Source organism: Lactuca saligna, chromosome 8, assembly GCF_052625555.1.
Source record: "Lactuca saligna cultivar CGN05327 chromosome 8, ASM5262555v1, whole genome shotgun sequence".
NCBI classification, from domain to species: Eukaryota; Viridiplantae; Streptophyta; class Magnoliopsida; order Asterales; family Asteraceae; genus Lactuca; species Lactuca saligna.
In genome coordinates this window covers 21816053-21888141 of record NC_136424.1, presented here as the reverse complement: position 1 = coordinate 21888141, position 72089 = coordinate 21816053, and positions in this window count along the sequence as shown.

Below are 72089 nucleotides of genomic sequence, written 5' to 3'. Positions count from 1 at the left end.
GAAACCAGCAGCCTGAGCCACAAGTAATTGAGCGTGCACCAGAGGTAGCAACTACACTTGAACCTATCACGCTGGTAATGATATATGCGATGTTGGATCGTCAAATGGAAGAGACAAGGCGTATACTTCAACAGAATATGGATGAACCTTGTGTGCCTATTGTGCGGCCCGAAATGAATGAAGAACTATCGAAAGAGGGAAATTACAGCCGTACTGTGAGTCAAGTTGAGTGGTAAGGAGGAATGATCCGGATATAGAGATTAATAGGGGTATGCGTATGTATAAGGACTTCTTGGGTGCCAAGACACCAAGTATTTTTGGAAGCCCAAAGCCAGTGGAGATTATGGACTGGATCTCTAAAATGGAGATGGTATTTGAAAGCTGCAACTGCAGCAACAAGTAGAAAACTATCTTTGCAATCACACAACTAAAGACCAGAGTTTTAAGTTGGTGGAAGTTGTTGAAAGATACAATGACATGGGAAAAATCGCTGAGGGTGTCTTAGGAAGCATTCATGGAGCTGTTGAAAATGTAGTATTGCTTAGAGGTAGATCTGATAGACCTAAACAATGAGTTTCGGAACCTGAAGAAAGGAAAAATGAGTGTTAAAAATTATGTCACCGCGTTCACCGAGAGGATGAAGTTATTCCCCTACTTAGTGCCAATTAAACTTTCCAATGTAGAGAAGTTTGCTAACAAACTGCCAATGGACTTTGGCCTAATGGTCAAAATGGAAACTACTTTGAAGACAATCATTATAGCAGCCAAGAATGTGGAGACCAAACTTTGGGAAAAGGGTTTGGAGAGAGCTGAGGTAGGAGAGAAAACGAAATTCAACGGATCTTCAAGGACCAACAAGAAAAATAGGTTCTTAAATTCTAGTTCCAAGAAGTTTGGAGGAGGAGGAAGTGAACCAAAATGGTGTGAGAAGTGCAAAAATAAACACTATGGAAAATGTGGCGAGGAGGTGAGTTTTGAGTGTGGGAAAACTGGGCATTACGCCAATGGGTGTACATCTAACAAGAGTGTGTGTTATGGATATAATAAAGAAGGACATATTGCTAGGGACTTCCCGAAGAAGAAAGAGGCGGCAAGGCCTAATGTGCCGCTAAGGCCAAAGGCAAGAGCATTCAAGATGACCCTGGAAGTAGCAAGAGATAAATCAGTTGTCCCTTCAGACACCTTTCTTGTAAATGGATTGCCTACCAATATATTATTTGATTCGGGAGCTAATTACTCCTTTATATCCCATAAATTTGGTGGGAGACTAGCATTGCCTGTAAATAAACTTTATAATGCTCTAGTTGTAGAAGTTTCTAGTGGCAAATTCATACATGTTAGAGATTGCATTAAAACATCGTCATCGAATTGAACGTGAATAAATTCCACGACGATTTATTACCCATTGAGTTGAACGGTTTCAACATGATACTAGGAATGGATATGCTTATTGCAAAAGGTTCCGAGATACTATGTAGGAAGAAGATGGTGAGAGTAAACCCACCTGGAAAGGATTCGTTTATGGTCTACGGGGATAAACGTAGAGTAAATTCTAGAATCATCTCCCTAATGAAATCCAAAAAGTGTTTGTCTAAAGCATGTACATAATACTTGTCATTTATGATCGACACAAAGAAGGAGAAGAAACGAATGCAAAGAATACCGATGGTGTGTGATTATCCAGAAGTCTTTCCATAAGATCATCTCGGATTGCCCCTGATAAACAAGTAATAGATTTGTTTCCAGGATCAACGCTAATAAAGAAAGCACCATACCGCTTAGCACTGACAAAGATGAAAGAGCTTATGATGCAACTTCAGGAGTTGTTGGACAATGGTTTCATTAGACCTAGTTCTTCACCGTAGGGAGCTACGATGTTATTCATGAAGAAGAAAGATGGGATCATGAGGATGTGCATAGACTATAAAGAACTGAACATGGAAATGGTTAAGAACAAGTATCCATTGTTGATGATTGACGACCCATTCGATCAGCTGCAAGGTTCGAGCTGTTTCTCGAATATCGATCTTAGGCCAGGATATCATCACCTGAAGGTGAGAGCGCAAGATATCGAGAAAACCACATTCAGAACGAGATACAGACAATATAAGTTCTTGGTTATCTCATTTGGACTAACCAATTTACCAGTAGCATTATGGATTTGATTATTAGGGTTTGTAAACCATTCCTCAATAAATATGTAATAGTGTTCATAGATAACATTCTGAATTACTCAAAGAGCCAGCAGGATCATGGCAAGCACTTGCGAGAAGTATTAGAAGTATTGAAAAAGGAGAAGTTGTATGCATAGTTCTCTAAATTTGATTTTTGGATGCATTAAAGATATGGAGGCATTATCTTTATGAAACAAAGTGAAAACTCTTCACTAATCATAAAAGTCATCAACATCTCTTTGATAATAAGGAATTGAACATGAGACAATGATGTTGGATAAAGTTACTCAAGGATTACGACTACGAGATACTTTACAACCCTGGTAAAGCAAATGTCATAAGACAATGTACTCGATTCATCCCGACAACACTAAGATGTATAGGGATCTAAAACCTTACTACTAGTGGCCAATAATGAAGATCGATGTTGCAAAGTATGTGGCAGAGTGTGTAACATGTGCGAGAGTTAAAACGCAGCATCATAAACTGTATTGGAGTTTAGAACCTTTTCCTGTACCCATGGGTAAGTGGGATGACATCACCATGAATTTTGTGACTAAAATACCTAGGATGAAGAGTCGTCATGACATGATTTGGGTAGTCGTGGATCGGTTCATAAAGAGTACACACTTCATAGCAGCCAATGAGAGATGTTATATGGATAAGCTTGCAAATGCCTATGTGAAGGAGATATCAAGACTTCACGGTGTTCCCTTAACAATTGTATTAGATCGTGACATTCGTTTCACATCATGATTTTAGAATACACTATAAGAGGAAATGGGTAAGAAGTTGTGTTTAAGTACAACCTACCATCTACAGACTGATGGCCAAAGAGAAAGGACAATTCAAACACTGGAAGATATGTTAAGAGCATGTACTCTAGAAATTAAAGGTAACTAGGATGAGCTTTACCCCTGATAGAGTTTTCCTACAACAATAGTTATCATTCGAGCATTAAGATGACACCTTATAAAGCTTTGTACAGACAAAAGTGTCGTACGCCACCTTGTTGGCTTGAGGCCGGAGAAAAAGCAGTTTGTGGGTCCCGAAATAGTCCATCAAACTGCTGAAAAGCTAAAGGTGATTAGAGAAAGGATATTAGCAGCTCAAGATCACCAAGAGAACTATGCTAACAAGAAGTGACGACCAATTACATTTGAAGTTAGAGATTTGGTGTTGCTCAAAGTCTCCCCGTGGAAGGGACTTATAAGATTTGGAAAGAGTGGAAAGTTGATTCCAAGATTGATTGGGCCACTCAAGGTTCTTCAGGGGATTAGGAACCAAGAGTACAAGTTGGAATTGTCAGAAGAACCGGATGATATTCATAACACTTTCCATGTGTGTTATTTAAGGAAGCTCACAGGATAAGTTCCCTATATAATTCCACTTTTAGAGTTAAGGATTGATGAAGATAAGAGGTTAATTGAAGAGCTTGAAGCAATTTTTGACCGTAAGACAAAGAAATTACAATGCAAAATGATTGAATCAGTGCTAATATGATGGAAACATTCGAATGGGCCGAACCTCATCTGGGATATAGAAAGTGACATGATGAGTTGCTATCCATACCTATTTTTTGATGTATGATTTCCGGACGCAATCATCATAAAGGGAGAGAATTGTAACACTCACGTTTCTGGCTAAGCATTATTATGATAACGTAATAGTTATGGTCAACAATTGTAACCTATTTTGAAGTAATGAAGAAGATTTATTTGAGTATTATGTGATTTCTGTGTAAATTATGTGAATTCTTATAACGATATAATAAAATAGGGATAAAATGCGCATCCAAAAATAAAATAATAATTAGACGTGATATCTTTGAAGAAAATTGAAGTAGTCGTGACAAGGATTCCAGAGATATAAAGAATGCTAAAATTCGACCTATAACAAAGAAGTTATGACCCGTCAAAATTTCCCGATTAACTTGGCACGACTCTACATATCTTAAAAAGTAAATTTTTCACAAAATACATTTTAGCCTTAAAGATCTAAATGATAGTCGTAGTATATGTTAAACCAAGAGCGTGCATATAGAGAACACGTACAAATCTTACTTCATTTGAGGAAGTTATGATTTTTCTAAGATTCAGCGATGTAGTGTACAAATCGGAAATCGATTTTTAGATCAAACGATTATTAGCCGACACAATCTAAATGAGAATTGAATATCTAACTAATATTTGTTCAACGATAAAAAACAGTTGAAAATGGAGTCCGTATGTAAAAGTTATGAATTTTATATGGTCGTTAACAATGTAATCTTCTCAGACTATTAAAATTAAGACTGGTCGAAAATTAGCTGATGGAGTCAAAAGGAAAGTTGCAGTACTCGTAAATACCTATACTTGGATATAAAGAACACAAAAAATGGAGCTCGTATTCAAAAGTTATGAATTTTTTAAGATCAGTTGTTTTACATGCGTCCGGTTCCACGTGTCACCACCAGGTTAAGCCGTGGTGCCTACACAAGCTCACGAAGTGAGACGCATGTCTCACGAAGTGAGACTCTGTGAGAGGCCACTGGATAACCAATAAATAGAGCCAAATTTTACTCCTTTCATCATACCTTTCCATTCCGTTCTCTCCCAAACCCCCAAGATCCCTATGTCATGTTCTAGCAATTCCTAAGGGCTAGTAGCGAAGCTCCGGAGCGCCAGAAAGCCCCGATAAATAGAGATTTTGAGTTACTTTCGATTTTAGAATGTTTTACCTTAGTTTTAGTCTTCGGAGAAGCCCTACGAACCCTGAAGTAGTAGTAGCTAGTGAGAAGAAGCTCCGCCAGTGTAATTTTCTAACTTTTGTTAGGAAAACCTCTATAAGTTAAGATATACTCTAGTATTTTCATTGTAACCTATATTTATAGTCATAAGTCATTATTATGAATATATAAATAAGATTTATCAATGGTTGAAACGTCATATTACTGATTGATCTACTTACGGGGATGATGTCTAAGTTGGATTTAGTGAGGTGCTTAAAGTGAAATTTCCAAAACTTATACTCTATATACCAAATGGACCCTACCTCCGATATGATCCTACCTGGTTTTCGTTAATCAACTATAGATCAGTAGACATTAGGATTATTGAGGAATCTAGATTATTAATTAGTCATAAGAGGTAATAAACTAAGACTTAGAGATAATTGAATCTTGGTCATATCAAAGGAAAAGCCAAGTGCTAAAGTGAAGTGTTGTCTAACTTTCTAGTCATCAATTTTAACAAGTCAATGTATAGTTACCTTCAGCTTACACACACACACACATATATATATATATATATATATATATATATATATATATATATATATATATATATATCAAGTATTTAATTTTCCTGAACGCTGTATGTGTTTTTATTTGCGTTCCTGATATCTGTGTTATATGAGATAACAATTTTTCCTAAAATATTATATATGTATTTTACCATACTCATAATATATGGGGTAAGATGGATAGAAAGAGATAATATAAATGCCGATAATATTTAGGTACTATAAGAAAATAGATAATCATTGGAAACCATATTAGAGACATAATAATTGTGATATACCAAACCAGAGATAGAATAGTTGTGGGAGACCATGACAGAGATAGGGGAAGAGACCAGACCCAACAATGACCATTCATCAAGCAGAGTATTGATGATGACCATGGACTATTCTAGACAGTCCATTGGAACACTAGTAGCTTGCAATTTGCAGGTGTTAATGAATCATACAAATCGGGAGTATGGATTGTTGGTTCATTCGAGTACTCTACTTTCCCATGGAAATTCCTTAAGCAATATTTTTATACTGGTTGCTTATATTTGTTAGGGTGAAAAGTTCTTTTTGGATGTGGCTTACCCTCTTGTCACGTGTAATGGGTTGAGTCTTTCTAATAAATAGGAAGTGAGTGACTCCTATTTATGAAAGACCCATTTGAGAGATTAAACTAGTAAGAGAATTATTGCAAGACCCATTTTGTAATAGTTCCCTAGATCTAATGAGAGCTTAAAATAGATTTTACTTACTCTTCATGTTCTACATGGTTGATTGATTCACTTGATATTTACTATTTTGCACATGTCATCATAATCGGGTCACTAAAATTGGTATCAAAGTAGGTGTTCTTGAAGTTCTCAAGAATTTGATTCATGATGACAACATGATTAGGTAGATCTCAAATGGGTGTATATCATTCATCTTTGAGAGAGTTTTTGTTCTAGAAATCAAATTTATTCCTTGATTTGATTCAAAATTCAATTTTACCTCTCTAGAATACTTGTTAGTTTCACTTTCTCTCTCTATAACTTGGTTCATATTCACTTTCTCTCTCTATAGATTTCATTCATAGTCACTTTCTCTCTCTAGAAATATCCAAGTTCTTGTGATATTTGTTGTTAATTGATCAAAGATGGTGTATTTGCTTTATGATTCTTCGATCGTGATGATTAAAGATGTCAAATACAAAGTCAATGAGAATCAATTTTATGGGTTATTGTTGAAATACGTGTTAATTACATGGTAAACATCGATTTCTTATGGAGACAAGAAAGATAATCATGGAAAACTGATATTTCAAGCTCTTGGTAAGATTGAAAGTTTGATTGAAATTACCATGAATATGTTATCTTGGTTTGAAAATTAAAAGGAAGGAAAAGAAAGAGAATTATTCAAAAAGGAATATGTTTCTTTTATTGAAGACCCAAATGATCTTCATGTTCTTAAATTTGTTGAAGTTTAAGAAATAGGAATTCAATGTGCTTTTCTTGAAGATGTGAGAGTTTTTCGTTCACTTGGAGTTCAAACCGATGAATGCTTGAATTCTTGTAAATCGTTTGAAGGAATGGTGCCATATAGAAAGCCTTCAACCCAGGAAGTTAAAATGTATCAAACCCCAAAAGATTTTATTCAAAGTTGCAAAGTTGAAGTTGTCAAGAATGTTGTTGTTCATGAATTCAAAACTTCAAGATCCAAAAAGATGAAGAAGAAGAAGAAGAAGATAAAAAACAAGAACATTTGGGTTTCTAAACAAGATTCTTCAAATGTTGTCTTGAATCCAAAATCAATGAAACAAATTTGGGTTCCAAAGCAACAATCATCAAATGTTGCAATGAATTTGAATTCCAAACCCAAAAGTTTTGAAAGTTCTCAAAATCGTTATGAAGAGCATATTAGATCTTGGAAAATGAGAAGAACGGATTGTACAACATGCATAGTGGGTGGTACAATTTAAATTTTTGTGATTTTCTTGTTCCAACAAAAGAACTGAGATCTTCCATAACCGATTCGAGTATTGCAAATGGAAAAAGAATTATCAAGAAGGTTTCTTAAATTCTCAAATGTATTTTGAAAAATTCATGTTGAGATTGATACCTTTTTCTTGAAGATCCGATGATGAACAATTCAAGTTTTCTCAAAATCTGAATTCAATCTTATTTTCAATTTGTGCTTTTCGTTTTTTATTGTTGATCATTTTGACTTGGTGGGTCTATTTTGTTTCAACCCCATTGATGATCCAATAATTTTTATTGATTAAGACGTTACATCAAAATCAAATCTCAATTTCTTACTGTTCATTGATCCAAATTTCGAATCCAAAGCTGAGATTTGTTACTGTTTATCTTTTTATTTAACTGAGCTCAATTCGAACACGTTCATACCTTGAGCCCAATCAATTAATATGACTACTACTCGTAAATCCAAAATTGTTGAGCCTAAGATTCTCGATCAATCCAAAAATCATACGCATCAAAGAAACGTCAATATAAAAGTCAAAATTCGTTCTTGTTCATTCAGAAAAAAAGAAGGATATGCAACGATGTTGACTGGATCTCATACATAATCATAATTTCTCAACCAATTTGTAATCGAAATGAAGATACTAGCAATTGGTTAAAAACATTCGAAACATTCGCAGCTTGTTCACATTTACAGCGTCACAGAATTTGGAAGTTTGATTTTGTTCTATATTGTGTTTGTTTGAGTCGAACCAATTTTGGTTGGTATCGATATGAGTCGATTGGAGTCTAAATCTTTGACTGATGTTTGATGTTTGAGTCAAATGATATGATTGATACAGATTTTGTGTAGAAAGTATTTTAAGAACTTGAACATGTTTGTTTTCTTGGAGTCAAAAACATTGGAGTCAACTGATACTGCTTTTCGATTTGAGTCAAGAAATCAATTTATGGTTAATTGTGAATTCGAGCCAAATGATTTGTTCAACTTTTGTTGTTTGCATTTTGAAGTTCACTGGAGTCGATTTGAGTCAAAATTGAGTTCAACTGAAGATGATTTTAACTTGTACGGTGTATGATTTGTAGTTAAAATCTACAGGGAAGATTGAATTGGAGTCGATTGCAGAGTTTGACTGATGTTTGTTATTTGAATCGAAAATATATTGAGAGTTTGGAGTTGAGATTACTTTCGACTGATATTGATTGGATTCGATTGGAGTTAAAATCAAAATTCGACTGGTATTGGTGTAAGTTAAATTCGAAAATGTAAGTCATTGGGTTGGAATTGAAATTGATTTTGATGGTATGATTGTTACTGGTATTGCTTCGATTCGAGATTTAAAATTCCTATTTCGATTGGTTTATTCATATACTAGGAAAGCCTTGGGATCGAACGTGTTGGCTGATTGGAGTTCAAATCGAATGTTAATTTGATATTAAAATGAAATTTGATTTTGGAGTCGAACGATTTGGACTTATAGATCGAACGCCTTGAGGTCGAATGATCTTGCTTGGAATCAAACTTGTATTCGACCGATTCCTCATTCATATCTGGAAAATAATTGGGGAAGAAAACGAAATGTTGCATTCGATTCCTCACAGTTTCAACAAGTTGGATGTTTCTACCCAATTTCGAATTAGTGTATTTTTTGTCAATAGTGAAGGTTTTTTAGTTCGAGTCCCTAAAGTCTTAGAATTTTGATAGTTTCTGCACAGTTTCGGCTTGGGGGAATTTTTTGTAAAGTAGGAAAATATTCAGATCTGGTAACTACACTTGATGCGAATTGAAACTTTATGCCCAGTTTCACATTTGGGGTAAAGTTTCGCATTTGAAGTTGATTTGTTTCAATGGGTCCCTACAGAATTGTCAGTTTATACCCAGTTTTCGAAATTCTTGCAACTCTCACCCAAAAGTGAAATTTTTCACAAAATTTGGAAAAATTTATTGGCTTTTCGTGATTGTGTTTGGTGCAAGATTTTCACGATTAACTTTTTGTCACATATCGAGGGGGAGTTTAGTTAAGTTTATTCCTTGAGCACTTTTCATCATTTGTGGTTTTTATAATCATTTGTTGATTATTAAAAGGGGGAGAATGTAGAAATGGGTATTCGAAGCTTCTCGGATATTCCTTTTCAAGGTGGATTTGAAGACTGGAGATTACTTTGAGGGGGATTTGGGTCTTGATCGCATGCAAGCTCGTTTGGAAATTGAAGTTGGGACATCCAATCATAACTTTGAGGGGGAGAATGTTAGGGTGCAAAGTTATCCTTAGATGTATAACACCCCGTTTATTTATAGATAAATAAATAAATTAATGAGCGAATAGTAGCCCTAAAATAAATAATTATATATCAAAGGATGGTCTCGAGGGGCTAATTGTCATAGAGTTAGAAGTTGAGAGCTGAAGGGTAAATTTTGGACCTTAATTGAAAAGGAATTGTCAAGAAAGGGGCGGTTTTGTAAATTATGTATTACTTTTTTGAAGATTTTTGAAGATAGGGGTTGTTTAGTAAATCTGGACTTATTGTGAAAGAAATTTCTGGATTTCGGGTTTAAATGGTAAATATTGGCCTTGCTTTGAAAGAAAATCTAAAGTGAGGGACCGTTATTGTCAATATGGCAAAAATTTAAATGGAGCGGGTATTTAAGGGATCAAAACCCTAACCCTAAGAACAGGAAGTCAACCGCCAACACCACCTTTTATCCCCTCCACTCGACCTCTGCCTCCAGCTTCCTTATCGCCACTTTGCGCCACCGAATCACAAAGGAATCACCATGTCTGTTGAGGTCTTCAACCACCGGATGCCACCACAATGATGTTGCCGTTGCTGTAGAAGAAGAACCATCAACCTTATGTCTCCCCACCGCTACCATCCTCTTTCCACCACCTTTCAGTCGCGATTGAGGTCAGAGACCACTAGAGTAATTTGTTATACATTAGAAGAGGAGCAGGGCAGTCAGAAGTGTCGATGTGAACCTCCAAACCCAAACGCCGTTGTGTGGATGAGCCTGCTGCCGCCGCTCCTTCGCCATTGACACCACGACGTCGCTGCTGGGGTTTACCCGTCGGAGGTTGTGCACCTTCCTCGTCTCCGGGATTCTACTTGCGTTAGTTTTCGGGAGCTGTTGTTAAACGCCTTTATGGTGCTTGTGAGGTTTTGGTCGAGTGTAGATGTGAAGAACCAACATGGCAGTCGGCCATGGTGTCTGCTGCCGCCACTCGTGAGTACGCTACCGTCGCCGTACACCGCTAGATCAATGGTTGGATCCGTTTCCAAGTAGAAGCATGCGTGTGTGCTTCCATGTGTGTGTGTGTGTGTTGCATGTGATCTATTTTGGCCGAAAAATCTCGAACAGCCACTGCCACCACCTTGAGGTGGTGGCTGCCACCATGCACCACCGTGTGTATGTGTGTGTGTTAGTAGGTGTGTGTGTTTATTTGAGATTCAGCATTGTAAAGTGTAATTACAAATTGTATAAAGGAGAGAAACTAAAAACCACCACCTTAGGGTGGTGGCTGCCGCCTCTTACCACCACCGGCCGCCGTGTCGGGTGGCGGTGTGCTTGCCTTGTTGAGTTTGATTCGTTTAGGGTGCTTGAAACCTTAATGGGCCTTGTAAGCCCTAATGGACCCTAATTGACCCAATAAAAGCTTAATGGGCTTAATGACATTCTAGTGGGCCTAAAAGGCCCAATAAAGCCCAAATTGACCTAAAAGCCCAACACATTGATAAATGGGCTAGTATTTGGGTTGGAAAACCCTAATGTCAATAAAACCCTAATTTTGAGATTTTATCGGGACACACAAGAATTATTTAATAACTTGTAATATTAAATAATAATCATTGGCATAAATTAATCTAAGCAATATTGGACTTAGTGGATTATGTTCTTAGTGGATTAAGTCCTTAGTGGGTTAAGTCCTTAATGGGTTAAGTGAGAAACACTTAACCCCAATCGTCATTTTATGTGAAACCCTAATTTCACTTGGGTTTATTATCGGGCCTTTTATTGGGCCTTGATGATTGGGTTATTAATGGGCCATCCAAAATCAAGTAAATGGACTAGATTAATTAATAGGCTTTGAGGCAAGGCTTGTATAAGGAGTTGGACCCAATTTGGAAATTTGGGCCATAGATGGGCCACAGTTGGGCCTTCATGATTATGCGATGTTGGGCCACTAGAATGTCGAATGTTGGATTGGGCTAAATGGTTGGGCCTTATGGTAAGACCTTGTAAAGGTTTGGGCCCAATTTGGAAAATTGGGCCATGTGTTGGGCTTTGACTCATAGTTGACTTTTGGGCCTTTGGATTGGGCCTTGGGCTTGAATAAAGCTAAGTTAGGGGTAAAGTAGTATTTACTTCAAGTATGTATTTATGGTTATGTGTTGGAACCCAATTATTAATTGGGTAATATTTTGATATTGACAGTTCGGGAATCTGTCATCCAGCAGCTGGGGTTGAGTCTGTGTGACTTCAGTAGTGTGAGGTGAGTTACCTTCCAGTAGCGGTGGGTCTATGGCCACAATTCTGGCCCACCAGTAGGAGTTGAATGTTAGATGATTGTCTTTGTGATATTCATCTAGGTTTGCTACTACCTAATATGTTGTATGCTGGCATGATATGTTATATGTGATAGTGGTAGTATGGAAGAATAGTCCCCAAGTTCGGTTGTTAGGTTCGAAGGGTAGATCGGACACACCAATTATGTCTGACAGTATGTTTATGTTATGATATATGTGATAGTAGCAGTATGGGTAGAATATTCCCGGAGGTTCGGTTGTTAGGACCGAAGGGTAGGTCAGCACCCTAGAACGGCTTGACACGGGTAGGTCAACACCCAAGAATGGCTTGACACGAGTAGGTCAGCACCCTAGAATGGCCGCACCGGGTAGGTCGGGGACCCCAGAATTGCCCGATAGTATGTATGCTATGTGATTGTATGGTATGTGGTATGATGGGGGAACTCACTAAGCTTCGTGCTTACGATTTACAGTTTTGGTTTCGGGTACTCATTTTTAAAGGAAAAGAGTCGGCTTGATCGCAGCGTATCACACCATGTTTTCCGCACACGAGATCTTTGGGATTACACTATGATATGGTTTTATGATACTATTTTTTTGGTTATTGTCACTTTGGGTCTTGACATGAGATATTATTATGAATATTTTTATACTGATGGTTTTATGTAATAACTTAATTAAAATGAAAATTTTTGCCTATAATTTTGGGATGTTACAAGATGTGGCTTACCCTCTTGTGATATGTAATGGGTTGAGTCTTTCCCATAAGTAGGAAGTGATTGACTCCCACTTATGAAAGACCCATTTAAGAGATTAAACCAGTGAGAGAATTATTGCAAGAACCATTTTGTAATAGTTTCATAGATCTAACGAGAGCTTAAAACAATATTTATTTACTCTTGGTGTTCTACATGATTCATTGGTTCACATGATCTTTACTATTCTGCACATGTCATCATAATCGGGTCACTACAATAGTAATCCTTTGGATAAAACACTTAAGATAAATAGGAGAGAGAGAGAGAGAGAGAGGGAGAGAGAGAGAGAGAGAGAGAGAAAGAGAATGAGTGAGAGAGAAGATAGACAAAGTGAGTAACATGAATGGGTAATCGAGTTAACTGCTTGGTGTGAATTAAATTAATATATTAAAAAAAGAGAAATAAATTATATTATTGTGGGCTGAAAACCCTATCTACTCACCGAATTTACCAACTTGACCTACTCAGATTCTTTGTATCACTGGTGGCGATACAAAGGTACATGCACAATGAGAAATTCAAGGAGCTATAGATTGTTAGTAAATTGAGACATTGTAAGTCTCCGTTTATGCGTACGTTTTGTATTAGTTATGACATCCCGAGTCTTAAAAATATAAACTAAACACATTTCTTCAAAAATGCTTTGATAATATGAAGAAGATGAAGAAATTTTAAATGAGTTAAGATCACGTGCCTTAGTAGTCATCAGTGCTTTAGTCGAATTAGTTGACACAAAACACCCGCCAATAATCTCTTCCTCTTCACCCATCTCATCCGAAAAAACTTCCTCCTCTTCATTTTCCTCCAATTTGGTATACATTTCCTTATGAGTAGGATTTCACATCTCATCATCATCCGATCCAGAAGACCATAATTGATAAGTTTCATCTTCCTCGTCACCTCCTCTTGCCACCAAAGAAACTCCCTTCGTGTGAGATTGAATCTCCTCAAGCTTCTCTACATAGTAAGCTTCATCCTTGACTCTCTCCTTCTTCTCTTCTTTCTTCCTCAGCATGCAGTCATTTTCCAAATGGTTCGAACCATTGTAGTAGTTATAATCATAACCTGAGTCTCCTTTTAGTTTTAACGCCTTCTTCTTCTCATACGAATCCTTAACATGCTTCTTCTTTATTTTTGAATCATCCTTCACACTTTTTCCAGATGAACTATTTCCCTTAACCTTATTTTTATCTTGAATTTAGGATTAAAAGGCTTATTGAAGAATTTCTTCACTTACTTGTTCGAGTAGTAATGTAGTGTCCAACTCTAGGTACGTAATTTAAATATAAATTTTTGCACATTTACTCTGGGACTCAGTGAGTTGGAGGCCCCAACTCATTGAGTAAAGGTTAAGATTTGATGCGGGTGGAAGAACCTACTCGCCGAGTCGGATGCCCCTACTTGACGAGTAGGAAAGTCTGGATGAAACCCTAATTTTAAGGGTTTTCACCCTATTTAAACGCCTTAACACCCCCATTGTGGCCTCCCTCATTGCCTGCCTTTGTCCAAAAATCCCTAATTCGAAACCCTAACCTTGTTTTAGTGTTCTTGAGCCATTTTTGTGTGTTTTTGGTGGTTGTGAAGCTTAAGAAGGAAAAAGAAGCTTGGGAGTTCAAGAGGAAGCAGGTAGATCCAAAAGTTGTATTCCATTCTAGCTCATTTGATGTAAAAAGCTTCAATCTTGACTTCCCATTTGTTAGATCCTCTTTAGGGCTTGAATCTTGTCATTTTTGGGTCATTTCTAAGTCACCTCCGGGTTTAGAAAGTAATAGAGAGTGATGACTTCAAATCTTGAACCTACGATGGTTCTCAGGGCATAAAGGTGCAAACTTTATTGCTATAAGATACCCATGCATCTTGTAGAATCCATTTTTGGACCTTTTGGGTTTGACGACCCATGCATTGACGTAAAATTTGTGGCTTTATGTGTAATATGGACCCTAGTAGGTCAGATCTATGTACTGGATGCATTGTGCTCGACTAAAATCAACTGAATAGACATGGACTTTGGGGGACCCGGTGAGTCAGGGTATGGTTCCCCAACCTTTTTGGCTTCGTATCGATCTAGTTGGGTCTAGAAGAGGACTCAAAAAGATGGACTGGAATAGAGGCTTGAAGATCGAAAAGCTCAACGAGTTCAAGGATAAACTCAGCAAGTTCAAGGCATTATCCCAAAGTAGAGGCCGTGATGAGATGGGAGGTTCCGAAGTCTCCATCTGAGATTCAAATTTTACTGAGATTACCGGGTTATTACTGGAGATTCATTCAGGACTTCTCCAAGATAGTTTTATCCTTGACCCGGTTGACGAAGAAAGTTGTGGTCTTTCTTCGGGGGCCTGAGCAGCAAGCATCATTCGAGACATTGATGCATAGGCTATACGACGTGTTGATCCTTGCCCTGCCAGAGGGAGAGGAGGATTTTGTGGTATACTGTGATGCGTCCATCTCCGGGTTGGACACGATATTGATGCAGAGAGGGAATGTTATCGCCTACGCTTCAAGGCAACTGAAGCCTCATGAGGTGAACTACCTGTCGCATGATTTGGAGTTGGGGGCGGTTGTCTTCGCCCTCAAGATTTGGCGGCACTACCTCTATGGGGTCCAATGTACCATTTACACGGACCACAAGAGTTTGAGGTACCTCATGGATCAGCCGAATCTGAACATGAGACAGTGTCGGTGGCTAGACGTGGTAAGGGATTACGATTATGAGATCCTATACAACCCGGGGAAGGCCAACGTTATGGCCGATGCGCTTAGTCCCAAGGCATCCCCGATTACATATACATGCTTGAGGATGACAGTGATGACTCCACTTTTGGAGCGGATCCGGGAGGCGCAAGTTCAGGGAATGAAGGAGGAGTACCGAAAGTGCGAGTGGATCATAGGCCAGGTAGCCTTGTTTGACTATGACAGCCGAGGGATGCTGACCCTGCATGAGAGGTTCTGGGTTCCATACTGAGGACGAGTACGACATATTTTGATGGATGAGGCCCACAAATACAGGTTTTTTATCCATCCTAGGCAACGAAGATGTACAGAGATCTTCATCCTGACTACTAGTGGCCTGACATGAAGCGAGATGTAGCCTGGTACGTCGAGAGGTGCCTGACCTGCAGGAAGTTCAAGGCAAAGCACCAACAGCCTCACGACAAGACGCAGCCGTTGGACATCCCCATGTGGAAATGGGAAGACATTACCATGGATTTCATCACAAAGCTTCCCACGAACGCACGAGGAGTGGATTCCATATGGTTCATCGTGGATCGGTTGACCAAGAGTTCTCATTTCATACCGATCCATGAGAGCATTTTGACCAAGAAGCTGGTCGACATCTATATCCGAGAGGTGGTAGCCCGACACAGAGTGCCAGTCTCCATGATTTCTGGTAGAGACGTACGGGTTCCTTTTAGATTCTGGAAGAAATTCCATGATGATTTGGGTACTCGCCTGCACTTTAGCACCGCTTTTCACCCACAGACAGATGGTCAGAGTGAGCAGACCATTCAGACATTGGAGGATATGCTGCGGGATTGTGTTCTAGACTTTGGTGGTATCTAGGATGCCTACATTCCCTTGGCAGAGTTTTCCTACAATAATAGCTATCACGCGAGTATTACCGTCCTCCCTTCGAGATGCTATACAGGAGGAAGTTCAGGACCCTAAAGTGGCACTCAAGATGACATAGAGTAACCATTAGGTTCGGAGTAGGCTTCAGACTGGTCATAATCAGTAGAAAAGTTATGCCGACAAGCGTCGTTCAGACCTGGAGTTACAGGTTGGGGATATGGTCCTCCTGAAGGTGTCACCTTGGAAAGGTGTCATCCGATTCAGGAAGCGGGGCAAGTTGGGTCCTAGGTACATTGGGCCTTTTAGGGTTGCAGCCCAGGTGGGCAAGGTGACGTATAGAAAGGATATGCCAGCCAAATGTAGTCAGATTCACAACACCTTTCATGTCTCCCAGCTATAGAAGTGTCTGGTAGACAACTCCACGGTGATACCACTAGAGGAAATTCAAGTGGATGACAGCCTGAACTATATCGAGCGGCCATTAGCTATCCTCGACAGGAAGTCGAAGGACCTGAGGAACAAGAGGGTGGAGCTGGTGAAGGTGCAATGGCAGCACCGTAAGCGCTCCAAATGGACTTGGTAGCCAGAGGACGAGATGAGAGAGCACTACCCCGAGCTTTTTCCGGATGCAGCAGCAGACTTCAAGGATGAAGTCTAAAGTAAGAGTGGAGATTTGTAGTGCTTGGTTCTTGGTACGTAATTTAAATATAAATTTTTGCACATTTACTTTGGGACTCAGCGAGTTAGAGGCCCCAACTCGTCGAGTAGATGTTAAGATTAGACGCGGGTGGAAGAAGTTGCTCGCCGAGTTGGATGCCCCGACTCGATGAGTTGGCCAGGATGGATGAAACTCTAATTTTAAGGGTTTACACCCTATTAAAATGCCTTAACACCCCCATTGTGGTCTCCCTCATTGCCTCCCTTTGTCCAGAAAGCCCTAATCTGAAACCTGAACCTTATTTGAGTGTTTTTGAGCCATTTTTGTGTGTTTTTGGTGGTTGTGAAGCTAGATAAGGAAAAAGAAGCTTGGGAGTTCAACAGGAAGTAGGTAGATCCAGAAGTTGTGTTCCATTTCCAACTCATTCGAGGTAAAAAGCTTCAATCTTGACTTCCCATTTGTTAGATCCTCTTTAGGGCTTGAATCTTGTCATTTTTGTGGCATTTCTAAGTCACCTTCGGGTTTAGAACGTAATAGAGAGTGATGACTTCAGATCTTGAACCTAGGAGGGTTCTCATGGCATAAAGGTGCCAACTTTATTGCCATAAGAGCCCCATGCATGTTGTAGATTCCATTTTTGGATCTTTTGGGTTTGAAGACCCATGCATGGATGTAAAGTTCGTGGTTTTACGTGTAATATGCACCCTAGGAGGTCAGATCTATGTTTTGGATGCATTGAGCTCGACTGAAATCAACTGAATGGACATGGACTTTGGGGGACTCGATGAGTATGGTTCCCCAACCTTTTTGGCTTCGGATTGATCTGGTTGGGTCTAGAAGAGGACTCAACAGGATGGACTGGAATAGAGGCTTGAAGATCGAAGAACTCGATGAGTTCAAGGATGAACTCAGCGAGTTCAAGGCAATGTCCCAACAATATGAAGACGAACTTGACGAGTTCAAGAAGAACTTGGCGAGTCAAGGACTAAACGCTTTAACCCGGATGAAGATGAACTCGACGAGTCGGTTGTAGAAGGTCCCGAATTTGTTTAAAGGAGACCTCAACGAATTCTTGTAGGACTAGATGAGTAGGGTCGAAATTTTAAGCGTCTTCGGGATTATGGAACTCGACGAGTTAGGGGTCAACTCGGCGAGTTGAGTCAACCAGATGTTGACTTTGACCAAGGTGTTTACCTTGACTTTAACTTTGACCTGAGTTGACCATGAAATGGTAATTAAGGAGGATTGTTATGTGTAGGAATTAAGAGGAGTTGATCCCGATAGCGATGACAGTTCAAACACTTCACGACACTGATGTGAGTTACCTTCCAGTAGAAGTGGGTCTAAGGCACTAAGGTTGACCCACTAATAAGAGTCATAGTAGAGATAATGGTCTTCGTGATAATTATCTGGTTTGTTGATATCTGTTATGATTATGCGCTAGCATGAAACGATGTAATGTGATAGTAGACAGTAGGGGAATAGTCCCCAGTTACAGTCGTAAGGACCACCAGGCAAGTCGGGCACCCCAGATATGTCTGACAATATGTTTATGTTATATAATTATGTGGTAGTAATAAGGGGTGAAATAGTCCCCGCATCCGGTTGGGATAAACCGGAGGGTAGGTCGGCACCCCAGGATTGCTAGACAGGGTAGGTCGGCACCCCAGAATTGCCAGGCAGGGTAGGTCGGCACCCCAGAATGGATGGACAGGGTAGGTCGGGCACCCTAGAATTGCCCGACAGTATGTATGTTATGTGGTATGTGGTTTAGTGGGGAAACTCACTAAGCTTTGTGCTTACAGATTTTAGTTTTTTTTTTTTTTTTCAGGTACCTCTTCAGAGAAGTGGAAGGAGCTGGCACGGTAGTTGCACATCACACACAGAGGATTTCCGCACTATGATACTCTTGGGATTGTACTCTGATATTATTATTATTCCACAACATGTTTTATGACATTTGACTTATGAGATTTTGGACTTATATGATATCGATGATGTTTTCAGTAAATTGTTTTTAGGTAACATATTTAAAATGAAATTTTTGGTCTTGAAATTTTGGGATTTTTGAAGTAAGCAACATCTTCATCATCGGAGTTAAATAAGAAACATTCTTCATCATTTTTTCCTTCTTCATCAGATTCGCCTTTAGATTTATTTGTTGTACCTTTCAACACCAATGCCAAGGATCCACTCAAACTCAATTTACCTTCTTCAGCAATATTATTGATTACACTTTCATGAGCTTTCAAGACATTGTACAAATTTGCCAGTGAGTAACCATCAAAATTTTCTTGTTTCTTGATCATCAAACTGATGTTTCTCCAATCCTTTTGTAAGGCTATAAGAAAAGTGAGATTGTACTCCAGAGACGAACGATTCACTCTATATCAAGAACATTTGAAAATCATTTCATTCAATCAATCATAGTACAATTGGATTGATTCATTGTCCTTCTGCTTGAACTCTCCTATCTCTAGTAAACATTGTTTTATAGAACTCTTCTTTGTCTTCTTATTACCTTGATACTTTTCCTTTAAGGTATCCCAAATCTTCTTGGCTGTAGAACATCTATGAATATAGTTGTAAAGTACTAGTGGAAGAGCACCACACAATTCATGTAGACATTTCTTATCATTCGCCTTCATATTGTTTCCTTGTGTGCTGATATATTCATTCGTAGCAACAGTTCCAAGAGTAACAAGCATCTCAGGAATAAATAGACCTTTATTGATAGATCACATCAAATCGTCATCAATCCCATTCAGATAGTTTTCCATCCTATCAGCCCATTGTTCATAAGATAGTTTTCCATCCTATCAGCCCATTGTTCATAGTACTCAGGAATCAGCATCAAAATCTGTATTGATGATCTCAGAAAGTGAGATAAATTCGTCATTGTGTTCAAATTGAAATTCACCATTGTTGTACGAAATTTTAGAAGAAATAGGATTTTAGATTCAAGTAGAAATCTAAGAACAAAATCAATCAAAGATTGACCAGAAATCAATCGATCTAACACGCAGAGTGCAGAATCTATTCAATACAATCGACCACCACAAGTTTCCTAATTCAAATTGCAGAATATTTTGAATCGAAAAGAGTGATTAAAAAAATAAAAAAACAACGAGAAACTTCAATCGATTGAGAGAATCCTGCTCTGCTACCAATTGAAGTGTGTTAGGATTTGTTATGAACTCAAATAATATTATGAAAGTTGTAAGGAACATAATATCTAAATATGATTTGGTTGGCTCAAATAAAAGTCTGAAAGAGTACAAGAGTTTAAGAGTACAATTTGTAAAATGATGCTCAAGTTCATATTCTACTCTTTATACCTATCATATTTATAGGATACAAACAAACTCATAAAAAGTTACACAAACTAAACATCAAAGTGTCGAAAAAAAAACTATGCCTTGTAAAATAGATAGAGAGTGGAAGTCATGCTGATTTCGACTCCTTATAGACTCTGACTACTTCGACTCCTCACTATACACATTCAACTCCTACAAGTTTTGTGATTAATGTTATTTGTTTTTATTCTTGTTTACTCCTATAATATGTATTTGCACCATTTTAATATTCTCGTTGTCCATTCATAAATATGATCGAATGTTAATTAGAACCATGATCATAAAATTAAATGTGGCTAAAGGGTAATAAATAGCCACATCAATTAGATAAAATGTTATGATTTTAACAATTATGTATAACCAAACCTAGACAAGGTCATATCTTTTTCTTTATATGACTAAATGATACCATATGCCATGTTTTTATGTAAAAGAATGTAACTAAATGTAACAAATAGTCACATCATTTAGAAACTATATGTTTTTATAACTAATATACAACGATGATTTTAACAATCATGTATCGCCAAAAGCAAACATTGGTCACATTCTTTTCTTTATGAGTTATATTTATGTGGCTAAATGATATCATATCTCAGAGTTTAACATCTAAAAATGTCACTAAAAAATAACAAATAACAAATAATCACATCAATTACAAAAATGTGTTATTATACGTACTATTTAGTGATGGTTTTAACAATTATGTATCAGTAATACCCAACCAATGGTCACATTTTGTTCTTCATGTGTTTTGTATATGTGACTAAATGATTTTATATGTGACACATTATCATAAATGAATGTCACTAAAAGGTAACAAACGACCACATCATTTACAATACATGCGTTGCTACAACTAATATTTAACTATAATTTCAACAATTATGTATCAGTAATACTTAATCAATGGTCACATTTTGTTCTTTATGTGTTTTGTTTATGTAAGTAAGTGATTTCGTATGTCACATTTTACCGTAAATAAATGTCACTAAAAGGTAACAAATGACCACATCATTTAGAAAACATGCATTGCTATAAGTAATATTAAGGAATGGTTTTAACAATTATGTATCACTAATACCCAACCAATGGTCACACTTTTGTCTTTATGAGTTTTCTTTATGTGACTAAATGATATCATATGTCACACTTTAACATAAACTAATGCAACTAAATGATATCATACGTCACAATTTACCGTAAATGAATGTCATTACAAATGACCACATTATTTAGTAACAACCACCGTTAAAAATATTTTCGTGTCAGTTTATATGTGACTAAAAGATAGGTTATAGTTATACTTGTATGTTTTCTATGTGTCACAAAATAATAGCAAACGTCACACTAATAAATAAATTATTGTCGCTATAGTGGCACATAATGTCACTTAATTAACGAAAATTTGTATCTAAACAGAATTTATGGCCACATATTAGATAAACTCATTAATAAAATCCATACAAAATCGTCACGTTTTGTTTATGCTTTTAAATGTTGAATTTCAGTATGACTATAAGATACCTAGGATGTCATGACATACGATCACATTTTTTACGAAAAAAATATAATATGACTTAGGGTACAATCACATTTTTTAGACCTTAAAAACTATGAACGCTAAGTCATTTTTTCCCATAGTGCATGCAGTGGCGGATGCAAGACGGAAGTTAACCGGGATCCATTATATAAAATAAATTCAACGCTTTGAAATTTTAGTATATTTTTAGTTTTTTCAACCAAATAGGGACTTTCCTTGTAAGAGTGGGTGCCATGAAGGGGGTTTGTTAGTAAAGAAAATTTTTTAAGGGCATATTTGATAATAATATGTTTGTAATCATCTTCCAAGTGGGGTACTTGGACCCCTCTTATTACTAGGTGGCTCCGCCACTGAGTGCATGCCATTAGTGTAGGGTATAGGCCGAATTCATAAATTTTCTCAAAAGCTGCTAGGTGTGAATAAGATGTACATGCATTCACACACATATACAGGCATACGCATACATATAATATATATAACATCTAAGGCATACGTATACATATAATAAATGTAATCTGTTATTTCCGTCACATGCGGTTATCGCATAGATATACGTGGTTACTTATGGCGAGACTTTGTATGGACTCTATCCTTGGAATTCGGATACAAAATGATTCACATTCCAAGATACACATATGCACGGTGCCACCCTCAAGAAGATGTTTCAGGACTATCCGTAAACATATAATAAGTTTATACTTGTAATAAATTATATTTGATATTAAACAATAGTTGTTTTTAGTTTTGATTCTTTCTACGCATCACCGTTTATTCAATGTACACATCTTGTTATATGAAATGTCTGTGTCGGTATGCAAACTAGGGGGTAGCAAAGCTATATACGACAACGTATCAAATATTCATATTTGAAAATTTTGTGATGGAGACAACGAGAAAACGAATATAACATTGAATGCTTATCGTCGAATCCGTTAATTGCATGTGCTACTTAATAAATATATACATTTCGTTGTAATATGCTATTGGCTTTCTACGATGACAACAAGATAACCGTATATGTGACACAAGGTGATGCGACTAATTTTGAAACATTTTAACAAAGAAATAATGCACCAGCACAACATATAAAGACGATATAAAACTTAAATGGAGAGAAATTAGGAATATAAAAAAAAATGAAAAATAATGAATATTATAACGACTTAAAATTGGTTTAGTATGAGCATCTAATTCATTATCATCCCTACATCCACCGTATAGGAATCTATGATTTCAAAGGTGGAAATATTTGTCTTCGGTCAATAGTTTACTACTTTAAAGATGGGAATCCATACAAAATACAACACGTTAAGTAATTAAGATGGTATAATTCGATCTCCGATATTATTTTTCCACGTTTAGTCTACTTGTATGTCATTTTCATCCGAATAAGAGGAAGAAAAAAATGGTCAATATAAAATTTAAGGAAATTGAGGTTATTATTATTTTTGTTTTGTTCACATTTTTATATATATATATATATATATATATATATATATATATATATATATATATATATATATATATATATATATATATATATATATATATATATAAAAGGTTGTAAAAGACGCTCGATGTTAGCTAGTCGGTGAACTAGGGTCTATGGATTAATCGTTAGACGAAGATTAATCGGAGGATTAATCGGGTACTATTAATTGCTAATTTGTTGAATTTTAAAAAATTAAATATGACTAATATCATATCAAAGTTCGTAAATACCACTAATATTATAACAAAATAAGTTAATATGATTAATACAACATTAATCATGCCTTAAACGGTTTCCGTGGAGAAAAAACTTATTTAAAATGTTAAAATTTCATCGTTTTATAATGTTTCACTCATTATGTATGCGGGGATTAATCGCTAAGCGTCCTCTAATCGATCGAGTAGTGCCTAGGGATTAATCGAAGATTAATTGGGGCCTAGTCAGGATTTTTACAACAGTTAATATATATATATATATATATATATATATATATATATATATATATATATATATATATATATATATATATATATATAGGGTTTTGTTCATGTGAGACAACCTAATTTTGTGAGACCGTGATACGCAATCCTAGCCACTCATTTATTAGATAAAACAAAAATATTTTTAAAATGCAAAATAATTAAAAATTTTCGATTTTTTTTTTCCAATATTATTTTCGGAATATAAATTTTCCAAAAAAATAAAAAAAAATACATTTTTTTACATATTTTAGTAGAATATTTATAATATTCTACATATCTGGAAAATCTAGTAGAATATTCTAAACATTCTAAAAATTATATTAAAATATGTACAATGTAATATTCTATTAGAATATTTCACGTATTTTAAAAAAAATTTAATTTATTTTTTATTTTTTATAGTTAAATAAAATTTCGAAAATGATAATTAAAAAAAGAATTTTTAGATTTTTCCTTTTATTTTGTATTTTGCACCAGAATCTGATCATTACCGACATGCTTGATAAACAAAGTTTGATCAATAGTGTCACGAGAGTATTCATGTTCGAGCAAGTGCTTTGTTAGAGTCGCATACCACGCTCGAGAAGATTGATGTAACCCATACAATACCTTGTCCAACTTGTAGACATGATTAGAAAACTTCGAGTCAACAAACCCAGGGGTTGATCAACGTAGATTTCTTCCTTTACCTTGCCATACAAGAAGGTTGTCTTGACGTCCATTTGGTAAACAGTGAATTTCATGTTAGAGGCATGTGCGAGGAAGATACGATTAGCCTCCAAGCGAGCTACTGGAGCATAAAACTCAGTGTAATCAAGACCCTCGACTTGTCGAAACCCGCGAACCACCAATCTAGCTTTATTTCGCACAATAATCCCTGAATCATCCTGCTTGTTGCGATAGAGCCATCGTGTGTCAAGAGACCTTTTACCCTTTGGCAACTCAACCAAATTCCAAACCCCAAGTTTTTCAAATTGATGTAGTTCTTGATGGGTTTTTTTCATAAGACATCCTATGTGCTCATACAAACCCTAAAGCTTGGATCTAGGTTTCTCTATTGTACATGCTTTGAATCCAAGACTACAAACCCTAATTCTAGCATTTGGAAATCGACATTAACATATAATTAGGTTTAAGAACATACCTTGATTATTATGTAGCAATAACAATCCCAAATCTCCTTGTATTGACTCTGGAATGCTTAGAGTCACAAGTGTCACTCCTCTAATGGCTCACAAACACCATAAGCAAGAGGATGAAGAGGAGAGAGGTTGGAGGCTGCCAAAACGTGTGTAAACCCTTACAAGAACATTAGCCACGTTGTTGAGCCTTAAGGGGTCTTTATATAGTTGGGCTATTAGGGTTATCTAACAAGGAAACCCTAATTTGGATGCTTAAGCCCTAAGCAACCCATAGACTCCTTTTATTAAGCCCATGGACGATTTCCTTATGGGTTTCCCATTAGAATTCGTCCATCCCTTAATACAAGGCAATCCATGGCCCAAATTGCAATTATCCTATAATTACAATTCCAGTCCCTTAAGTTTAATTAATCTCTTTTAGTCACAAAACTAATTACCAATTAATTATTGACTAATATTAATTAAACAATATGATTTCTCCTTTAATATATTATTCCCATAATATATTAATAAATCATATTTAATCCTTACTCTCCATAATTCATCCTATCAAGTTGCTTTGGTGAAGGCAACCCAAAATGACCATGCACCATCGGGTCAAGTACATACCAAAATAGTTATGGACTTAGACACTAATCCAACAGTCTCCCACTTGGACAAGTCTAACAACTATTCTGCGTATGACTTCAGATCCTGATCTGCAATCGTAGCTTTCCAAAGCTGCTGTCAACTCTGATCATATCAGATACGCGTGTCCTTAGATAAGGGATCATATATTCCTCCATTTTAGATATCATATGAGATATGATTTCAAATCATTCTCTTTGTACTACTTCTCGATTTCTGATTTATGACGACAGACTAATGGAACAAATCAAATTAGCCCTAGCCCGGCCGAGCATTTACGTTTGTCATCACTAAACCATCGAGGGGCCTAAAGATATCGCTTCTATCCTACCTTGGATAAAAGGAACGGATAAACTTTGATACAATGCTTGCTTGCACTCACTAACCAAATCACACACAACAATATGTTTTATAACACCAAGTTACTAGTGCGTTTACATATTATCAATGTGCAACCGATTAGCAAGATACAACTCACACATCTCGGTTTCAAGAATATAAGATGTTATCGTCTCACTAATCACTCGAGATAGTGATCCAAGTGAGCGTGGGTTTAATCCAATGCTCAAATCATATTCATAAGCACTCATGAACGTTGCAGCAAACATTTGCTTATGTCTAATACTCTTCTAGACAATCCACACACCAATTCACGACAGTCTTCATTCATATCTACTTCCAACATATGAATGACTGTGGCCCGTTCGAATAATTCGATTATTCTTAATAAACTCAATTATTCTGGAAGTCAAAACATGCAAGGTGAAACACAAGAATAATACTAATCCCATATGACCTCAAACCTTTGAGTATAAACAAAACACGTTTTATTTATCACCATATCGATTACTCATTATTTGTCGTTTCGGGTAATCAACTTCTTACTCGAATTATTACACTTGTCCCATGCTCCTAGCATGCACACAATGTTTACCTATGGTTCTTACCTTTGTGAAATAGACAAATTGAACACATTTCCAATCATTCTCATTTTACAACTCCAAATCCATTTTCTTAAGTGTAAGAATATCACATTCTTGTTACTTATAGAATATACTAGATTCTAACACTTTATGCAACGATCCTTTCGTAATGTCACTGCACCAAAGTCTCAAAGACTATTGCCAATGATATTACAAAGTCCTCTATCGGAGATTGTTACAAGACAATTCCTTAGATATGATGTCTCTCTCTCAAAGTACATTCCTTTGAACATCCTTTTGCATAAAAGTTTCTAATCTAGACATAGATTTTCAATATTTACTTCCCAATATGGACACACTTCCATATTTTCCATATGACAACTCATTCTTAATAGAATCTTATCTATTCGTAATGATGTCGATATTGTCCATCCAATATGGAAACATTTCCATAATTTCCAATACTATACTTCCAACTACTCACAAGCAACCAATCCTCGTCGAACTTTGGATTGTCCTTTGATAGTTGTTTAATTATTTTAGTCAAAACCGATTCTAGTCCCTTTTCCCTCTAAATGCACTAGACATTTGGAAAATCTTAGAATGGTCAAACATTAAATCATTTGCAATCGATCCAATACTCGAAGCGTATGGGATACGACGCATAATGTTTTATTTGCTATGTTCTCAAAATTCGAATTGTGAAGAGGAATGTCGTAATCATAATCGAAATTTTAAGAGAACACTATGCACCTTTGACTAAATTTATTAACATTCCACAACCTAATCCTTTAGATTTGAAATGAAGCATAATATTCTCTCCCTTAATTATAGCAAAACAACCTTTCAACTCTTACAACTTTGCAAAGTATGACTCTTGTTTTCTATAATTAATATTGCCAACTATGCAATACTTGCCTTAATAATCATACAATCATAACATTTATGCTCCCACTATCATGATGATTATTATGAAACATAACACTTATGCTCCCACTAGCTTCGACATGTATTCATAAACATCTTAACTTTCAGAAAAACAATACTTATTGAATTTCTTAAGTTCATGTTTCTAATACTTAGTGCTTTGATAATCTTTTATCAAGGCTTCTTGAACTTATACACTTTTGCCTTAGATAGTTCATATGTGTGTCTTAACAATTAAGACTAATTGCCAAACCTCACAATTCAAATTATGGAAAGGGATGTCGTAACCATGATTGAATTCGAGAATGCAATTTTTACAATCACTATCCTTTAAAATCTTTCTTAGTGAAAGCATTTCCTCACAATCATTTTCATGAAGGAGGAAATCTTATGACACTTAGATTTAAACGGTGTATGTGTTCCTATCCATGTGAATTTGTTAAAAACCAAAGTTTACGACAAATTCAAACTCATATGGATCGAACTTTCTTAATCTTGATTTCTTGCCTTATGGTAGCACAGCTGCCCACCACGTCTTCCAAGTAGTTAAGTAGCTCACCTTTTCCTATCAATGTACTTTCCATTGATCAAGGTCCTTGCCTTTTATGCATTCAAATGAGAACTCATAGGACTCACATGCATAATTAACTCGATTGGATTGGCACAGAAACAAAATAATGTCTTCACGATAGGTTGTAAACCTCAACTCGTGTGCTAGTGATGATCGATAAGGCTTATTTGTTTCGTTCTTGAAACTTTTCAAGACTATTAAGACTCCCACTGACTCCTTGACATATATGATTCTCTTATCAAAAAAAAATTTGATAAACAAATATTCAAGAGTTAGTGTAGCTTATATCAAAACAAAACACTTCATAATTTTGGTCTTAGTTGGTCTTTGTCGTATCCAAGACATCACAACTTTCCACAATTGATGAATGTTATAAACCTTCTTAATACTATTCACTCACATGTCACAATCTTGAATTTAAGACTTGTTTTGGAACGAAGTATGATTGACTTCTTGATTTGACCATTTCTTCAATCTTTGATCCCTCTTCTTGGACATACAATTGTACCAAGACTCACTTAGAGGATCAATTGAGATATGGTTCTTAATCATTAAGACCTATCATAAAGCATAAAAGGTACTCTCCCTTCTTCTTAGAATGGAGAAACTTTTATCTTTCTGCCTACTTGACTCTTCTTATTCGTTCTGCTATTGATTTAAACATTTTCAATCAATTCAGAATTACACTTAATCTTATAAGCATAATCATATTTACTAAACCTTTAGTAAATCATGACGAATATCTTTGTTACTCTTATGGTGAACTTGATCAACACACAACTTTGTGTACTCGATCTCCTAGTCCTTCACTTGACACTTTGTCAATGAATTAGTCTAATTTCCAAATGTGAAATTTCTCATTCATCATGCAACCAAATTGCGTGATTCCAAATTTCTATCCAATTGAAACTTGGGCGATGAGAAACTCTCCCTATTTGGTAAATTCTCGACTTTTTCCATAACTAAGAATCATATCCATTCGTTGTAGAAATATGCAAACATCAATTTTCATAACGATTTCATTGCAAGGAAGTAAACAAATAAATAAGTCAAACAAAATTTATTTTATTTATAAAAGCAGCGGAAAAACATTTGTCCTTACAATGCAAAATCTATTGAAAACTATGTAAAAAGAAAATTTCTAACAACTCTATCATAACTATCTAATCTCAAAATCCAATCTTCAAGTCCATGAGATCGAGATCCATCTCTTGTGATTAGATTCATCTTGCTCTCTTATCAAGCTTCCTTTCTTTTCACCGATCCTTCAAAACATTCAAATGCAATCTTATCACATCATGTATTAAGAATCAATGAATAGGAACTTAATGGAGTTAGATAGTGGATTCTTACCTAAAGCGTAGTCATACTTTTGACTCTCCCATCTCTTAGATCTCTTAGGTAAATAGGGCAACTTCGTCTCCAATGCCCCTTCTCTTGGCAATAAAAGCAAATTGACTCTTTTGGAACAACACATGGAACTACTTCAGACATCGCCTTTCTCTTATGATCAAACTTTTCGATCATTGCATGTCTTTCATTGCCATTGTCTATATCCATAGAGGTCTTGAAGGCAGATTCACCAATCAACTTTGCTTTTCTATTGCGCCAAACCATTTCTGATTTAGCAGCAACAAGCATATAGGTGAGATCTATAAGGGTCACGTCGCGGTTCATCATATAGTACTCTCTTACGAACTCACTATATGAGTTAGGAAGTGACTGAAGAACCCAATCAACAGCCATCACTTCACCGACAACGGATCCCATCATTCTTAATCTATCAATGTGTGACTTCATCCCTAAGACGTGTGCACACACCGACTTGCCCTCTTTATGTTTACTTGCCAAAAGGGCTTGAGTGATATTGAACCTTTCAATTTTACAATCTTGTGGGTTAGGGAGAATAATTGGAGGAGGAGGAGGAAGTGAAGCATGATTTCTTGTTCCTCGATCGAATCGTGGAATATCATCTTCATGTGGAATGCTTGTTCCACGGGATTTGAGAAGACCATAGTTATCGAACTTTGACATCGGGAGAAAAACGAATTCAAGTTAGTTGATTGATTGAGTCCTTGGTAAATCACCCAAATGAAATTCCAAGGCTAGGACCCAACACAATATTCTACAACTCGAGAGAGGGATGCCGTAACCCAAATTGCAGAACATTTGAAGGTAAGTGAATGACGATTCACTAATTTCCACCATGAAAAACGAAAAAGAAATTTAAGTTTTAAATCTATGAAAACTCCTAGATCCTTTGAGACTCATTGAACATTTCAATGGCATGTTTAAATCTCGATATTCCCCTCTTGTTTGTGACTGGGATGCCAAGGATCACAAAGCGGGTGTGAATAACCATGCAAACTACATGGTGCCCTCACATGTTACAATCACCTATTCGATGTGCCGGTAAACCACACACGCTCCACCAAACTATGACAAACATTGAGTCACACTTTGCTACCTTTGCTTAGAACCATTTAGTGTGCCGGTAAACCACACACGCTCCACTAACGTCTTCGCAAGGGCACAAAGTGTAATTTCATGGAATTGCATCAATTCACTTTTGCCTAAGTAACTAAGATTGGGAATTTGAAAAACATTTAGTTACTTTGTATTTCATTATACTTATAATGGAAGGTTTCGTCCTATCCTACCCGTTCGGCTAACGACCCTCCACTAGTCAAGAGTGCGGTGGGTAAGAGTGGATACCCATTCAATCGCCATTTTGTAGGCAATTTCCTTAAACACCCCTTATAGACCAGCTTCGTGAATGAGGCCTACTAACAGTAAGACTGACTTTTACTCATACATATATATAATGTTATACTTTTAATGTTATATATAGTATAGGGTGTATTTTACACTTTTAAAATACTATATGGTTAACTTTAACAATTACACTTTTAATTCAATTAAATGGTTAACCTAAACTTTTATGGATTTATTAAACCTCTTTTAATTATACTCCTTAATTAATTAATAAAACCATAAGGGTGTGATTTGAACTTTTCAAAACTTTACTAGGGTTTTAGAATTTAACATTTCTAATTAAACTTTTAATCAACTTTTAAATTCCAAAACTTGATGGCAAGTTTTGAAACATTTCAAAACATTAGGGTTTTAACTATTTAAATTTCAAAACTTTAAAACTTTTGGGTTCAAATTCAAACTATAAAACCTAAAGGGGAAAATATGAAACTTTTCATAACAACAAGGATCAAACAACAAATAATCTAAACTAACATTTAGTTACATAATTATCCATATTTGATTTGTTTAATGATTTCTTGCAAAACAATTTATCAATTTACTCAAAATAATTAATCAATTATCTTATAAGGAAACAATTATCTTGTTAATTGATAATTATCTTTAATTAGATCAAGAATATAGTCATATATATCATAAAATCGGATTTATATTGATCTAACATGATAAGGTAACTATCCACATGCAAAAACAGCCAGAAATCCCGAGATAAGCATTATCTGACGCTCGAACTCGCCGAGTACCACACTGTACTCGCCGAGTTGAGGTCTACTCGCCGAGTACACTGTGGTACTCGCCGAGTTCCTCAGCCATAAAGCCCAAAAAACGATTTTCCAGTTATACAATGCATCAATACAATTGAAACCAAGCTAGGCTCTGATACCACTGATGGGTTTTTTTCATAAGACATCCTATGTGCTCATACAAACCCTAAAGCTTGGATCTAGGTTTCTCTATTGTACATGCTTTGAATCTAAGACTACAAACCCTAATTCTAGCATATGGAAATCGACATTAACATATAATTAGGTTTAAGAACATACCTTGATTGTTATGTAGCAATAACAATCCCAAATCTCCTTGTATTGACTTTGGAATGCTTAGAGTCACAAGTGTCACTCCTCTAATGGCTCACAAACACCATAAGCAAGAGGATGAAGAGGAGAGAGGTTGGAGGCTGCCAAAACGTGTGTAAACCCTTACAAGAACATTAGCCACGTTTTTGAGCCTTAAGGGGTCTTTATATAGTTGGGCTATTAGGGTTATCTAACAAGGAAACCCTAATTTGGATGCTTAAGCCCTAAGCAACCCATAGACTCCTTTTATTAAGCCCATGGACGATTTCCTTATGGGTTTCCCATTAGAATTCGTCCATCCCTTAATACAAGGCAATCCATGGCCCAAATTGCAATTATCCTATAATTACAATTCCAGTCCCTTAAGTTTAATTAATCTCTTTTAGTCAAAAAACTAATTATCAATTAATTATTGACTAATATTAATTAAACAATATGATTTCTCCTTTAATATATTATTCCCATAATATATTAATAAATCATATTTAATCCTTACTCTCCATAATTCATCCTATCAAGTTGCTTTGGTGAAGGCAACCCAAAAGGACCATGCACCATCGGGTCAAGTACATACCAAAATAGTTATGGACTTAGACACTAATCCAACAGTTCTTCATGCATAGCATCTACCCAGCTGGGCTCATTCAGAGCCATTTCAACATTCTTGGGCTCTATTTGAGAGATAAAGCAAGAGTAAAGACAGGTATTGACATCTCCACTCTGACTTCTGGTTTTAACACCGTCGCCCAGTTGACCAATGATGTTTCCGATCAGATGATCACGTTGAATCCTTGAAGCTATCTCTTGGTTGATATCATTAAGAGAGACAGGAAGAGTGTGAATGTTGACACCTCCTTCATTTGCTGATTGAGCCGCACGAGACGGCTCTGCTACAAACTCATTTGAAATGTTTTCAGGAAAGAGTAGTTCCATAAAGGTTGAAGATACAGCGGAAGCATCTTTAGGCATGAACTCTCTTTCTATAGGAGTGAGTGGTGTAGTTTCAGTATCAGGAGTATCATTTTGAGCTGGAGATTTTAGACTATCATGTTGCACAGATGACTCCCCCTCAGGCGTAGCAGAGGACTCCCCCTCAGATGGTGAAGAGGATACCGTTGGAGGTCTGTAGACAACTTTTTCATCTTCGTCTTCAGAAATATTCTTCGAACCAGAGACAGATCCAGATGAGCTACCCAAAGACACATTTATGGATTTGAACAGCGATGTGTAATCAAACAACCAATCCGGACCCACTCTTGCATCTGTCTCATTTTCTTCCAACCAACGCACATCATAAGATTCCACAATCTACTTTATCTTCTTATTGTAGACTCTATAGGCGGTGCGAGCAGCATACCCTACGAAGTTTCAATCATCGGCTTTGGCATTAAACTTCGGGTTGGTTTCTAGGTGAAGAAGGGTGCAAGGGAAGCCAAATACACATAAATGACTGATTGAAGGCTTGTGACCATATAGAATCTCATATGGAGTCTTCATCTGAGCTTTGTTGTTCAACACGCGATTCTGAACGTAGCAGGCAGTGTTTATCGCCTCGGTCCAAAAGAAAACTGGTAGTTTTGAATCACACAGCATCGTCCTTGCAGCGTCTTTTAAAGTTTTGTTTCTCCTCTCAGCAACACCATTTTGTTGAGGGGTGTGAATGGAGTTGTATTGACGCATAATAACCTTTTCTGCGCAAAAATGATTGAGAATAGAATTCTTGAACTCTATTCCATTGTCGGTATGAAGCGCCTTCACCCGGTTGTTAGTTTGGTTCTCAATTAACACAATGAATTTCTTAATTAGACCAGCAACTCCGGCTTTGTTGGATAGAAAGAAAACCCACGTAAAATGAGAGAAATCATCAATCACAACTAGAAAATATGAATTTTTGTTTATACTGAGAACATTAACTAGTCCAAACAAATCCATATGTAACAATTGAAGCACCTGACTGATTGAGTTGACCTGTTTTGGTAGGTGTGGTTTTCTGTGATGCTTATCTTGGGCACATGACACACACTTTTCAAACGTTATAAAGTCTTTGACAGGCAAACCACGGACCATCTCATTTTTTTCAAGACGATTCAAGTTCTTGGCGTTAGCATGACCGAGTCTTCGGTGCTACAACATTGCATTTTGTTCTGAGATCTTTGAAAAGAGGCACATAACTTGTTCTGGAAGATTGCTATTCATATCGATGATGTAAGCATTCCCATCCCTTTTAGATTTTACAAGAATCCACTCTTCTGGGATGACAAAGCCTGGCTTGAGAATCATGCATTCCTTATCAGTGAAATGCGTAGAATAGCCTTTATCGCATATCTGAGATACACTCAACAAACTATGCTTCAATTCGGGAGCAAAGTTGACATTTTCGACACTTAACACCCCATTTGTGATGGTTCCTCTTTGAGTGATCTTGCCTCCGTCTCCACCCACAAAGGAAATATATCCCCCATTAAAAGATTGAATGTTGTTCAGTTGGGCTATATCTCATGTCATATGCCAGGAGTAGCCACTGTCAATGAACCAAGGTCTGACGACATTCCCCCGCAATTGTCCCTGTAAAATGTGCCAGTTCATTTAGATTTGGAAACCCAGGTCATTACTTTCCTGGGTTGTCCCGATGCCTTTTCAAATTTATCATTATCTAATAACTTCTTAGAGGACATTGATGATGGATTGGAGGATATTTTGCGCAACCATTGATAATTAGGTTTTCTAACAGTCCCGGGTGATTTTGAAATATGATTTTTATCAGTTTGCTTGGAGAACCTAGGTTTTCTACCATAATTGGTTGAAGACCCATTGTTGCTTCTTGACAAACCGACCTTGGCTTGGCTATTTTTGGTTTTGGCAAACTGTTTGGGACTCTGTTATGAAAGACCCTTTTATGCTTTTGAAAAACAGCCCGTTTTCTACTACGATCATCCTTCCAATCATCATTCTAAGAACGAGTTCTAGAGGACTTTATTATTAAAGACCTTCCTTTGGAATCGTTCTCTCCTCTTGGTGACTCAAAACGTACAAACATTCTATTGGGACAATTCCTAGCTATATGACCACCAACACCAGAATTGAAACAAATCTATTTGTTGTTGTTAAAACTTGTACTGCATTTCTTAGATTTGTTTTCCATACCAACACCCTTGCTTTCTCACATGAACATGAACAAGAATTAGATTGTGAGACAAGTGAGGGTGCATCAGATGGAGAGACTTGTGAGACTGGTGGTTTTTCATTATTATCATCACAAACATTAGAATTGCCAACCACATCATCAAAAACTTTAAAACCATTCAAAATAGTATCAGAAGGTGCAAAAACATAACAAAAAACATTGTCACTAGCAACATCAGAAAAATTAAAGTCTTTGTTTAACACTAAAACTTCAGGTTCAAACTTAGTTTTATTTTCAGAAACAGATTCTTCAACTTCGTGCTTTGACTGATTTAAGGATTGATCTGCAGGAGAAGTAGAAATGTTTGTACTTTCAACTTTAATAAATCCTCCTGAAACAAAACCCGATGGCTTGCTGTAAACCATGGATGGCTCATTGGTAATTTCCTCTCTGGACAAGGGTTGAAACTGATATGTATGATTGAAAGGAGGAGGCACTTTATTATACCCTAGACCCTTTGAGTGATTACGTTTAAATTGCATGCAGTGGTCTATCATATTAACAACTACCTCACTTGATACATCAAATTTTCGAAAATCAAAATCAGCAGTTTCAAATTTGCCCTTTAATGTTTCAATTTCAGTCAATAACTCAGCGTTCTGTCTCTTTATGTAATCATAATTCTCACGTTTATTACTATAGTCCTCCTGAAGTCTTCTAACGTCCTTTATTTTAGATTCTAACTAGACCTTAAGAGGTTTTTGTCCTTTTCTAAGTGGGTAATCCTCATACCTAAGGTCCTCTACTTCACTACGTAGTGTTTCAATTTTCTCAAGGAGAATTTTAACATAATCACTACAAGCTTGAGAGCATGACGGTAGACTTACCTCCTTTTTCTTTGGTTCAGGAGAAGAGGATACCATCAGTGCAAACTGCAGCTCCATCATTTGATCTTCAGCTACAACAATCTCAGCAGGAGCATCATCACCAACCTGAGCCAAATGAGCATTTTCAGGTCCTGAAATATTCAGGGCTTGCATCTGATCCTCCCAGTCAAAGGATTGTGCAACCATCACTTTCTCGTTGTTGGCTTGTGCACCGCTCTGGTTGTTTCTAGCTGCAACTATCGTCCAATCATTGTTTAATCTTTTATCTGGCTTCGGGCACTCACGAGCAAAATGACCTGGCTCGTGGCAGTTGAAACAACGTAGCTTTTCCTTGTTGAACCCTACCTTCTTGTCAGCACTCATCCTCCAGTTGTTCTTCCCGGTCTTCTTGGCAAACTGTTTTGCCCTGAAAACTGCCATGTGATATCCATTTCTTCTATGTCTTTAGGATGAATTTGATCGAGATCGGAAAAAGACAATTGGGGTGGAAGATCTCCAGCTACAAGAACATTGTAGCAGTTAACAAGCCCTGTAGCAAGAGCAAGATTTTCATCACCCTCCTTTCCATTTGATGAGGAAGCCATATTAGAGGAAGAACCAGCTTGAGTAGCAACGAATGACTGATTCTATGAGAATGGCATGGCTGATGCAGCAGGAAGTGAAGTAGTTGATGGAGTGGAGAAAGACTGAACTTGAACTTGCTGAGCAAAAAAAGGGTGACCTGCAGAAGGAGAGGTGAAAGATGAAAGAGCATTGTTAGAGGAGATCCCGAGGTTTGCAGCTGAGTATGAATTCATGTGATTTATCTCCCACTGTTTCTCATCAATATCACAGGCCTTGATGACCACCATCATTTTAGCAAGAGAGATCCGGTTGAGTTCCTTAGTTTTCTTGATCATAGCTATATTCATGTCCCATGAATTTGGGAGAGCATTCAATAGCTTCTAGTTTATTTCAGACTTGGTATAAAAAATCCTGGCCACAGTCATCTCAGTGGTAAGAGTGGTAAATCGTTGCAACTGTTGCTCAAGAGTTTCTCCAGGAATGTAGTTAAACATGTTAAACCGTTGTCGCAACATATCTTGGCGACTCTCCTTCATGTCTTCATTCCCTTCATAAACCTCGATTAGGGCTTCCCACAAAGCCTTAGCAGAAGTGTACTCCCTGGAGCCTTGAGCAATATCAGGGGACATGGCCATAGTCAGAGTAGCAGAATCCCTTTCCTGCTCCTCCACATTTTCAAAGTCCTCATCGGTGTAATTTTCAACCGCTTTATCAACCACTTGTCCTGCAACAGTGGCGGTTATTCTTACAGGATTTTTATGGTACATCTCCAGATTTTGAAGTCCTTCATCTTGATGTGTTTCTCAATCCTGTACTTCTATTCCAGAAATCCTTCAGCGGACAGCAGTCTTGGGATTCGAGTGGTTATGCCTAGTACAGAATCCAGCTCGTGGTGGTGAGTTTGACTTAGTGACTCCATTTAAATTTAATTAGAAATTATATTATTTATTAGTTTCCGTTCAGTTAAGAGTTTACGGTTTGTGAATGGTTTACGGTCGTAAACCCGGTTTACGGTCTGAGTTTACGGTCATAAAGGAATTTACGGTGAAGTGTACGGTTGTTGAAGATGCTCCTTTTACGGCCTTAGAACCAAGCTTACAGTTCAAGAACAATGAAGAGTTTACGGCCGTAATCACAGTATCATCATGTAAATAGAAATAGCAGGTTCTGAAACAAGTTTATTATCAGACACAAATCCTTCAACTTCATGCATGGATTGACTTAAAGATTGCTCTGCATGGGAATTAGAAACATTAGTATTTTCAACCTAAATATCTCCTGACACAAATCCAGCTGGTTTACCATATTTTAGATACGGCACTCTGGCAATCTCCTTTTGGTCAAAGGATTATACTGATATGTGATTAAAAGGAGGAGGCACTTTATCATATGCTAGACCCTTTTGTTGATTATTTTGAAATTGCAAACTAAGTTCGATCATGGACGTAACTACTTCACTTGACACATCAAATTTTCTGAAATTAAAATCTGCATTTTCAAATTTGTTTTTCAATGTGTCTCGCTCAGCAGTTAACTCAGCAATTTGTTCAGTCACATATCTATAATTTGCACACTTATTGCTATACTCTTCCTAAAGTTTCCTAAAGTCATTTGTTTTTTATTCTAAGTGTGCTTTTAGAGGTTTATGCCCTTTCCTAAGTTGATACCCTTCATATTTCAGGTCTTCTTTCTCTCTACGTAATAATTCTACGTGCTCAAGAAGATTTTTAACATTATCAATGCATGTTTGAGAATAGGAAGAATGACTTACCTCTTTCTTTTTAGGCTCTGAGGTAGAAGATACCATGAAAGCAAACTGTAATCACATCATTTCTTCCTATGGGTCCACTTCAGCTTCTTCCATGGGAGTGTCATTGATTTGAGCCAAGTGAGCGTTTTCAAGTCCTGAAATATTCAAGGTCTGAATCTAATCCTCCCAGTCAGAATACTGGGCAACTACTGCAAGATTTACAGTCTCACTGTTGATAGCAGCATTTCCACGATTGTTTCCAACTGGAACTATTGTTCTATCATTGCTTACCCTTTTGTCTGGCTTCGGACACTTACGAGCAAAATGACCTGGCTCGTGGTAATTGTAACACCGAAGTTTTCCCTTGCTAAACCCAACCTTCTTATCAACATTCATCCCCCTGTTGTTCTTTCCTGTCCTCTTTGCAAATTGTTTTGCCCTGATCACTGCCATTGCTATCTGCCAAGTATTATCCATTTCTTCCACATCTTCTGGATAAATTTGATCCAAATCAGCAAATAAGAGTTGAAGTGGAAGCTCTCCAGCTACAAAAAGTATTGTAGTAATTGATAAGTCCAGTGGCAAGAGCTAAGTTTTCATTTCTTTCTTTGGGACTGGGAGCAGGAACCATAACTGGTGCTTTAGAGGAGAAAACAAGTTGTGGAACAACATAAGACTCACTTTTTGGATAAGACATAGATGATGAAGCAACAAATGGGGCAGCTGATGGAGCAACAAAGGTTTGATTCTGAGGTTGTTGAACGGAAAAAGCTTGACTTGGAGAGGAGGTAAAAGATGAAAAGGCATTATTTGAAGAAATCCCAAGATTTGCAGTCGAGTAGGAATTCACATGATTGATCTCTCTTTGCTTATCATCAAGATCACATGCTTTGACGATTGCCATAGTTTTAGCAACACTGAGACTATTGAGATCTTTCGTATTCTTGATGACAGCCACGTTCATATCCCATGCCTTCAGAAGTGAATTCAACAGCTTTTTGTTTATCGCTGACTTAGTCACATAAATCCCAGCTGAACACATTTCAGTGGTGAGTGTGGTAAAACGCTGCAACTGGGCTTCTAGAGTTTCTCCAAAAACATGATTAAACATATTGAATTTATGTCTTAACATGTATTGGCGACTATGTTTCATGTCTTCATTACCCTCATAGACCTTAATTAAAGCTTCCCACAATGCCTTGGCTGAATCATACTCTCTGAATCCTTGAGCAATATCTGGAGATAAAGCCATAGTTAAAGTAGCCAACACCCTTTCTTGATCTTTAACCTTTTTGAAGTCTTCATCAGTGTAATCAGCATACACTTTGTCAATTATTTGTCCATTCGCAGGAGTAGTAGTGATTCTGACTGGTCCTCTGAGAATGCTTTTCCAAACCTTAAAGTCTTTCATCTTGATGTATTTCTCGATCCGGTATTTCCATTCTGGGAACCCTTCTATAGATAACAAGCGTGGAATGCGAGTGGTTGTTCCCATGATTGAATCCAAATCAAGATGAATTACTGGGCTTTGAGAATCCATTTTTGTTTTTGTTTGTGTTTTTCTGTTTTTGTTTTTGATTTTTTTTAATAACTTGAAAAACAAACTCTAATAACAAAAGACTAGTTTATGGCCCACTAGTTTACATCCGTAAACACAGTTTACGGTTGAGTTTCCGGCTGAGGAGTTTACGGTTGGAATTTCCGGTCTTTGAGGATCTACTTTTTATGGTTTCTGAAGATACACTGTTTACGATCACTAAAGATTATCACTTTACATCCGTGAATGGAGTTTTTGGTCGTGAACTCTTGACCGTAAATGCCCAGAAGTTATGGGAACAAAAAAAATTTCAGCAGATCTGATCCCCTTCTCTATGAGAACATAAAATCAAGTCTTGAACAATGATGAATCTGAGATCCTTTTGACCATGAACATGATTGTAAGATGATTTGACACCGGATTTGCTCTGATACCAATTGTAAAGGCCCTTAAATCTAGGATCCGAATCAGTGATCAAATAAATAACAATCAAACAAGATTAGAATGGAGTAGAAGAAGATTCAACTAAGCTTTGCTCACATTTATATCAAAGAAATGCTAGGTACAACTTGGACACACACACATAGACCGTAAACTCTATGATTCGACAACATATATCAGACTCAGACACACCCTATATAGGGGAAAGGCTCGCAGTAAACAGACTATTGGTCGTAAACACATCCAAACAACTCTATTACATGAGAAAAGACCCATTAAGACCTATACATCAGGTAGCCTAGCCCAAACCATAAACTAGACCCTTCATTGTGTACCCCCCGCGTAGCCTCGGAGTACGCCCAGTGCACGCTCTCTGTTGGGATTTCGTGAGTTGGGCTTCGGTTTTGGGCCATCTTTGGGCCGGTTTGGGCTTATGCCCTTAATGACCTTTCTGAGTAGAAGTATTCTGGGCCAGTTAAGGGAAATGGTCCTTAGAAAGAGATCTATTAGGGAGTCGGGCCAAATTATTAGGCCAATTATGGGACTTGTACATATAAAATCCTTGGGGGCCTTGAAATGATTCAAGATACTACTGATAAGATCCAAATTGTACGTGAAAGAATGAAAGCGGCCCAGGATCGACAGAAGTCCTATACAGAAAAGAGAAGACGACCCATAGAATTCCAAGTGGGTGATTTTGTGATGTTGAAGGTATCCCCATGGAAAGGTCTTATGCGATTTGGAAAGAAAGGATACTAAGTCCTAGATTTGTTGGTCCTTTCAAGATTATCCAAAGAATTGGAAAGCAAGCATACTGCTTACAATTACCGGAAGATTTGGCAGGTATTCATGATGTTTTCATGTGAGTTATCAGCACAAATGCTTGAGCATATATGATGAAACGGTTCCGTTATCCGAGGTAAAATTGGATAATAAATTAAGATACGTAGAAGAGCCTGAAGAGATCGTAAATGAAAGAACGACTGAGCAACATAACAAAGAAGTAGAGTTGGTGCTTGTCAAATGGAATTACCATCAGAGCCCAAACTATACTTGAGAGAATAAGAATGAGATAAAAGCAAAATATCCCCATTTATTTTAATCGATGTAATTTCGGGGACGAAATCCTCAAAAGGAGAAGATATTTGTTACATACACGTTTTGAAATCGTGTTTGTGTAATAAACAATATTATGAAATTTTATGTTATATTGAGTATTGAGTTCTAACATATGGTTTTTACTAGAAATAAAGTAAAACTATGTTTAAAATCACTCGAAAATATTAGAAGTCTTATGAGATTCCAATAATAGTCATATAGTGAAATTTAGTGAAAATATAAATTTTCAAATAAGTAAAATTTTATTATTTGATATTGTATAAAACCTCGTTAGAAACATTTAAGCGAAAACCTCGTCGAAATCCGAGTTATAACGAAGAAGTTATGACCAATTGAAGATCCGTAACAAATCTGGCAAACGCTATTTCGCAAAAAAAGTATGTTTTCGATAAACTATTTTTTAACCTTAGTGATCTAAATGAAAATTGTAGAACTCGTAAAAATAATAAACGTTCATATAAAGAACTTTTAAATCTGACTTCGTATGCGAAAGTTATGATTTTTCTAAGTTTCGGAATAGTGGTAGACAGCTAAAAACTCGAAATAAAGATCGAGCGATATTTAGCCGAAACAACCTAAATGAGAATCGAAGGTCTCGTAAATATTAGTACAACGGTAAAAAGACTGACGAAAATGGACATCAGATGAAGAAGTTATGAATTTTTAACGGACTTTCCTGTCCCGGTTTGTTAAAAATATAATAATAATAATGAAGTCAAAATTAGTCGATAAAGTCTTAACGAAAGTTGTAGAGTATATTCTCACCTATGCGTGCATATAAAGAACGTCAAAAACGGAGTTCATATGTGAAAGATATGAATTTTTGAAGTTATTAAATAAAAATAAATCAAAAATCGAAATCTTATTCGAGGCTGTACGCCCCGTGTACACGAGGTTACGCCCAGTGTACCTCGCACGTATCCGATCCGGAGTCAGCCACGTAGCCCACCTCCGCTTGATTGCCACGTAGAGCCACGTCCGAGACCCGGAACCGAGCTGCTGCTACGCCTCGTACGCCCCACGTACATGAAGACTACGCCCAGCGTAGTCAGCAGCTTCAGACTCCTATAAATAGGGTGCGAGGCTGCCCGGTTTTGTTTGGAAAATTTTACTGTCTTTCACCCTCTACTCCCATTTTAGCCACTTTTAACCCCCAGGAGTTCTGTTATCATTCCCGACATCTGAAGCAAGCCCCGACGCCCCGAAGTTCCCGAGAAAATCTTATTTTCAAGTCGAAACTCTGCCCGAGTAAAGTCCAGTTTTCAAAGAAAAACCCCGGTTTCATCGCCGAAAGTCATATTTAGACCCGAAGTGCTGCCCAAATTAATATTTTAACCCCGGTTATTTCAAGGTGAGTTCAATATATAGGAACAGTTGTATGTTATGTGTTATATATGCTATGTGCTTTTCCGTGTTATCATCTCGTGTTATTATTTCTGCTATTTTGATAGCAAAGCTATACCTCTGACCACGAAGTGTATGACATAGGCATGAATTGGGTATTGGTATGTACCATTGACCATGAAGTGTATGGCATAGGCATCACTTTGACTTCGACAGTATGCTAAGATAAGGCTGAAAGCCTAAATATTCTAGCAAAATGATATTCTTGAGTATTTTCTATGCCACTTGGGATGAAGTTTTATTGATGTATATAAAGTATTGAAATTGTAATTTCTCGTTTATTGATATGGAAAGCTTGTCGCATGATTCACATATACTTTTCTTGTTTCTTGTTCCTCTTTGCTTCTGCCATATTGAAGTGTGTGTGTGTGTGTGTGTGTGTATATATATATATATATATATATATATATATATATATATATATATATGGCATAACGTTATATTGTATCTATTATTGAACTCACTAAGCATCACCACTTACCCCTCTCAATGTTTTAACATTTGCAGGAGATAAATAAGCAGTATGGTGGTATACTGTTGGAAGATTTAGAATAGTTTGTAATAGTACTTTTGTACTTAAGTTTTAATATGTATAAAATTACAATATCCTGGGTAGTTTTGTAATAAATTAAACTTAGTCGGTTTGTATCCAGTCTTTGTAATAAGATCATCAATGTGTAATATAATATGTTTGTGAATATGCATATATCATATTTTGGAGTAACAACAATTTTAAATATGAAAGTTAGGGTCTTTCAGATTTGCTTGTATCCCCCCTGAAAACGTTAAAAATAGTAAAAATATAGGGGTATGAACTCACAGTTGGTTATGTGTACGTGCTCGATAGCGAAACTGGAAAGATGACTCTCGAGTTGGAGTACGCGGATTTAACGGTATCCTAATGATAATTAAACACATAATTGTATTTGAATTAGAGAAACCATTAATTAAAGTGTTAGAAAACTCTTGTTTTGTGTTAGGAATGTTACTGAGACTTGTTTGAAGTGGAAAATGAGAGTTTTCGACCAAGGTTCTCGGTTCAAGGCAGTTTTTGATTGGAATTTGGGTTTTTGGCCATGAACTGGGTTTTCGGCCGAAATCAGGTGTTCGGTTCTACTGGTGTTTTCGGCTCCTTGAAGATATGAAGGTTGTTCTTGGTGTTCTTGGGGAAAAACTTGAAGATTTGAAGGTTCCTTCTTGAAGATGAGAGTGTTCTTGGGTGATCCTTGGGAGCAAAATGATGGAATTTTCGGTTGAAAAGAGTGAAAAATGAAGGTTTTTCAGAGGGAAAACCTTTATATCGGTTGGGTTTTCAGCCAGAGATGGGTTCTCGGTCGAGAACTGTTTTTTCAGACAGAGGGTTTTCGGCCGAAAACACATGGTTGAATGAGATTAGCTGTTTTTCAAGGGAAAACTTGATTTTTCGATTGATTTTGGTTCCGACACTTATATAATTTTACATTGCTTTATAACCCATATGAACTTAACGAAATACACGAAATTCTAAAATTTTATATAGTGGAATTGACTTTTGTTGACTGAAAAAGTGTCAGGTTGTCACATCATCCCCCCGGTAGATGGAATTTCATCCCGAAATTCTACTTATAGAATACAATCAAGGACTAGGAAAAAGATACGGATACTTCTGTTGCATGTGGTCTTCTCGCTCCCAAGTGAATTTAGGTCCCCGCTTGGCATTCCAGCGAACCTTCACTATCGTTATGCGACTTTGTTTCGTTCGTTTGACTTCCTTATCCATGATTTCGACTGGTTCTTCCACGAAGTTAATATTCTCGTTGATCTCGATTTTATCGAGAGGGATTAAATGAGTTTTGTCGGATAGACACTTTTTAAGATTTGACACGTGGAAGACGGGATGTATGCTGTTAAGTTGTTGTGGTAACCAGAGTTTGTAGGCTATGGGGCTGATCCTAACAAGGATCTCGAATGGTCCAATGTATCTTGGATTTAGCTTTCCTCGCTTTCCAAAGCATATCATGCCTATGTTTTGAACAGATGTATATATTCTTAATGTAATGTAATGGTCGTGTTTACTTTGATTCCTATGATAGGATTGTTATGATACTACGCATGACGTCGCCCGCCCCCGGACGTTTCCGCCATTATTTCTGACGGTTCGGGGGTGTGACACCCTCACATTTTGCCTTCCTCTTGGACACAGCTGTTGCTCAGGTTGCCAAAATTGCTCCCTATCATTATCTGCAGGAATACTGCAATGTGAACCCATATTAACAATAACATACATGGACTCCAAATATCCCAAAGAAAGACCGTCCCCCACCTTACATGTTAATGTAGGAGTCAAATGAGGTGTCAAAAGACCATAAGACCTCGCCAAGTGAGTAACAAAATGTCCTCTTGCATAGGGCTTCCGGATCATGATATGGTCGTCTTGCTACCCAAGTAACTTGCAAGATGGTATTGAATATTGCAAAAAAACCATCGGTGCAATAATAGACCACAAGAAGACTTGTCACTTTGTATCCATGCTTCTTATGGTTGATAGAAAAGGTAACCAATCGATGGAGGAGTCGATGAATCGGTGACCAGATATGGCTCTCTTGCGAGACACCCGAATGGAATGCCTCGTTCACAATGGTAGTCCAAAAATCATAACCACTCGCCCCCAGAAAATATTCTCAAGCCGTTGACCTCAAAAAGATATCAAAAACCAGAGATCTTGTTTAATTGTCGTCACAAATACCCATCCTCTAAGAAAATTCCGCTGAACTGCATTCCCGATATTCGCCCCTAAGGCGAAAAGCTAAAACTTGTGCAAAGAATGGATCCACAGTAGCGTCCTCAGATGATAGCGAATCAAATATTTTCGAGCCGTTAACCTCAAAAAGATATCAAAAACCGGAGATCTTGTTTCATTCTCTTCATAAATACCCATTCTCCAAGAAAATTCCGCTAAACTGCATTCCCGATATTCACCCCTAAGGCAAAAAGCTAAAACTCGTATAAAGAATGGATCCACCGTAGCATCCTCAAATGATACCGACGCAAAAAACTCCACACATAATTCTTGAAAAAATTGCTTGCTAATAGCAAATACAATCTTCCACCCATTACAAGTGAAAGAAAACATGTCTCTCGTAAATGTCTTCGTTAAATATGGGGCCATCCTCACTGTGAGTCCTAGTTCTCCTAATTTGACCCAATCAATCCAAGGAGAAATAATGAATTCTTTGTTATGTAACCACCCATCTTGTTCTTAAAATTCATCACCATACTTTCGGGCATGTTGACCGGAAGTTTATACAATGGGTGATGGTCAAAATGTAACAACGCAAATTTTCAAACCAATTTTTTTTTCATTTCAAAAATAAAGTATTTTCATTCAAACCAAGCATAATTATTCCAAGTGTTATGTCAAAATAAAATTCATAGAATTCCCAAGATCTCAAAACATCAATCAGTGTGTACACATCACGTCGGCGCCTTCCCACGGTCCTCGCTAGTACCTGAAACACATACATAACAATTGTAAGCATAAATGCTTAGTGAGTTCCCCAATATACAACTTACGAATATACGCCTTTCCAGGCCCTGACCTTCCGGTTCACAACACAACGCCTTCCGGCCCATAACATAATCGCCTTCCGGCCCATAACATATTGCCTTCCGGCCCATATAACATACATAGCACGCATAACAATTAACTTACCACATATAGCACGTATATCACACATCATATTCGACCATCCGGTCACACAGTCAAACCCTTCCGGGTACAGTATAGTGAGAAGACTCACCTCGTGGATACTGAAAGCTAGCAACTCCTGAAACCACTCGTACTCGATCCGCCGAGCTACAAACTCCCTATAACATCATATATCTCTTATTAACACTTTTATCTTCCAAGTTAACTGACCCTAAGAAATCACACATAGGTCAACTCTGGTCAACGGTCCACGGTCAACTCGATCGGACTCGGCGAGTACCCTGGTGACTCGGCGAGTCTAGTCGTCCTCCAATCCTCTAAGATTCCCTTTCTACTCGTCGAGTATCCTCCTTGACCCGACGAGTTACTCCTGGAAGAATCGCGGGGCCACCCCGACTCCACTCGCCGAGTCTGAAGAACAGCTCGACGAGTCCCAGTTATTCTTCAAGCTACTCGCCGAGTCTGTTCATCGGACTCGGCGAGTCCATGCCATGCAGCCGCTCAAACTGCTTCCTAAGGTTAGAACTACTCCGACCATTCATAGGTCTGGCCTTCCTAGACTGGTCCATCACGTAAGGTCCTCATTTCGGTGCTCATGCTACACCCCAAGACTTATAATTTACATATTGACCTAAGGCATAAGGATTTCAATCCAAAACCTTCATCACTTCCCGAAATGCACAGGCATGGGACATTCTGGACCTCCAAAGGTCCCAACACGGGGTTACAATCGTTTGGGGGACTAGGGTAACATTCAATCTATCCACAAAAAGGGTTCCATAAACCCTAATCCTCTAAACACATCACCATAGCAGAGCATACTCGAATTCTTACCTGGATGATGTACTCTCTGTGTCTCCAATCCTCAGAACGTGATTCCCTTGCTGTTCCTTTAGCCAAGCCCTTCTCTTCCTTGCACAACAACTCCTTCAAAATCACCAATGGCCTTTAACCTTGCTCTAGATGCACACAATCGATTTAGGGTTCCTCTCAGAAGGCTAAAACGAACAATAACGGCCAATAAGTCCCTTTTATACGTCCCAAATCTGAACGGCTAGGGTTTTCGCTAAACAGCGCAGACTCGCCGAGTCCATATCTGGACTCGTCGAGTCCAGTCGCGAACCCGCGACCAGGTCTGCGATCCTACTCGGCGAGTCTGGCTCCAACTCGCCGAGTCCCCTCTTAGAACACCCCAAAAACATAATTTTAACAATACCTGAGATTTCGGGCTGTTACAATTCTCCCCCACTAGGATTAGACTTCGCCCTCGAAGTCTCACTCTGAAAATAGTTCCGGATGCTGCTCCCGCATCTCACGTTCCGTCTCCCAAGTCATTTTCGATCCCTTCCGGTGTTGCCACTGAACCAACACCAGAGGTACTTCCTTGTTCCTCAGAACCTTGGTCTTCCGATCCCTGATGGCCACTGGTCTCTCAGCATAATTCAGGCTCGCATCCACCTGAATATCCTCTAATGGAACCACTGTCGATTCATCGGCTATGCACTTCCTCAATTGTGACACATGAAAAGTGTCGTGGATTTGCCCCAACTTTGATGGAAACTCCAAATGATAGGCTACCCGGCCTATCCTTGCAATTACACGAAATGGCCCAATATACCGGGGTCCCAACTTGCCCCTCTTCCTGAACCGAATCACTCCTTTCCAAGGAGAGACCTTCAGGAGAACGAAGTCGCCGGCTTGAAATTCAAGTTCGGATCGGCGTCTGTCCGCATAACTCTTCTGTTGGCTCTGGGCGGTCGATAACCTCTGCCTAACCTGCTGAATCTGCTCTGTCGTCTGAAGCATGATCTCTGTACTGCCCATTACTCTCTGTCCCACCTCTCCCCATCAAATGGGGGTCCGACACCTCCTACCATACAACAGCTCAAAAGGTGGCATACCAATGCTCGAATGATGGCTATTGTTGTAGGAAAACTCTGCTAAGGGTAAATACGCATCCCAGCTACCCCCGAAATCTAACACACACGCTCGAAGCATGTCCTCTAGCGTCTGAATCGTCCGCTCGCTCTGACCGTCTGTCTGGGGATGGTATGCGGTACTAAAATGCAATTTAGTACCCAGCTCCTCATGGAATTTCTTCCAGAACCTGGAAGTGAAGCGCACATCACGGTCTGAAACAATCGAGATCGGCACTCCATGCCGAGATACTACTTATCTCACATAGATCTCCGCCAACTTCTCCACTGATGAACTCTCGCTGATGGCAAGGAAGTGTGCACTCTTCGTCAATCTATCCACAATCACCCAAATTGCATCAACTCCCCTGGCAGTTCTCGGCAATTTGGTGATGAAATCCATAGTGATCTGTTCCCACTTCCACTCAGGAATCTCCAATGGCTATAACTTGCCATGCGGTCTCTGGTGCTCGGCCTTAACCCTACGGCAGGTCAAGCACCTCTCAACGAACCATGCGACGTCCCTCTTCATACAGGGCCACCAATGCTCCTTCCTCAAATCCAAATACATCTTCGTAGCACCGGGATGGATTGAGAATTTCGATCTATGAGCCTCTTCCATCAAAGTAATACGCGTACCGCCCACAAACGGTACCCAAATCCGACCCTGAAACGTCAGAAGTCCCCGTCAATCCTTAACGAACTCTGAAATTAACCCAACGACCCGCTCTTTCTTCTGCATCTCTGGTCTCACAGCCTCGGCCTATGCCCCACGAATAGCATCCAATACTGGAGTCATCACAGTCAGTCTCAAACATACATCTCGCAATGGGGTGCTCTCCGCCCTGCGGCTCAATGCATCGGCTACCACATTAGCCTTGCCCGGGTGGTACAGGATCTCACAATCATAATCCTTGACCACATCCAACCACCTCCTCTGACGCATATTTAGGTTGGGCTAATCCATCAAATACTTCAAACTCTTATGGTCCGTGTATATCGTACATCGAACCCCATACAGGTAGTGACGCCAAATCTTGAGAGCGAACACTACTGCCCCCAACTCTAAATCATGCGTGGGATATCTCGCCTCATGAGGCTTCAGCTGCCTCGACGCATAAGCTATCACATGACCTCTCTGCATCAACACTACACCCAGTCCCGAAATCGATGCGTCGCAATATACAACAAAATCTTCCATCCCTTCCGGGAGAGCTAATACCGGGGCTTCGCACAGTCTCTGGCGAAGTGTCTCAAAGTAAGTCTGCTGCTCGGGTCCCCATGAGAATGCAACACCTTTCCGGGTCAATCTGGTGAGCGGCACTGCGATCTTGGAGAAATCCTTGATAAATCTCCGATAGTACCCTGCCAACCCAAGGAAACTCCTGATCTCAGAGGGTGACTTCGGCACCTCCCAACTCATCACAGCCTCAACCTTGGCCGGATCGACCAATATTCCTTCCTGATTAACAATATGTCCTAGAAATTGGACCTCCCGTAACCAGAAGTCACATTTGGAGAACTTTGCATAAAGCTTCTCCGACCTCAATACCTCCAGGACCTCCCTCAAATGCTCCTCATGCTGCTCTCTAGATCTCGAAAACACTAGGATGTCGTCGATAAATACAATCACTGACTGATCCAACATCAGCCTGCATACCCTGTTCATGAGATCCATGAACACAGCCGGGGCATTGGTGAGCCCGAAAGGCATCACCACAAACTCATAATGCCCATATCGCGTCCTAAACGCTATCTTCTGGACGTCCTCATCCCGCACTCTCACCTGATGGTACCCTGACCTCAGATCGATCTTGGAAAACCAAGATGCTCCTTGCAACTGATCGAATAAATCATCGATCCTCGGTAACGGGTAACGGTTCTTGACCGTCAACTTGTTCAACTCCCGGTAATCAATGCACATCCGGTGCGAACCATCCTTCTTCTTGACGAACAGAATAGGTGCTCCCCACAGCGAGCTGCTCGGCCGAATGAATCCCTTCCCCAGCAACTCCTGGAGCTGCGAGGACAACTCTTGCATCTCTGGAGGTGCAAGACGATAAGGCACCTTAGCAATAGGCGCGGCCCCCAGAACCAGATCGATACCAAACTCTACTTGCCTCACAGGAGGTACTCCCGGTAGCTCCTCGGGAAAAACATCTGGAAACTCACGCACCACTGGGACCTCCTCCACTGACCTCGGTCTCTCGGAAGCCTCCCGCGTATCCATCACATACGCCACAAAACCCTTACAGCCCTACTGTAGACACTGCCTCGCCCTAGCGGCCGAACAAAAAGCTGATCCCGAACGGGTACCCTCGCCGTACACCGAAAGAACTCCCCCACTAGGGTCTCGTATAGTCACCAGCTAACGCTCACAGTCGATGACAGCGCCGAATCGGCTCAACCAGTCCATGCCCACGATGACACAGACATCACCCATCGCAATAGGAATCAGGTCAATTGGGAACTCAACCCCGAAAATCTCTAGCACGCATCCCCGGAGAACCTCCGTGGCACAAATCACTCTCTCGGCCGCTATAGAAACTCTCAGAGGCCAACTCAACAACTCACAACTAACGCTGATATGCTGACTAAAAGCTAAGGATACAAAGGACCTACTCGCACCCGAGTCAAATAACACTAGAGCAGTCACAGAGTTCACAAGGAAAGTACCTACACATATAATAACATAAGCATAACACCTCGACTTTAAAACAAATACGTGAATTACAGCATACCTGCCACAACATCGGGCGCAGCGCGGACCTCCTCTGCAGTCAGCTGAAAGGCTCTCCCGCAAGCCCTCGGGGCCTCGACCTTCGCTGGTTGAGTCTCAGTAGTCCTGGCAGTAGGTGCAGATCCCTGACGAAGCTGAGGGCACTCGGCCTTCCATTGGCCTATCTGGTTGCAATGAAAGCAAACCATAAACCCCTTGGGGCAATCCCTAGCGATGTGTCCCTCCTTGCCACACTTGTAGCAAACACCAGCTCGACACGCCCCATCGTGACCCTTACCGCACTTTCCGCAAGTGCGGCCCTTCGGACCTCCCATCCTCGAATCGGCGGACTTGGTCCGCTTGGCTGCCGGCTGAGACTGAGCCGGTCGCCGGTCCACCTGCTGAGACTCGGCCTCCTCCCTGGCCTGGGTCTCCAACTTGATCTCGCGCTTCCTGGCATTCGCCTGAAGCTCAGCAAAAGTATGATAGGTGGAGTTCGACACAAACTCCCGGATATCCCTCTTCAAAACACCCAAGTACCGGCTCATCCGAGACTGCTCTGTGGACACCAGCTCGGGGCAGAACATCGCCCTCTCATGAAACTTCCGCGTGATCACCGCAACCGAATCAGTACCCTGCTTGAGGGTTAAGAACTCCTGAACCAATCGTTCCCTCTCCACTAGGGGAACGTACTCGTCCCTGAAAATAGCAGTAAACCTCTCCCATGTCACTGCTGCAATCTCTGCCAAAGTAAAGTTCGCCGTCACGAACTTCCACCAATCCTTCGCTCCCAGACGGAGCTGGTTCAAAGCGAACCGTACCCTCAGGTGCTCCAGGCATGAATAAGTGTAGAAGCACCCCTCAATATCAACGATCCACCTCATCGCAGCAATCGGATCCTGCGTCCCATCGAACTCAGGTGGTTTCGTGTTGTTGAATTCCCGGAATAGCAATGAGTCACCCCCCTGTGGCCTGGCAGCGGCCACAGCTGCGGTAGCGGCAGCGGTTGCAGCTTCAGTCAGTGTGGCGTACCGCTCCTCAAACGTCTCCATCAGGGTGGTCTTAATGGACCTAAACATCTCCGGGATCTCAGCCCGGATCGCCGCAGCTACTTCCTCCTGAATCATCTGACGAATCTCCTCGTCACTCACACCGCTCGAACTCGCCCCGTGGCGTGGTCTAACCATGATGTCTCTGAAATACAACATAAAACTATCAGAGACTCCATCAAGTACAATCGCACTCGATAACGCAACCCTACTCAGTCTCCGATATTCAAGGATTCTTACTTGGGTCTCCCACTGACCGGTGTCCTCGGTAGTACGGGCCCAATACTACCGACCACACCGTATCAGCAGTCGTCCCAAATCTTCCTCCCCAAACCCCGGTTAGTGAGTACTCTACTTTTGATATGCACTATCTACCTGCACGCTATCAAACATCTCATATCGACAAACTCCCTAGACTAAGGCATCACAAATCAGGCCACTCTAGTCCTATCATGAGTACCTAGTCTTCTATCATGCATAACAATTCATATCATAACTCATCTCATAACATAACATTGTAAGGTATTTTGGGGATCTTTACCGTTCGGGCGCTGACTGATCGTACACACTGCTTCTTTCTTATTTACCACAAAATCATTTATAAAAGTTTATGCCTTTATTTTTAAAAGTTTTTCTCAAATCCTCGGTTTGAGTTCAGTTACGCCCGAAGGTGCACCCGAATCCCTCAAACCAAGGCTCTGATACCAATTGTAACAACGCAAATTTTCAAACCAATTTTTTTTAATTTCAAAAATAAAGTATTTTCATTCAAACCAAGCATAATTATTCCAAGTGTTATGTCAAAATAAAATTCATAGAATTCCCAAGATCTCAAAACATCAATCAGTGTGTACACATCACGCCGGCGCCTTCCCACGGTCCTCGCTAGTACCTGAAACACATACATAACAACTGTAAGCATAAATGCTTAGTGAGTTCCCCAATAGACAACTTACGAATATACGACTTTCCAGGCCCTGACCTTCCGGTCCACAACACAACGCCTTCCGGCCCATAACATAATCGCCTTCCGGCCCATAACATATTGCCTTCCGGCCCATAACATATTGCCTTCCGGCCCATATAACATACATAGCACGCATAACAATTAACTTACCACATATAGCACGTATATCACACATCATATCCGACCTTCCGGTCACACAGTCAAACCCTTCCGGGTACAGTATAGTGAGAAGACTCACCTCGTGGATACTGAAAGCTAGCAACTCCTGAAACCACTCGTACTCGATCCGCCGAGCTACAAACTCCCTATAACATCATATATCTCTTATTAACACTTTTATCTTCCAAGTTAACTGACCCTAAGAAATCACACATAGGTCAACTCTGGTCAACGGTCCACGGTCAACTCGACCGGACTCGGCGAGTACCCTGGTGACTCGGCGAGTCTAGTCGTCCTCCAATCCTCTAAGATTCCCTTTCTACTCGTCGAGTATCCTCCTTGACCCGATGAGTTACTCCTGGAAGAATCGCGGGGCCACCCCGACTCCACTCGCCGAGTCTAAAGAACAGCTCGACGAGTCCCAGTTATTCTTCAAGCTACTCGTCGTGTCTGTTCATCGGACTCGGCGAGTCCATGCCATGCAGTCGCTCAAACTGCTTCCTAAGGTCAGAACTGCTCCGACCATTCATAGGTCTGGCCTTCCTAGACTGGTCCATCACGTAAGGTCCTCATTTCGGTGCTCATGCTACACCCCAAGACTTATAATTTACATATTGACCTAAGGCATAAGGATTTCAATCCAAAACCTTCATCACTTCCCGAAATGCACGGGCATGGGACATTCTGGACCTCCAAAGGTCCCAACACGGGGTTACAATCATTTGGGGGACTAGGGTAACATTCAATCTATCCACAAAAAGGGTTCCATAAACCCTAATCCTCTAAACACATCACCATAGCAGAGCATACTCGAATTCTTACCTGGATGATGTACTCTCTGTGTCCCCAATCCTCAGAACGTGACTCCCTTGATGTTCCTTTAGCCAAGCCCTTCTCTTCCTTGCACAACAACTCCTTCAAAATCACCAATGGCCTTTAACCTTGCTCTAGATGCACACAATCGATTTTGGGTTCCTCTCAGAAGGCTAAAACGAACAATGACGGCCAATAAGTCCCTTTTATACATCCCAAATCTGAACGGCTAGGGTTTTCGCTAAACAGCGCAGACTCGCCGAGTCCATATCTGGACTCGTCGAGTCCAGTCGCGAACCCGCGACCAGGTCTGCGATCCTACTCGGCAAGTCTGGCTCCAACTCGCCGAGTCCCCTCTTAGAACACCCCGAAAACATAATTTTAACAATACCTGAGATTCCGGGCTGTTACACAAAAACATTCCTGTGAAACTACTCATTGGTTCTCCTTGAGGCCATTTTATACAAAATAGACAAGAAACAAACTAAAAGGAAGAAACAAAGATCAAACAATAGCAGAAAAAAATATATAAAATTGTGTGAACCAAGCTTACGTCGTGAGCTCGAGCACCATGTCGTGAGCCGAGAATGACAGTCGTAATCGATCCAGTTTCAAACATCACAAAGCCAAAATTTTGCCAAGGGTTTTATAGAATATCATTATAATGTTCAAAAATCATACATGCAGTAGCTAATGCACTAAAAATCAACTTTAATTTCAGTATATTCCATTGATGAACAAACCCTAGCCTAAAATGCCTAAAATTAGCAAAATTAAGAAGATTAGAGTATAATAAACTTACCAAAATGGAAGAATAAACACGAAATTGGGATGATCTTGAAGAAAATATAAGGAAATCGGAGACAAATCAAGTGTGTGGGACCGAATATGGCTGTTTATTCAAGTAGCGTAAAAGTGAAAGTGAAAGTGAATGTTCTTTGTTTAAACTGGTCCCCCCCCCCCCCCCCCCCCGTTGTTAAACCTCACGTCAGGAGCTTGAAAATGGTATGAATTATCGAAAAAAATTTATTTTACCACGTCGTGGTGTCGAGGTTATTTGACCAAAAACTCAATTTTTTCTAAAACAATTCCACCACTCTATAATTTTAACCCCACACTTGATTTTTTACTTATCATTAAAAAGTAAGATGACAATGATGATGATGTACCCCTAAAAATCAAATAGAAATGCAAAAATAGAACAAATATGCAAAAACTAAAAGAAGAACGAAAAGAAAAATACAAACCGGGCTTGGGTTGCCTCCTGAAGTGCTTCTTTTTATTGGAGTCATGAGCCAGACTCCATGACACTTCACGTTGAATCGTTTGGAGTTTCAATCATCATGTGCACCTTCTGTTCCATCTATCTTTTCTTATACACTTGCACTCTTCTAATATACGCTTTTTTAGAGTTTTCCTTTTTCACTTTAGAATCGCCTTCCTCAAGCTTCCGTTTTACCCCCTTATTTTCTACAACAAGTTCAAGTTTCCCTTCTTCTTTTTGTAGCTCCTTATATTCAAAATCCACCTTGTCCAAAGTTGATTGTTTCAAGTCTTGGGTAACTTCTTCTTCTTCATTACTTGCCACCAAACATTCTTCACTCTCCTCACTAACTAGAGAACTTGGAGTTTTTTAAGCGAAGACTTCAAAAACCATTGGAATTGATGCTTTAGGGTTAGTACGCTTGACTTGTTCTATTATTTCAATTTCTTCTACCATCAAAATTTCCAACTCCTCAATCTCATTTTTTCATGCATGAAAAATACTTCACTTGGAGCATAGTCTTTCTTGAATCCATCTTCCACTCCAAAAGGCATTTCATCATCTCCCACTCGTAAGATAAGCTTAGAATCGCATATATCAACCAAGGCTCGTGCGGTATTGAGTAAAGGACATCCAAGGATTATTATGACATCTTTATCCTCCTTCATATCAAGTACCACAAAGTCTATTGGAAAAATAAATTTTCCAATTTTTACCAAAATGTCCTCAACTATCCTTCGAGGATGAGTCAGTGAACAATTAGCCATATGAATTGTCATTCAAGTAGCCTTCAATTCTAGAAGGTTGAGCTTCCGATAAAACGAATAAGGCATCAAGTTTATGCTAGCTCCATAATCGACTAAAGCATATGTCTTCATGTTGTTTCCGAATTCACACGATTGTGTAAACTCAAAAACGCACTTTTCGGACGTGAACTCTTCAGCTTCAGCAAATCTGACCCAACTTCTAGCTCCATGAAGTATTTTAGCTCCATTAAGATCCTATAATACTTCCAAGCTACTTCCAAATCACCCCTCCACTCAAAATACTCGAAATAGACATAAAAGTGCTAAAAGTGCCAGCATTGTTTGAATTCTTATGAAAAACATGATATGAACATTATTTAAACTAATGCACATGCAAATACATAAAATATGATGCAAGAGTTAATAAAAGCTACCCTAAAATTGTATAAAATTTCATCTATCATGAATCCTATAATAATTACCCTTATTAAGAAAGACGAATTTGATCAGTTTGAGTTATTATTTGTTGTGTTCGATTGTGTAGTTAAATTCACTTTTAGTACAACATTAATTTTACTTTCAATTTAAGTAAGGGTGTGGTTAATCCAATAATTTGTAGATTCATATGTTTCTAAACAACTTACTTAGTTGATCATGATAGACATTGTACCTCTTGAATGGAACTACTTAAGAACCATGTCCTTAGGGTTGTTCTTGACAAAATCTACAAAATACCTTGCCTATAAAGTAGCAAAAATAGAGAGTGAGGAATCATAGTTTTTAATGAGAGTGAAGGTTGCCTTGGGGTTTTTGGGAAATTGGTTAAACATATCTAATAATATAATATTGATAATTCTACTTTCATGGTCATTTGACCTGTTTTCCCAATTGCACATCAGGGCTTCATTGCCCCAAATTTGATCAAAAATATGCGAGCTAGGGTTGGAAAAAAATGAACATTATCAAATCAATGTCATGTAAATTTACAAGGACGCGAGGCAATGTTTCCCTAAAGTGTGCTATAATATAATAACCTTTAATATTATCAAATCCATCAACAACTTATAGATCGATGAATGAAATGTACCGAAATGATGCTCATTGAGGTTTTCAGTGATACAATACAATGTCGGTATTATTAACGCCACAACGTTGGTGGTAAATATAGAAACATCAATATATATAATTGTTTTTTAGCATTTTGTGACAAGATCTATTAATATATTTTGTAGTGGGACTTTATAATGAAATTCACTCTTATGTATAGATGGTGCTTAGAAAAAGGATGCTCAAGTTTGGACCTTTTAATTACATGATTACATGACAAATGGTAGTCTTGATCTACTGTATTTTAGAATGACAATACTCTCATATAAGTGTGAAATCATTGGGATTTACACACTATCACTATTTTGTTAACTTCATTTTAACATTAGTATTGTATCGATATGAATATGTAATGGAAATGATGCATCCTTTTCTAGCTCTTAAATGGAAATGCTCAATGTAGAGATTGTCGATTAACTCCCAAATAGAAACTTGTTGCATTTTATGTTTATGTAATCAAATTATACTTTGGATCCCACAATGTCAAGACAATTATGCTATTTAATTTGTATGTAATATGTTACATACCGAGAATCGGGAAATAGATGTTAGAGAAGCACATAAATTCATCATTTTGGTTCGATAATCCTTGTGTTCTTGGAGTTTGATGAACTGAATGTTAGATTTAGGGAATCAAAATAACAATATATATATATATATATATATATATATACACACACACACACACACACACACACTTGGATAATTTATAGGATCTTGTTTTCCAGCACTTTATGAAATATGTAATTCATCCCTATTGTCTGGGGTACACGAATTCAAAAGTGGGATAATCCAAGAATAAAACCAATTTGAATTAGAGGCCTAATTCGAATTTAAGAAACACAAGATACCTTTATTTGATGTGATTTTGAGAGATAGAGAATTTATATGCTAGATTTTAAATATATATGTTCCAACTCATTTTTGGAACATTCATCATCCTTCTATAGACGGAAGACGGTTGGAAGTTGGTTAACTTCCTTTTTGGCGTTGAAATAGGTTGGTTATAAGAAACAACTAACTTCCTTTTTGGATTCTTTCTTGTTAAAAAAAAATTCTTTAAGGGATCTCCCCTGTGGACCCCTTGGACCCTGCAAGTGGTGTTGTCCTTGGAACCCCTTACCTAGGGTGTTGCCGCGGACCCCCGTATTCTCAAGTTCATATTTAAAACTCCAAGTATGCACCCTATACCTCCAATCTAAGATAGGAAACAGAACTTAACATGTCTTGATAACAATACTAAATACACAAAATATGTTGATTACACTAAAATCACCAACACTCAAGAACTTCTCGGTGCATTATTTTAGCTTCTTGACCTTTCATGCTGATGAAAAGGGGATTTCATGTGCTTATCTTGATTCCATGCATAAGTTTTAGCCATTTCAAAGTTATTGGAACTTAGGGTTTTAAGATTTTGCCTTATTGAGTTGTCTCCCCTAAGAGATTCATATATGAAGTTATGAGGCTTGGTCTATAAGGGTTGAGCATTTAATGGAAAGTGGATCTCAAACCGGAATTCACGGCGCAACAGAGAGCAGGTTGCGGCGTGATTTAGGAGATGTCCACGACTATTTTGTTGCGTATTGGTGTACGAATAAAGTGGTCCTTTGTTGCAGCGCAACTGTTGATCGTTGACCATGGACTTTTTGATCAATTTGACTTATGGTCGAAGTGAAAGTCTTGAGTTGTAGAATAAGGTTGGATACGTGTTTGTTCTAGATGGTGCATGTAGTCAGTGTTGCAAAACTCGGCCGATTACTCGGAATCGGCCCTCCACCGAGGCGAGTAATGTCAACTCGGCCAAAAAACTCGGATTTAGTCAAAATTGACCAAAAATCGGTCAAACTCGATCAAAAATCGGATAAACTCGGTCAAACTCGGGCCTACTCGGTCTTACTCGGGCCTACTCGGTCAAACTCGGCCAACTCGGTCAAAATCGGTCAAACTCGGTCAAAGGGTCAAAATTATCATAAAAAGAGAAAAAAATCAAGAATTTCAAGATTAATATGTATAATGCACTTAATGATTTATTATTTAACACATACATGTGATTATTACTACATGTATATCTTAAATTTTCAGTAATTATCCACGTAGTGAGATAATTATGTGTATTTCAGTTTTTATGTATTCACATGTATCTAATTTTGGTTATATATTTCAATCAAATTATGATTTTAACTTATGATTTTGACATATATAATTTTCTAAAAAATATTTCTACATGAATTACCGAATCCGAGTACTCCCCGAGTACTCCCGGGTACTCGCTACTCCCCAGTCGGCCGAGCAGGTACCGAGTAGCGAGTTCTACAACCTTGCATGTAGTTGATCCCGATAGACTTCAAGTATTGTATTTCAATTTTGTGATTGTAGTTGATCCCGATAGACTTCAAGTATTGTATTTCAATTTTGTGATTCAGGTGAGTTTTCTCATTGTATTACTTATGACATAATTGCTATGAATGATAGTACACATAGCTATGCTTGTAGGATATTACTACTTGTATGCTATGTTGGTTGAAACATACTTGTTGGGTTGAAACATACATGTTCGGTTAACATAGACATGTTGGGTTTGAACATACCCAGTTCAGTTGAAATAGACTTATTAGTTGAAACAAACCTGTTAGTATGAAACATACTCGTTCGGTTGAAATATACACGTTGGTTGAAACATACACGTTCGGTTGAAATATATATGTTGGTTGAAACATGCCCGTTTAGTTGACACATACATGTTGGGTTGATATATACTCGTTCGTTTGAAACATACCTGGTGGGTTGAAACATACTCGTTCGGTTAAAACAAACATGTTGGGTTGAAACATACTCATTCTGTTGAAACATACATGTTACTTTATGATTAGTTATCTATGTTGTATGTGATATTTTGAGGAACTCACTGAGCTTTGGATTACAGTTATGGATTTAAATGTTTTTAGGTACTCACTAAGCTTTGAATTACAGTTATAGCTTGACTATACAGAAATATCTCATTATTTTGATAAAGTTCTAAACTTTTTTTAACAGAAAAGTCATGATTATTTAATTCTACACGATATCATGTTACTTCCTATTAAAATAAAAATAACAACTTTTTCGTTAATTTAGGCAAAATATTAAATAATCAGTATTTTCTTGAGTTATCTACACAAAAGTCCCAAACTTTTTTCAAAAGTTTCAATAAAATCATTTTTTTAACAGAAAAATCTCAATATTTTGATTTTTTGCCTAAATTAACAAAAAATCATTTTTTATATTTGAACAACAAATGATAGATTATATGATTTTTTTCAAAATGTTGGGATTTTTCTGTTCAAAAAAAATTTAGAACTTTATTGAAACTTTTGAAAAAAGTTTAAGATTTTTCTGTAGATAACAAATATTTTATTGTTCATTTTTTTAGGACTTTATAAAAAAATCTTTCAAAATAATAAAACTTTTCTGTATAAAACCTTTTATTTACGCCAACGTATCATACTGAGTGGTCATTTGGACAAATGTAAAAGAAAAGTCGCTTGGCCTTTATTTTAGAATAAGTGACATTTTTATGGTTTATCCTTTCATTTAATCAATTATTGCCAAGATGATTGTTTATAATTGAATCAATTCATGTATTGTTTAGATTTTAGAATAAGACTTTGTTTATTCAATATATTTTTATTAAAATGAACTTCTATTTGTTTTCAACTAGATAGTGAACAAACTACCTAAGGTTATGTATGTACACGTCGACATTAATTGTTGAATATTTTTTCAAAGTCGTTGAATATTAGTCGAAAATCAATAGTTGATCATTTGTTTAATGCATTATATAAAGTGCTTATCGTTTACTCAGTATATAACTATATATGATACGTGCAATATTTGTAAATAATATTTTTCGGATGATAAGACAAATAGGTGTTATCGATATATGTATATTATTAAAAAACTTGTTCCAATCTACTTCTATTAAAGTAAATTATACATATATTTTCTATCAGCGTGTATCGTTTGGGAACTTATTTCAGTACATGATCGATTAAAACAAAATTACTTATTTTGACAGTTTGGACAATTTGCTGATAGTCAAAAACTTTTTAATTATATTCTACCAAAACAAAACAAAAAAAAAACGTTATCTAAGCAACTTAAAGATAAAAATTGTCAAAGGGATTATATGTTTATTTGGAAAATGCATAAAATTTGCATAAAAGTTATCCTTTATCAAATATTAGGAAAAGTCAAAGAGAGTTTTCTGGTTTGTATTCTCTCTTTGAAAACTAAACAGATGCATCCGAAGGACACGTCCGTCCCAAGTTCGTCTATAGGTGGCGGGTCCAGCGACAGATGAATCAATCATTTTCACTTTATTGTACTCAAACTTGCGACTATCGTTCAGTTTTTACTTTTTAGCGACAATTTTAACAACAAAAAGATGGATTATCTTAGAAATAGCGACAGTTACGACATAATTAGCAGATGGACAGTCATTTCCAAATTCCAACTTTTGTGACGAACTGATATTACCAATTTTTAATTAATTTTCTAGCTTTTGTGATTTCGCTAAAGTTTCATTGATAATCTATTGTTAATCTGTCAATCCGTTTCTTGGTACATACTTATAAAAGTAACATTTTTTTCTTGAATCTCATGCATTTGAAACCTCCATTCTTTTTTCTTTTCACCACATTTATTTGAAACTTCCATTACTTTTCAATTTCTTTATAATAATAAGTATAATTTGGTAATTAAACTAAATTTTAATATTAAAATAATATCTTTAATTCTACTTATAAAATTATGTCTTTTTAACTTTTAACATATTATACTTAATTTATTAGTTTTAATATATTATTGGATGTAAACCATTATCATTTTAAAGGTATATTTTTTCAACAATTTGTATAAAATACTTAAATTATTAATTAAAATATAACATTATAGGCTCAACTTAAATATAAATTTACCAAAAATTATTTTATAAATAGTTAAAAGTGATAAGTTGTAGTGTCTTTCTAATAATGATTGTAAGTTGGTTAATAAGGTTAAATAAATATCAAACCTAAAGTGTAATCATAAATAGACTAAATTTCAATTTTAAAATAATATCTTTACTTCTATTTATAAAGTTATATCTTTAAATTTTAACATATTATACTTAATTTATTAGATTTAAAATGTTGTTGCATGTAAACCATTATCAGTTTAAAGCTACAACTTTTGAACAGTTTGGACAAAATACTTAAATTGTTAATTTAAATATAACATTACAGTATCAACTTAAATATAAATTCCAGTTCCACTAAAAAAACCAAATAATATTTTGTAAATAGTTAAAAGTGATAAATTATAGTGATAAATGCAAAAACTAAATTGTAATATCAGTTTAACTAAAATATTTCCTAAATATATTTATATAATCGTTAAAAATTTTCAAATAAGTAGCTTAAAATTACTTATAATAATAGTTAAAAATAACTCTATATAAATGATTATATTGTTACCTTAAAAATCAGAAAATAATGCGTGATGTTTTAAATTATTATAATGATAGAAATTAAAACATTAAGCAAATAAATTTTAAAAAATTAGTTAAAAATAACAACAACTATAAATAATATTAAACCATATATAATATTTAATTTTATTGATGTGTAACTCGCGAGTAGAAGTCATTCAAACGATTGAGATTATGACGTTATATATATATATATATATATATATATATATATATATATATATATATATATATATATTATCCTATAATTTAAAATAATCAATATATTATATCAAATTAATACATAAATTATTATATCAAATTTAACAACAATGTTAGTGTTATACTTAAAAATATATATATTTGTAAAAACTTCAACTATATAGGTGTTTCTGCGCATTACAATGTCAACTCAAATATAAATTCCTGTTCCATTTAAAAAAATTAAAGAATATTTTGTAAATAGTTAAAAGTGATAAATTGTAGTAATAAAAACAAAAACTAAATTGTAATCTCAATTTAACTAAAATATTTCTTAAATATATTTTTATAATCGTTAAAAGTTTCCAAATAAATAACTTAAAATAACTTACAATAACAATAGTTAAAAACAACTCTATATAAATTATTATATTATTAGCTTTAAAATAAAAAAACAATGTTTGATGTTTTAAACAATTATAATGACAGAAATTAAAACATTAAGCAAATAAATTTTAAAAAATTATTTAACAATAAAAACAACTATAAATAACATCAAATCATATATTATATTTAATTTTATTCATGTGTAACTCGCGGGTAGAAGTCATTCAAACGATTGAGATTATGAAGTTATAATAAATGCATATATTATCATATAATTCAAAATAATCAATACATTATATCAATTTAATATATACAAATTATTATATCAAATTTAACAACATCGTTATTGTTATATTTAAAAAACCATATATTTGTAATGACTTCAACTATATAGATATGTTTGCGCAACGCGCGGGCATTCGCCTTGTTTAACTATAAATTAGGGTTGTGCTATAAATATACCCTTAATTATATTTACTTCTAAAGACAATCAAATCAAATTTTTCACATTTGATTTAACATTATTTTTTATTTTTCACACACACACACATACACATACACACACACACACACACACACACACATATATATATATATATATATATATATATATATAACTTATAGTGTCCGATTTATAAAAATGTTGTTCGAAATTTATAATAATAATAACAATAATAATATTAATACTAATATAAAAAATATTTAAAAACAGATTTTATATAGCCGTTTGAATTTATATTGCCGTCCGAATGTAAAAATTTTGTGTGAAATTTATAACAATAATAATAGTAATATTAAAATATAATAATATAATAATAATATATTAATAACAATAATAATATTAATAATAATAATAATAATATAAATTAAAAAGAATTAAAATAAAAAAAACAAAATAGGAAAAAAAAAACAAACAAACAAAAAGACAAAAAAAAAAAAAAAAAAAAAAAAAAAAAAAAAAGGTACTTATAGAAAACTCCTAAATTAGCGGTGAGTTCACCGGGGTATGGGGCAGCATGCCCCATCTCGAAATTTTTGGCGTTTTTTGGTTTTTTTTTTTTTTTTTTTTTTTTTGTATTCCCTCAGTTTGATTTGTTGGTTTTTTGTGTTTTTTTTAGAGTTTCGATTATTGTTATTTTTCGTCATTCACACTGCTATTCGTAATATCACGTCGTGATTTAACCTTTTGATCGACAATACCGCAATTTCTAAATAGATAATAGTTTTCGACAATTGTTTGACTGTTATTAGCATGATGGCTCCAAGAGATGATTCTCTTCGGTCCGTTAATATCCAACTCTATGGCAAAAAATATGCTTATTGGAGTTCTGTTATGAATAACTTTTTGCGGGAGAAGAATATGGGGGGAATTGTGTCAGGCCCAAAGGGCAAACCAACATATGAGAATGCTGCAAATTATGCAACCTTGTTGGACTCGTATGAGATTGATAACTCGAAGATTATCACTTGGATTACCAATTCTGTAATTCAATCTATTGGTACACAGTTAGCAAAGTATGACACAAAAAGTGAAGTTTGGGATCACTTGGGTAGACTGTACATATAGTTTAATTTTACAAAACCGCTATCAGTTAGAGTTTGATATTCGAACCTCCAACAGAAGAGTCAGAGTATTCAAGAGACTGGTAGCTCCAAGATTATCACTTGGATTAACTAATTTTTCTTTCATTTTCTAGCATAGTAATATCGCTAAAGTTTCACTGCTAATATGTCCTTATTTTTGTCTCTATTAACCATAAATCATGAGTTTTCATCAATGTTTGTTGCTTGTTACCATTACCTATTTGACACCAAAATAATACTATTATATTTTGTCCAAAACTATTATAATTAAAGCTAGATATTCACATTTCCTTAACAAATTATCAAAACTAAGCATTCACAACATTATCAAATCCTTTTGTAACAAAATTGTTTGCTTGTATCATCCGTTGGGTCATTTCCTTCATTAACCATTGAATTTTCTAATAAATTTTCTCCATTGTTGTCAATGTTTCTCCATTTCTTCATGTGTTGTCGTAATTTCTCATAGCAATTCCCCCTTACGGATATGCACAACAATCCTTCCAAGCCAAAAAGCCAACAAATGTAATTTGATTAGATTAACCGTGAAACTAAGCCAAATACATATACTTATATCTTTTTAAACGTAACAGCAGCAAACTTCATTTTCACTACCAATGTGCAGAGTATCTTATTTATTACATATTGTTATTGATAAACAAATATAAATATGTGTTGGAAAATTTAGTATAAATATGTATATTTTTATTAACTTATATATATATATATATATATATATATATATATATATATATATATATATATATATATATATGTTGTATATATAATTAACTTTACGTGGGTTTTTGTTCTTCTCTGTGAGAGTTTCGAAAGGATATATTGTATGTCTAAAATGGAATATATGTGAATGAGACATCGATATTCAATGTTGGGTATTTTTTAATAGAAGTTAGCAAGAAAGGTGAGTGTGGGAATGAGTCCCACATTGGTAGAAATATCATACTCAAGTGAGTTTATGAGCTTGAATGTATGATAGGCTTACGAGCTTGTGTATATGGTTTTACTCCAACTCCTATCCGCATGTAGGGGGTGCGAATGTTGGATTTCATAGGCCAAATTCACCGAACTTGTGTGTGGGCGCAACATATGGACACGAATACAGCTCTGAAAGCTCGTATGATCCTTGTTTTTTGCTAAACTTGACAGTTTTGATCATTAGTTTGAATTTTTGTAACTGATGCATTTATTGTGCATTCATTTACTGATATTTATTGGCACAATCAATTCCTTAATGAAGAATTGATTTCTTTCTGTATAAAAACGGATGTCTACTACCTCATCCGAAATACTCATCTTTTTCCTCCTTTTCTTTGTAACTATTTCCGGTGATTCTTTCGGTCAATCAGCCATATCCGACAATACACACTATTATGGTTGGTGTACCCTGGGAACAGACGACGAATCTATTTAAAGGATTCGAGTCCAACTCGAGCCTCAGTCACTACGTTTATTACTAAAAAATTTCTTGCAGATTATTTCTTTCAGTAACAGATTATTCAATTAAAAAATGGAGCAGGTAACTATCAATCTTAAACATAATTTCGTTTTCTTTATGTTATTTATGTTCTGAATTGAGTGTGTGTTGATTTCGCCTATTGACTTTTAGGGTTCGGTCAATGATTTGGTCTTATGAACCATTAGAGGGGTAGAATGGTATTTTACCCTTCTTAGAGGACTTATAGAGGAGGATTAGCCTAGCCTTTAGGAGTTGTATCAATTAGAGAAATTATATATATGATTAGGCGGAGGCTAGCATAGTATTTCAGAGTACGAGGTTTACCGAGTATCTGAGGTGAGTCTTCTCACTATACTTTACCTTGAGTGGTAATTAGAGTTATGTGACAGAGTTATTATATGCTATTTATGTGATGTGTTGCACTGCATTATTTCTATGTGATTTATGCCGTGTGTATATCAAAGTATATCAGAGTTAGAACCGGAAGGTTCGCAGAGTTAGGACCAGAAGGTCCACAGAGTTTGGGCCCACAGAGTTATAGCCTCGAGTGGCTAGTATGTGTTATGTGTGGTATTTTGGGGAACTCACTAAGCTCCGTGCTTACCGTGTTATGTGTTATGTGTTTCAGGTTTTCTCTGGATCACAGGACGGCACCGACTCGATTATACACACCAGAGGAAGAGTTATGTTTTGAGGATCCTGGTTTATTATGCAATTGAATATGGAGTTATGTTTTGTAAACTAAAAATAAATGAGATTTCTACGAAAAGTGTTTTAAGAATTAAACGATTATTTTAAATGAAAAATTGTTTTGAAATTTACGGTGTTACATGTAGGAGTGGCACGTGATGTAGAAGAAATGATTAAAGAATGGGAATGACTCATCAACCTGTCTGATGTACCGATAGATGACTTCCAACTTGTGCTTGGGATGGAAATTCTCGATATGGTATGTGCTTTCCCGATGTGTTTTCCTATTTCATTATTCATGCTAAATTAAGATCGCACTTGTATGGTACTTATGGAATCAAGAACCAATAATACCATCACGCCTCTCTCTGCTATGCAATTTAATAATGGTCTCAACAAACATGAACCATGTTACTTAGCGGTGATGAAGAAAGAGTCAGAGGGTATATCCTCGGTAAAGGAAGTCCTAAGGGAGATCAAGCATGTCCTTAAGGAGATCCAAGATGTGATGCCTAGAGAATTGCAAAAGAAGCTTCCACTAAGGAGAGAAGTAGATCATGATATTGAGTTGGAACTAGGTTCAAAGCCACCATCTATGACCCCTTACCGAATGGCTCCTCCGGATCTTGAATAGTTACAAAAAAAACTCAAAAAACTCTTCGTTTTCGGTAACATTTTCCCCTCAAAAGCCCATTATGGTGCTCCTGTATATTTTCAAAAAAAAGTAGATGGATCGCTGTGAATTTTCATCGACTGTCAATCATTAAACAAGGTAACAGTGAAGAAAAAATACATGATCCCCCTCATAGTTGATTTATTTGATCAATTGGGGAAAGCATACAATTTCTCTAAACTTGATTTGTGATCTGGATATTATCAAGTATGTATTACGTAGGGGTATGAACCAAAGACAACCCGCGTCATAAGGTATGGATCTTTTGAGTTCTTATTCATGTTATTCGGCTTGACCAATGCTCCTGCCACATTTTGTACTTTAAAGAATAAGCTATTCCACTACCTTGATAAATTTGTGTTGGTATATATATAGATGACATCGTGGTTTATAGTCACTCCTTATAGGATCATGTCTCTCACTTGACGTAAGTATTCCGAGTACTAAGAGAGAAACAAATTTCTATAAAACTAGAGAAGTGCTCATTTGCACAACCAGAGGTAGAATTTTATATCACAAGGCCAGAGATGGAGTACTACTGATGGACGAGTGCAAGATAAAATACATTCAAGATTGGGAAGCACAAACCAAGGTAACCGAGCTTCGTTCGTTCCTTGGTTTGCTAAAATATTATTGACGTTTCATCAAAGAGTATAGTTAGGTAACCCCTTTGACTGAACTTGGAGATGGGATACCCGTTGTCAATAAGCATTCCAAGAGTTTACAGAAGTGGTGATGCAAGAACTAGTGATGAGATTATCAGATGTCACGAGACCATTTGAGTTACATACAGACACCTCAAACCTTGCCATAGGAGGAGTATTAATGCAATAAGGGCACCCTATAGCATACGAGAGTCAGTAGTTGAATGAGGCAGAAAAATGTTACACAATGCAAGAAAAGGAGATAACCGCTATCATCCATTGTTTACAAATATGGAGACACTGTCTACTAGGTGCCAAGTTTTTTGATCGAAATGGATAATATTTCCACAAGCTACTTCTAAACACAAAACAAGTTGTCCCAAAACAAGCCGGTTGGCAAGACATTTTAGTGGAGTTCGATTATGTACTCAAGTACAAACCAAGAAAAGCCAACATCGTTACTGATGCACTAAGTGACAAAGGCACCCTTGCTTTAATCACTTAAGCATAATTCTTCTTACAAGATTATATCAAACAAGGCCTAGAGCATGATCATCTGGCTAAGAATCTTGTAAGTCCCTAATCTGCTTGTGTATCAATCAGATCTGTTTGATGGTGCGGAATCTGAATCAAACAGATGATTCCATATCAAAATAGAAGAGAAGGAGAAAAAGATTAACTTAAATCTATGATGTATTCTAAGATATGAGTGATGCTCCATACACATTAGATTCTCTCTCACACACTAATCTTCTCTCTAGATTCTCTCTCTACAATATGCTCTCCTTCTCTAGCCCCTTTTCTCTCAAGCACTCCTCACCCTATATATATGAGACAGACAACCGTACACGGGTTTACGGCCGTAAACCTATGTACGTCCGTACACACAATCATAAACACATATATAGCCGTAAACAATGAGTTGTTTACGGCCGTTGTCACACCCCAAAACTGAGAACGGCGGAAACGTTCTGGGGCGGAGGACGTCATGTAATGTATCACAACAAATGTAATATAATAAACAAGCAACAACATCATCCATTACATTATAAGTAAAGTTTTAATACATGTGTGTTCTTTCATTGTAGTAAGACACCAAAAATATACAATCAAAATAAAAGACGAGATTTGTCTACTCCGTCTTCTCAAAACCTGGCCTCCGTACCTGTCTACTGATGACCTGAGAATATAAGTTATTTTGAAAGCGAGTATCAGCTTTAAAGCTGGTGAATTCATAAGTATATAAGTGTCATTGCCTTGTTTGTGAAAATCTGTTATAAAGGCCTTGTAAATCGTTAAATGAAAATGTTGATGTACGTATGAAAAGCCCTAGAAAATCCCTTATTTTCTATCAGTTTGAGATGTAGTCTTCTACCAAGATCCGAATGTTTTGTAAGTAAAATGATAGTTTTCCTTTAATTTTTTAGTACTAAAGTACTTAGTCTAACTCATCGTTTATGTGAAAGAATCACAAAATAAAGTAAACAGGAAAATGTACTACTGTAAGTGTTGTCACTGGGTACTAGGACTAACACAGCATATGTAACTGTTATCCCGAGGTACTGGGGTTAACACGACCTATATAACCTAATGAACATACGAAGATTGTCCAATTGTCCTCTGTAGCAGCAGCAGGGGGAGGAAGGGTTAGTCCCTGTAAAGGTACTCCTAGTATAAGTAATAACCGTAGGCATCCGTAGATGTTCATTACCCACTGTTGCTAACAGATGGGTTCCAGAATGGTTAGTCCCGTCCATATATCCTGAGGTACTAGGGATAGAGTCCTATTCTAGATATCCCGAGGTACTGGGGATAGAGTCCTATTCTAGATATCTCGAGGTACTGGGGATATGCAGGATAATTTACACAGAAGGTACTAATAAATTATCCTCGCAATTCGTGATACAAATATTCAAATAAGTATACATAGGTAAAGGTATCAACGTAAAGGTACTCCTAGTATAAGTAATGACCGTAGGCATCCGTAGATGTTCATTACCCACTGTTGCTAACAGATGGGTTCCGGAATGGTTAGTCTCGTACGTATATCCCGAGGTACTAGGGATAGGGGCCCATCTAGGTATCCCGAGGTACTGGGGATAGGGTCCTATTCTAGATATCCCGAGGTACTGGGGATATGCAGGAAGATTTACACAGAAGGTACTAATAAATCATCCTCGCAATTCGAGATACAAGTATTCAGGTTAATGTACATAATTAAGTGTATCTACGTAAAGGTACTCATGTAATACGTTTATGTAAGCGTGTTCATGTATCATGTAAGTATATGTAAACGAACTCATGTATCATGTAATCAAATGTAAAGGTACTCATGTATCAGGTAATGTACTGGTATAGACTCATGAATGAACTGACTCTTGTGTGATTCCTTGTAATAGGAATTATGTTTGATATCTCCAAATTATCCCTATGATAATTTACTGGAAGGTAATTGGTTGTTCAAGTAGGTTTATACACTCTTACTACTCAAGGGTGTGAGAAACTAAATGAAAACTGTAAACTATAACATCAATACATATATAAGAATATAAGTGTACATGCATAGTTTAGTTCAATAATGTAAAATGGTTTTATAAGACATCTTATGGATTTTGAACAATAATTAACAATGACTTGATGTCATTTTAATATACATTTCAAAGGTAAAACAATAGATAACAATGCGTTTTTAAGATTTAAAACCATTTCATGCATCACATTTTGGAGTATGTGAAATCTGTTAAATGACAAACACAGTTATAAAATACATAACAATGATTTAATAACATGTTCGTTTCTACATGTATTCCCCCCCCCCCCCCCCCCCCGTTAAAGCATTTAAAATCATTTAAAACATTTATTAGGGGTATGAACTCACTTGATTGAAGTGGTTGATTTGAAGTAGTCGAGAGAAGAATCGAGCAGAACTTCGACAGGAAGAGTTGAAAACGCGGGAAATCTCGGGATTCTCGGGAATCTCGAGAACACAAAACCTTCCTTGGGGACTTGAAGGTGAAAACCGGAGCTTTGGGAGGGATTTGGGAGCTTAACCGCAGAGTTTCAGCACGAGAGATGGAAGAATGGAGCACCTAAACCCGGCACCCCAAGAGTTCTATTTATAGGGGCATTTCTGGTGTGCCACGTCGTGGCTAAGGTTGGCCGCGTCGTGGGGAGCAAGACTTATCCTCTTCCGTTGATTGGACGCCCTCAATCACTTGCCGGGTCGCGGCCAAGCTGTGCCACGTCGTGGGGGCCTGACAGCCTCGGATTTTGGACCCCGAACTTGTAAAATCCATAACTTTCGCGTACGACCTCCGTTTTTCGACGTTCTTTATATGCACGCGTAGCTGGAAACATGATCTACAACTCTCGTTTAGACTTCATTGGCTAGCTTTGACATTATTTTTAATTATTTATTTTTAACGTTGTCGGGACACGAAAATTCCGTTAAAAATCCATAACTTCTTCATCCGATGTCCGTTTTCGTTAGACGTTTCATCGTTGCACTAATATTGTTGAGACCTTTGATTCTCATTTAGGTTGTTTTGGACAAAAGTCTCTTGATCTCTATTTTGAGTTTTTAGCTGTCTACTGCTATATCCGGATCTTGGAAAAATCATAACTTCTTCATATGAAGTCAGATTTGGACGTTCTTTTTACGTACGTTTACAGTTTAATGTTATCTACAACTTTCATTTAGATATTTAAGGCTAAAAACTATTGTATTGAAACTTTGCGTTTTTCGTTTAATCGATGTTGCCGGTTTTGCCGAGAATCTTCGGTTGGTCATAACTTCTTCGTTATAACTCGAATTCTAGGGTTCTTTATGTGTACGAAAACCTTGATACGATTCCTAATACTT